This window comes from Myodes glareolus, chromosome 4, assembly GCF_982192425.1.
Source record: "Myodes glareolus chromosome 4, mMyoGla1.1, whole genome shotgun sequence".
Lineage (NCBI taxonomy): Eukaryota > Metazoa > Chordata > Mammalia > Rodentia > Cricetidae > Myodes > Myodes glareolus.
The window spans coordinates 99737531-99809619 of NC_142029.1; positions in this window are offsets into that span (position 1 = coordinate 99737531).

The window sequence follows — 72089 nt, forward strand, 5'->3', positions numbered from 1 at the left end:
GCTGACCCACCTACTGTACCTTCTAGTGAGCTTTATAAACCATAGCTTCTTAGATAGTGAGTCATAAAATTGAATGTGTGGAGGTCACAAAAATCTTGGCAGCAGTAAAAGTTTCAGAATGTGATAATTGCAAAACAAAGCAAACAAATAAAACCCCTCAAAATCAAATGTAATGAGTTTGAGGTGTTTCTGCATGTGCTTGTCTGTGCTGTGTCGCGTGTCTTCGCTACAGCCTTGGTTGTGAACATACAATAGGTATACCTGGCCCTGTGCATGCATGCTATCATGCTAGGCAATGCCAACAGATGTTGCATGAAATGTCTCAGTTCAGATGGAAGACTATTGAATGTTATGAACTGGAGTGCTTTTATTGTATATACAAGGTTTCTGCTCTTAAAAATATATATGTAACTGGCCCTTTTGTCTGCGGGGTCCTTAGACTACCAGGCGTCCCTGTTTCTGTGCTGAGGAGTTCTATCCAGATGGAACCTTCATCTGGGGATGGATGGAGATTGAGACAGAGACCCACATTGGAGCACTGGACTGAGCTCCCAAGGTCCAAATGAAGAGCAGATGGAGGGAGAACATGAGCAAGGAAGTCAGGACCCCGAGGGATATTGGAAGCCATCAAGAATGACTTTGATCCGGGTCTTCTGGCTAGGAGTCTGGTGACGGCACTTTCACTCTGTGTTTCTGGGTTTCAGGCACTCAGGGCATTGGAGCTGCAGTCACACACTGTACAAGGATGTTTCATGAAAGACACATCCCATTCAGGTTGCGGATATCACATATAGTGAGATGGGTGTCAGGTTATTCTGTATGTGTTTATGGAAGGACATTCTATGATGAATCCCAAGTCACTAAGCTACTAGCGCTGGTCTCAATACAAAAGCCCAAGGCACTATCCCTTTGCTTCCCTTTGGGGACACAAGCTTAGTGATTTGAAGCTTCAGCTCCCATGTGGTTCCTCCTCACTTTACTCCCACACCACACTCGATAGCCCCAACTCATTCTAGCTTGTAGGAAAGTCAGCAATATTCAGATAACTCTCTTTTTATCCCATGTCCTGCCTTCCTCACTCTTCCTACATTATACAGAAATTATACCAAAATAAAAATGAGATAAAAGGAATATATATATATATATATATATATATATATAACTTTAAAACATGACTTAATTATGGGAACCAAAGACTTAATATATCCTACTCTCTTTTCCAAGCATGTGTCAAATTAATACTTCCTTTGGATTGTATTGTGTTAGATTGTTTCATGTTAAATTTTTCTTACTGAGTTGTTGTTTTGGGATTCATTAAAATATGTTAGGTGAATTTGGGCTTAAGATTAGAATAAAATTTATAACAATTTCTGAACTGATTCTAAACATAATTCTGCCATTTCATACTACTGATTTATGCAAAACAGAATTCTCAGTTGTGGTGATTATAAAATCAAAAATATCAGTCAATTATAAAAAACATCAAAGATGCCACATATTCTACATTATCTAATATTTGCCAAGATATAATACTTCCCATAAAGAAAAACAAGCTCATCTATCTAATTCACACCCAAATTTGCCTTAATCCTTAATTGTTAGTAAAATTATCCATATATGAAATATACTGCAATTGTTATGTATAATATTTATATACTAGGACAGTGTAAACATTTCTGGGCAAAGCAGGGTCAGGAATGGAAAGTTTTCAGAAACCAGCGAATGCATGTGCCGACTACCTCCAGCTTTGCTTACTCATCTCAATTTAGAGGTAAGAATGTGATCTCTTTCAAAGCTCGAAGCTTTGATCACTACCAGACAGACTCACCGCTTTTGTATTTCCTATTTGGGATGTATTTTACTTTCTTTAAAAATAAGCCCAAGATCTCACTCTCTGGGGTCCTTGTGATCTTTGTCCAAAGGATTCAGGTGATTCACACAAAGGATAATGTAGAAGATAGAGGTTATCATCAAGTGAGCACATTTTTAAGGGATAAGAATGGACAATAGCCAAAGAGAACATTGAACATCTGCATTTTAGGCCAGCTTTATACTATTTCTAATGTCTCTAGGACAGTTTAACTTTACCAAGGAGAATTATTTTCTATCCAGGTAATTGATAGGACATTTGGATTGCTTTATCAGGGGAGGGCGATGGTGTCTCCTTGTTCAGTATCAGCAAGCCTCCCGTAGGATCCAGGTTACAGTAATTACCAATTAACGACCTTCTGAGACAATTAGGATGTCATGTCTTCCTAGGGCCAAAGATAACTCAGGTTCTTTCCTCTGGCCAGTCATTAAAGTACTGCAGCTTCAGGCCCTGCTTTTATAATCTGCTGATTATGTGGGAAGGGCCCAGCCCTAATGTCTTCAATTTCTAATACTTGACTAGCTATGATTCTAGTTTCATAATCAGAGAATTATAGGATAGTTTATGGGTCATTAAGAGCAGAACAAAACATTGATTGCACATTGGAACCCTCTCAGAGTCTAACAGAACAAAAATTAAAACGTTGGCGCCTGGTTGGAAACAGCAGGCGAATCATAGACTCAGGAAGTCTGCTTCAGTAGCCTGGTATAGCTCCAGACCCTAGAAGATTCTGCTTTTAGCCAAACTTGAGAACCTTTGAGACAACTAAAGTCTCTACCACTCCGAGAAAACATCTCATGGAACTGTGCAGTGATGCCGAATGCTGTGGTTGAATCTGGCGCTATTTCCGCACAAAGATCCATTGGTTTGGGGAAATCTTTAAAAGAAAATTCAGTGATCTTACACAATGTGTCACAAAGTTTCAAAATAAGTTGGCTATTGTGTGAAAGATGCAAAGACCCTGAACTTTTTTTACTTGAAGGGAGAGGGCATGGAACCAGCAGCTACAAGAAGGAGAGAGGGACTGGCCAGATCCACTGCCAGCAGGCAGGAGTCATGTAGCTCTGTGTGATGTAGAGTCAAGTGGGTTGAGGCACTCCAGGTTTTCTGTTTTGAAACTAAACCAAGTTCTGTGGACTAATTGGTGTTTATCATTTGCTATGCAGGGATCCAAAACGCACAAGTTAGAAAAGCAATTAGGTCTATTTAGAACATGTTTCAGCAGTGCCTGTCTCTGATAAAAACAGCAATCACAAAGACTGACAAACCACCAAAAAAAGCAAGGATCTTATGTGGCAGAGTTGCAACGTGCTAATGATTTCAAAATTAGGTCCCCTTCATTCTATGGCACAGAAGGCTGTCCTCGAAGGACATAAAGAGTGAGCTGGCTAAGGAATCACATGAGGTGATGTGTATGGTCTACCTGCACAGAGACAGGGTGGGGAGAGCAGAAGAGAGCTGGAGGATCGGGAAGTGAAACCTTTTACCTGGCTCTGCCCAGTTCCATAAGGTTACAGGAAGAATTCAGTTGTGTCAACAGACCAATGTGCAGCCAGTCAGCCCACCATACATACCAAGCCTAAACTGTAGCCATAAATAACGATGACTTTATTTTCCTCCATTCCTAATTAGAAACAACAATATACAAGGAAACAGAAGTGACTTAATGTGTAATTATTCAGTCAGCAATTTTAAAATCATAAATATGGATTTCTCAGAGCTAGCTCACGTACTCAAGTCATCTGAAATAGAGTACCATATGCAAATGTGATTAACACATCCATACACAAAACTGCTCTGAGATTTCTCTTAACATAAGATGGTTGTTGCAGGCAGGTGTAGGTCATTAGTGGTGAGAAGCGAAGGCCTGATTCTAACCCTGCTTCTGGATTCTGAGATCTTAGACAGAGTTAGTCAGCAGCATCTATCTGAGAACTCCCAAGAGCATGGCCCTGAATAAATGGCACTCCACTTGGGGACAGAGATGTCAAACCAGATTGCCAAAGAGAAGGTGATACAGAAGAACATCCCGTTACAGTGTGGAGGCCATTCTGGGCCAGCCAGACCCAGGTCATTCTGGCAAACTCTTATCTCTTCCAGCCTGGATGCTCTGTGTCTTGCTCTCCCCAGAAAGCTCCCTGGCACACTGACATCCCAAAGTTGAAGTGTACAAACAGAAACCATGATTATGTGGTCTCTTTCTCTCGTGAGCCTGTTCCCACATCAGCATTTATTATCTCGGGAAATAACACCAAGGCAGACACATATACAAACTTAAGCCAAAATCTGCGCTGTAGAAACACGAGAGTCATTTTGACACTTTCTTTTCCTTCCTCCTTTCTTAAATGATTCCTGCCATTTCTATCTACAAGCTTCATCCGAATCTCCTGGGTCCCCTCTTGTTAGAGCTCCTGTCAGCATCTACACATTCTAATTGTCCCTTTGCCTCTCTCTGGTTCTCTCCTGTATCCTTCTAACTCATTCTCTCTATAAAATCCGAAGTGACCTTTAAATATATGTATGATTTGAGTATCCCACTATATACATTATGTAATATGTGGTGCCATTTCATTTTCTGCTTAAGACTTGTGAGTAGCTCCCTATGGCATCTTGGAGAAAACATCAAATCCTACATCACACCCTGTAAATGGGATTCGGTGTGGCATAGTTTTTCTTGTCCCTGCCACTTTCTCACCTCTGCTGGCTGCTTCCAGTTTCAGTGGCCTCTCTGAGCTGAAAAAAAAATGCTGATTTGTTTTGTTCCTGAGTGAACTTGAAACTTACTGTCCTCCTCACCAGAAATGTGCCTTCCCCATCCCCTCCCCTCACACTTCCTTCGTACCCAGAGCTTTCATTGCAAGCCACTCTGCAAGCTGCTCCTGTAGACAGCTAAATCAGAGCTCGTTCCGGTCCTTCATGTCACCTTCCACAGATGACAGCTATTTGTCTTCATTTGTCCCTGGTCTTTGGGTCTCATCATGATGACTCTTGACGAGAGAAATAAAACAGCCACGTCTGTGAGTCTAAATTTCATTAACACTAAGAAAGGGCTTAGCTCTGGGAGCGTCCCATGCCAGCACTGGTTATGCCTAAGCCCACAGAACTGCAACAGTGGCCATTACCAGACAAGGGACTTTGCAGGTCAAGGTTTTCATGACAAGTCATATACAAACCCAAACTTCTCCTCATAGCTGCTTGTTAGTCCTGGTGAAGGGATAAATACAGCAATAGCCCTAGAGCTAATGTTTGTGGAAACTCAGTATGAATTCCTTTTTATTTTTCACAAGAATATGTGAAGGAAGCAGGCAAAAGCACCTTGACTTGAGTACTGCCATTTTGACTTCAGACGCCATTATACCTGTAGGGTGAAAGTTCAGATTCCCAAGCCCTAGAAGAGCTGGGAAACTTTCAATAGCTGACCCACCTCCTCCCTAAACCATAGAATGAGTCGTTTTGTATCTTTACTTCTCTAGAAACATTATGGCTGTTTGTAATAACAGAAAGAACACACGAATCTGATTGGTTGGACAGAAAAGTTTGCTTTGCATTCAATTGACAATGATGAAACATTCAAGAAAGCCCCTAATCTCTAAATTCCAACTGGTGAAAAGTTGTAACTGTAACTTGGCAACAAATGTTTGTAATTTTTGTGCTTTAAATACTTGCTTCAGCTGATGTTCAGGGTCACAGTTCAGCTCCCGAGTCCGTTCTATGGCCCTGATAGATTAGTCCTCCCCCTTCCCTCCTTCTTTTGTGCTTCCCTATGTTAAATCTTGCTTTCACCTCCTGTGTCTGCTTGAGTTGATTTGGAGTTTTGGACCATGACATGTGTGTGTTACTCATGGAGCCCCCATGGAGTTGGAGTCTTCTTCCAGACCCCTCTCCCAGCTCAGGTGCAGGCACGAGGAGGACAGCCGACCCTCTGTCTAGGGCTATCTTCTGGACCTGAAAACCAGATGAAGCAACAATATGATAAATGAAGGCATTAAGCACGTTTGTGTCCTGAAGGAGTGACAGAGGATCAGTGTCAACCTGGGAGCTGCTAGGCCCATCAGCAGCATTACCTAGCCTGGTGTGGCCTGTGACATCATTTGTTGATGAGAATGCCGATATGACACTCATTGTTGCTTTTGTGTCATTTATTTTTAATTTTGCTTTTATTTATTCTTGGGTGGCTTTATATATAAATAAAACGTCTACCTTTAACTCTCCTCAATGCCTTTTAGGAACCACTAACCTTGTTCCCACCTACTTCATGACTCTTCCTCCTCCTCTTCCCGTTCCTCCTTTCTTCTGACACATTGGGTACAGTTAGTGTTGCCCTCTGTGCATGACTATAGAGCACCATCCAATGGCGCTTAAGCCATCTTTCTAAAGTCACACCACTGAGGGAAACTGATTCTCCTTCCACCAGGGACCGTCAGCTACCATAGCTTCTCAGCTAGGAGTGGGGTTCTCGTGTAAGCTCCTCATCTCTCCATCGTATTATCGGGTCCTCTCATCTCCCAGCAATTTTCTGACATTATGAAAGACATTCAGTGGGGAGCATGCTTCCAGGTCAGTACAGCCTGGTTTCTCCGAGTTTTGTGATCAACTTGTGTTGTATTTTAGGCAGTAGGGTCTGACTGCCATGTTCAGGTGGGTAACTAAGAAAACCAGAAATAGCCTATGTTGTTCTGAGGGTCTCTGGGATTCCCCAACCAACAACTTGGCATAGGGTATCCCCCATCAGGTGCCAGGTTTTTATGTTTGGTAGACTATGGCTTCTCAGAGGACTATTTCTTGTGCACTTGCTAACCTGGAGATTTTTAGAAGGTCTTTATAGAAGTCACACTTGACTGGGTTTTCTTTCTAATCTTTGCACAGATTTGAAGCTTTTTAAAGTGTCCTAGTTCTTCTCAAACGTTATGGATGCAAAACTTTAAAAGAGAGACATACAAGAGAGCCATGGCTGACTCTACTAATGACCAGACAGAAGGTTCAAGTAGGGGAATGCAGGCACTCAGTAAGCAAAGAGATAGAAATAGAGGGATAAAGAGAAGGTGGGATCCATAAAGAGAGGCAAGAAAGGAGGATGAGGGAAAAAAAGAGGTGGAAATGAAGATTGGGTTGAGGAGGAGTGAGGAAGCAGGGAGAGAGAGAAACTTCCCTCCAGGGTACTTGATGTGTCTTCCTTTAAGAGCTGAAGTACATAGACTCAGTTACAGTATATCTATCTGGTCTTGAGAAATTCACACTCTGCCTACACATATAAGGGCGACTTTAGGAATTCATTAGCACTCTAGAAACACACAGAGAAGACTAGATGTTGGAACAGCTCTCTGTTCTCTCTGCGCCCACGTCTATACCCCACGGTTCTTAGTTTCTTTTATACCCCAAACGACATGGTTTCTGGTGAAAAGGTGTTTGTTTGTTTGGTTGATTGATTTCCCCCTCGATCCTAGTGTTTATTTGTAGCTTTAGTTTCAGCAAAGATTGCAATGTTCCTGTTCCTTTCTTTCCTGAGTTATGAAACACCCAGGAGCAGGACCTCTCAATTACAGAGCACCAGCGCATCTCACAGCTCCTGGACTCCAGCAGCCTGTGGAACTGCTGAGCAGGGTCCCTCCCTATAGTTCCCGATGCATTGGTTGCACCATTGATCATTCTTCTGCAGGTCCAGACCATGAAAACGATAGTCCCCTAGTGTCTGGGACATAGTGTTTGTTCTCACTAAAACCTGCTGTGAGACTGTTAGTTCCTAGAGTTCATTACACGTTCTTTCTTTACAAGCTGTCCCATGTGATGTATGATGACTTGAAAGAGGAATTTCCCACAGAATCTTGGGCATTTGAATGCCTGGTCCCCAGCTGGTGGAAGCTTAGGAAGTGTGGCCTTTCTAAAGGAAATGGAGGCAGCTTTGAGAATTTAAGGACTCAGCCGTTTCTAGTTTGCTCTCTCTGCATCATGTAATGCTTGTGGTTTGAGATGTGGTTCATCAGGCTCCTGCTTCAGCAACCGTGCCTGCTGCAGCTTCAGCAACCGTGCCTGCCTGCTTGCTGCCCTGCTTTTTCACTTAGGCGAATAGAGAATCTCCTGCGAGATTGTGTCTCCCAGAAAAGTTAGACGCTCCCCACATGAAGTCTCCCAATAGGGCTCCCTAAACATGAGCCAAACAGGGGCAACGTCAATGGCCATGCTAAAGTAGGAGGAGGTAAGCTCATGAGGCCTCGACCCTGGACAAAAAGTATAGGCAACTAAGCAATGCTGAGAGCAAGAAAATAGTCTTCTGCAGGGGAAAACATAAGCCTATGGAAACAGCAGGCCAAATAAAGTTCCTATGTAGTTATCTTTATCATGCTGTTTTAGCACAGCAATAGAAAAGTAACCAACTCAAGCCTGAATTACATTACTGAGGAATGGAAGCCTCCTAGGGTGAGGGAGACTAACTCTTTGCATCAAAAAGCTTCATTTAGGATCATGGAATAACATACTTCATGGAAAATTATTTTTGATATTTTTCAAATGACTTTAGAGTCACGGGAAGTGACAAAATCAATAAATACCCATTCGATACACTTTTCAAAGTTTATATATTATGGAACTATATAATATATCAGAACCAGGATCTTGAAACTATACTAATCTGAGCATATAGTTCCTTGTGAGTCTTTCCCTCTGGGATGAGTCATGTATTTGTATGACCACCCCAGCCCATGTTCTGTCATCACAAAGGATTTGTTTAATTCTATTAAAATTATCTTTCAGGCCCTAATCTGGAATTTTTCATCAATGTTTGTGATGGTTAGTTTTAATCGTCAGTCTGACACAATCGACAGTAATCTGGGAGGTGACTCTTTGAAGGAAGGGTGTCTGGATTTGTTTGGTCTGTGTGCATTTTTGTTGGGGGTTGTCTTGATTACATTACTTGAGGTAGGAAAACCCGCCCACTCTGGGTGGCACCATTCCCTAGGCAGGCGATTCTGAACCCTATCAGTGGAGAAGGTGAGCTTAGCGTAAATGTCCATGTGTTAACTTACTGCCCTGTGCTCTTGAATATGGATAGAATGTGATTGGTTGCTTCAAGTTTCTGCTATCTTTACTTCTTTCACTGACGATCAAGAATCTGAAACTGTGAGACAAATAAGCCTCTTCTCCCCTGTGTGGCTTTTGTCAGGGTATAATATCAGAATCACATGTTTGATTTTGTAATTACAGGGCTGTTACAGAAATGGAATCATAATGTGTGTCCTTGAGGGGCCAACTTCTAGTCCCCGAGCAGTGTCTTTGAGTGGTATCGGTGTGACAATGTATTGTATTCTGTTCCTTTAACTCCTCAGCAGGATTTCATAATATAAGTGTAGCATAAACATAATTTAACCACTTACGTATTTCACAGACTTTGGTTGTCTTCTGTAATGTACGTGATCATGATCGAGCTTTGTATATATGTAATTTCCTTTTTATAACTTACAAACTATTTCCGCCAACACTATGCTATATTTCCACTAGAAACATAAGAAATTCAGCTTGATCACATCCACACCAACACTTGTTTAGCTTATCTAACAGGTTTGTAGTCTTAATTGTTAACACTCTTCTGATGTCTAGTTTCAATTAACACTATGCTTTCAGTTCTTAGCTCTTCAGTGACCTCCCTCTTCATATCTATTCTTCAATTAGAAAATTGAGTGGATTCTACTTTTTCCTTTGATAGTTTTTGTTTTATTTATTTTACCAGTTTTTACACAGTACTGTGAATGGAACCCAGGGCCTCATGCATATTGTCTAAAAGTTCTACACCTGAACTAAAAACCCAGATCCAGTATTGTGTTTTTGAGAGTTCTTTTGCTATTTTCAAAAATTACTGCTCTTACTGCTACTACTATCATTACTATTACTATGTGTGCATGTGTCTGTGAATGTCTACATGCATGGTGTGTGTGAGCTTGTATGCTACTATGTACCTGTGGTGCTCAGCTTTTATAAATTTGGAAAGTCTGCTCTTCCACCTCCATCCAGGCTTAGGAGGTTGAACTCATATCACTAGACTTAGAAATGCTTCTGCTCTTTTTCAGTTTTAGAATTTAGTGCTTTCTTGTGTGTTGGGATGTGGAGGCCAGAGGTTGATGTTGAGTGTCTTCTATCACTGCATTTCATTTCTGAGGTATGGTCTTTCAGTGAAGCTGTAGCTTTGCTGATGGCTGGACTGGCAGGCTAATCAGTCCCAGAGACATCTGTGTCCTCTCCCAGCCCCCAACAATGCTGTGGTTACAGTTTCAGTGCCCAGTTTTTGTGTGACTTCTGAGGATCCAGTCTTAGCCGCCAAGTTGGGTGCTTTCTCATTGGATTTAAGGCCTACTCCACATGGTCTATTTCACATTTTTGATGCAATCCTGATCAAACATCTGTTGCTGGGAAGGTCATAGGCCCTGGGGTAGAATCTGCTATTGCTTTTTTGATAAATGACCACATTATCAAATTGCCTTCCCAACGTCTGTCCTTATACTCATAGACCTTGGCTGCTTTCAGCCGCGGTGAAAGAAGCTTCCTTTGCCATGGGCAGTAGTTAATGGAGAAATGCATAACTGATCTAAGTGTTGAGAATAAGAGTCTGAGAGCTCAGCCCTGAATGGGACAGGACAAAGAGGAGAGAGCAAGAGTGTAGGAGCATGGGGAGAGGTGCTGGGAGAGCGGGTCTGTGTGGACACAACATCGCCACTGTGAACTCACAGTTGGTATTGTCACAACAATAGCGTTAGATTAAGTTAAACAAAATCCTAATAGAGCTGGGGTAGATGATCTCCAGGCCCCAAACTTACGGAAAGATTATTGGCCGTTGATAGTTGCTAGGGGAGGAAGGGTCATTCTTTTCTTAGGATGGGGCTCTTGGTCGGTTTCCCAGATTCCAGTGATGTTTCCATACCCATGCCTATACAGATAGCACTACCTGAAACACCTAAAAGTTATTCAAAGATGTAATGGATCAAAATTTTCTTTAAAAATTAAAAGGATCTGACATTAGCTGGGGGTATTTAGGGAGGTGTGAGGGCGTTATAGGGAAAAATTAGTGATAGATAACATGTTTGATTGTATTCAATGTATAAAACTCTAAAAAAAATAAATAAAACAGTCATAACAGGTGCAGGCCACACCAGGCAGAAGAAAAGACACCCCCAGCTGTGACAAAGATCAAACTAGCTGCCAGAAGGCCAGATCCTAACTTGGATAGAGACTCTCTACTAGACCAGAGGTCATGCCCGCTGACAGAACGCCAGGACACAAACACCAGAAGACCAAAGAGGAAACAGAAACCAAGGAATAAAACACTCATCCAACAAAGACAAGCTTAGAAATTAGGACCTAGACCTATAATCATTCCAAACCCATATGCCTAAACATCAGTGTAAGAATATTAACACCAACAGCCAGGGCACTAGGGTACCACCACAGCCCAACTATTGTGTAGCACTGAAACCTGAATATTCTAACATAGCTGAAGCACACAAAACTGAGCTTAAAATCAACTTTATGAAGATTATAAAGGTCCTTAAAGAAGAAATGAAAACTCCCTTAAAGAAATTGAGGAAACACTTGGGAGGCAGAGGCAGGCAGATCTCAGTGAGTTTGAGGCCAACCTGGTTTACAAAGTGAGTTCCAGGACAGCCAGAACTGTAACACAGAGAAACCCTGATTCAACCCCCAACCCCATCAAACAAAGTAATTGAGAAAAAGACAAATCAAAAATTAGAGAAAAATCAATAAATCCCTTGAGATTGCCAAGAAAGTCAAGAAAAAGCAAACAAACAGGTGAAGGAAAGTGTGCAAGACCTGAAAATCAAAATAGAAGCAATAAAAAAAAATCAAACTGAGGGAATTATGGAAATGGAATATCTGAGTAAGTGAACAGGAACTGCAGACACAAGCGTCACTAACAGAATAGAAGAAATGGGAGACAGAATTTCAGGAGCTGGAGATAGGATAGAAGAAATAAATTCATCAGTCAAAGAAAATGTGAAATTTGCAGAATTCCTAACACAAAACATCTAGGAAATCTGAGACACTATGAAAAGACTAAACTTGAGAATAATAGGAATATAAGAAGGAAAAAATTCCCAGATCAAAGGCCCAGAAAATACACTTAACAAAATCATCAAAGAAAATTTTACTAACCTAAAGAAGAACATACCTGTAAAGATACAAGAAGCTTACAGAACACAGAATAGATTAGACTGGAAAAGAAAGTTTTCGTTCCAGATAATAATCAAAACACTAAACATACAAAACAAAGAAAGAATATTAAAAGCTTGAAGAGAAAAAGGCCAAGTAACAAAAGGCAGACCTATTAACAATTGTACCCAAATACTCAACTGAGACTCTAAAAGCAAGAATGGCCTGGACAAATATCTTGCAGACTCTAAGAGACAGTGGTTTCAAGCCCAGATTATTGTAACCAGAAAAACTTTCAATCACCATAGACAGAGAAAACAAGATATTTCATACAAAGTCAAATTTAAACAATATCTACTCACAGATCCAACCTCATAGAAGGTAAGAGAAGGAAAACTCCAACCTAGAAAGTTAACTACACCCATAAAAACACAGGTAATAGATAATCTCACATGAAAAATAAAAACTAACAACCCCAAAGAATAAACACACACACACACAACCACCAACACCAACAATAAAATAACAAATGTTAATGATCCTTGGTTATTAATATCTCTCAATATCAATGGACTCAGTGCATCAATAATATGACAAAGTCTAACAGAATGGATATGAAAACAGGATCCATCTCTCTGTTGCATACAAAAACCAGACCTCAATATTAAAGCATCAAAGGTAAATATTACCTCAGAGACAAAGGTTGAAGAAAAGATTTTTCTACGCAAATGAACCTAAGAAGCATACTGGTGTAGCTATTATAATATCTACCAAAATAGACTTCAAACAAAAATTAGTCAAAAGTGATGGAGAAAGGCATTTCATACTCATCAAAGGAAAATTTCATCAAGATGACATTTCAGTTCTTAACATATTTGCTCCAAACACAGGGGAAAGAAACATTACTAAAGCTTAAATCACACATTGAACTTCACACATTAATTTTGGGAAACTTCAATATACCACTCTCACCAATGGACAAGTCACCCACACAAACACTAAACTGAGAAATAATGGTGCTAACAGACATTATGAATCAAATGAATCTAACAGATGTCTACAGAACATGTCACCCTAACATAAAAGAATATACCCTTTTCTCAGCACCGCAGAGAACTTTCTCCAAAACTGAACACCTACTCAGTCAAAAGCAAGTTTAAACAAATACAGGAAAATTGGAAAAAAAATCCAACAACAACCCTTTATCTTATCAGACCATCACAGATTAAAGCTATATTTCAACAACATCAGAAACAACAGAAAGCCTATGAATTCATGGAAACTGAGCAACTCTTTACTGAATTATCACTGGACTAAGGCAGAAATAAGAAAGGAATTAAATGCTTTCTAGCATTCAATAAAAAATTAAAGCTCTTACCTGAGCTAATGGGAGCTCACTCACTCTGGACAGTGGAGGAGCTAGTATAGGACCAAACTAGGCCCTCTGAATGTGGGTGATAGTTGTATGGCTGGGAAAGTTTGAGGGGTCACTGACAGTGAAACCAAGATGTATCCCTATGACTTGAACTGGTTTTTTAGAGCCTATTCTCTTTGGAAGGATACCTTGCTAAGCCTAGATATTGGGTGTGGGGGGTGGGATTTGGTCCTACCTCAAAGTAATGTGCTAGATTTTGTTGAGTCGCCATGGGAAATTTTACCCATTCTAAGGAGTGCATGAGTGATAGAGTTAGGGGAAGGTGGACAGAGCAAAAAGAGGGCAAGGAGTGGTAACTTGGATTTGTATACAAACTTTCAATTAAATGATAACAATAAAAAATGAATTCACAACATATCCAACTTTTTAGGACACAATGAAAGCAGTGTTAAGAGGAAATGTTATAGTACTTAGTTCCTTCATAAAGAAATAAGAGATTTCTAGCAACTTAACATCACACCTTAAAGTTCTAGATCAAAAAAAGGCAAAGGCAGGAAATAGTCAAACTAAGGACTAAAATCAGTAAAATAGAAACAAAGTGAACAATACAAAGAATCAATGAAACAAAGAATTGGTTTTTTTTTGAGAAAATCAATAATATAGACAAACCTTTATCCAAACTAACTATGTGACACAGAGAATATCCAATTAAACCAGAAACTAATTAATAAAAAGAAACTAAAAGAGTTACATAGCAATAGATGCTTAGGAATCTGAAAAATCTTTAAAACATACTTCAAAAATCTGTACTCCATAAAATTTGAAAATAGTAAAAATGGTCATCTTACCAAAAGCAAACTACAGATTCATAGCAATTCCCATCAAAATTACAGCACAATTCTTTACAGACTTTGAAAGAACAATACACAACTTCATATGGAAAAACAACAACAACAAAAAAAAAAACAAGATAGCTAAAACAATCTTATACAGGAAAACAACTTCTAGAAGCATCACCACTCTTGATTTTAAGCTCCACTATAGACCTGCAGTAATAAAAACCATGGTATTGGAATAATAACAGACATGCTGATCAATGAATTGAATTTTGATTCAATTCAAGTTCTAGGCATAAATCCACATACCTATGGACACTTAATTTTTTTAAAAAATAATACAATGAAATCATGAAAGCATTTTTAGCAAATGATGCTGTTATAACTGGATGTCAGTATGCAGATAGATGCATATCTATTATCCCTCACAAAATTGTAGTCCACATGTCTCAAAGACCTCAACACAAAACCGGATACACTGACCCTGATAGAAAAGAAGTGAGGAATAGTCTTGAAAGCATTGTCACAGGAGAAAAATTCCTTAACAGAACACCAGTCATGTAGGCATTATGATCAATAATTAATAAAAGAAACATCATGAAACTGAAAAGCTTTTATAAGGCAAAGGACACCATCCATATAACAGAAAGGAAGCCTATAGAATGGAAAAAGATTTTCACCAACTTCTCATCTGACAGATGGATAATATCCAAAATATTTAAAGAACTCAAAAAACTAGATAACAAAACCCAAATAATCCAATTTTAAAATGGAGTACAAACAGAGAATTCTCAACAGAAGAATCTCAAATGATCAAAATACACTTAAATGAGTATTCAACATCCTTATCCACCAGGGAAATGCAAATCAAAATGACTCCGAGATTCCATCTTACACTTTTCAGAATGGCTAAAATCAAAAACACAACTGGTAGCTCATGCTGGAGAGGAGGTGGAACAAGGAGAACACTCCTCCTCTGATTGTGGAAGTGCAAATTTGTAAAACCACTTTAGAAATCAATATGGCAGTTTTTCAGAAAACTGGGAATCAATCTACCCCAAGACCCAGCTATACCACTCCTTGGCATATGCCCAAGGCACTCTTCATCCTACCACAAGGACACTTGCTCATTTCTGCTTATAGTAGCTTTATTCATAATAGCGAGAAACTGGAAACAATCTAGATATCCCTCAACTGAAGAATGGAAAAAGAAAATGTGGTACATTTACACAGTGAAATATTACACCATTGTCAAAAGCAATGATATCATGAATTTTGCAGGGTGGGAACTTGATATGATAATCCTGAGTGAGGTAACCCAGACACAGAAAAACAAGTGCTGTCAGACAATGCTTTTATGCACTGCAAAGGTTTTTCACTCCTATTGTTTTAATAAAACACTGATTGGCCAGTAGCTAGGCAGTAGGTATAGGCAGGGCAGCCAGACTAAGAGAATACTGGGAAGAGGAAAGGCAGAGTCAGCCACCAGTCAGATGCAGAGGAAGCAATATGAGAATGCTACACTGATAAAAGGTTCTGAGCCATGTGGCTATGGGTTAATTTAAGTTGCAAGAGTTAGCTAACAATATGCCTGAGCTAATAGGTCAAACAGTGTATAATTATATAATCTTCTGGGTTTCTTTGGGACTGAATGGCTGTGAAACCAGGCAGGGCAGAAACTTCTGCCTACAGATAAACATTGTATGTGCTCACTTATAAGTGGATATTAGCTGTAAAGTAAAAGATAATCATGCTATTGTCCTCAGATTCTGCTAGGCTCTGGTACCAGAACACTCTGAATGTAGGACAAACTGTAGGGAGAAAGTTCTATGTTTGTCTTGGTGTCCCAATCCCTCCACTTAAGGCCTTGTCTGGTTACAGAAGAAGGTCAGTTGAGGACCCTGTCCCCTGAACTAGGAGACTTTGCTAAAAGTACTCTTATAGATTCCAAGGAGTTTCCTCTGCACTAGGTTTCCACCTTGCCCCAAATGCCCCCCCCCCAATTAGAGACATTCCTCACAGTATTTACAGTCCCAGATGATCCTTTTTGTTCATAACCCCACCAGTCCCAAGTGCACCCATGAGATCTATTCTATTTCCCCTCTCCAGGGAGATCCTTGTGTCCCCCATTAAGTCCTCCAGCCATTCAGTCTCAGGTCCTGGTGCCTCGTGCCTGTTACATACACTAAGACTGTAAGGGACAACAGGGTAAGTATGAAACTGAGGGGTGGGGCGCCAGTGTTTCTCTTCAGAAACGTGTCCCTCCTGCCGGAGTTTCAGGGGGTTAAGAGAGAAGGGTAGGACCCTGGCTTATATAGAATACCTCTTGGTCCAGTCGGGCTTTAGAATAGGAACAGCTTCACAGAACCCATTTCATTTCCCACTAGGGCTACAGATTAACATCATGACTGCTAGCATGTGAATTGCTGACTCACTCATATTGCTGGTAGAGAGGGACACCTTTCATGATAGAAATCCAAGAACATGAGAAGCCTAGGGCCCACAATTCCTTTCCAAGCCATATCTTACTAGTACCATCCTGGGGACCAAATATTTTATGCAAGTTACTCTGGATATTCAGTATCATAAGTATGTCATGTGGCTTCCACTAGCTTTTATTTGAATTTTCTTGACAAGGACATTTACAGTGCAAATATTTTAAACGTGGAAAGTTTACCTTTCCTCCACTGAATTGTTTTTTCAGCTTTGTTAAAAAAAAAATGGGGGGAGGCATATTTGTGTGATCTCATTTCCATGTCATTTACTGTTCCACTGACCTGTGCATTTATCCTCTGCCAATACAGTGCTGTCTTGATTATTGTAGATGCATAGATATTAATATTAGGTGAGATTAGTCTTTTCAATTCATTCTTCTACCTCAAACACAGTTCGACTCTTTTAATATCTCTGTATTTCCATTTAAATTTCAGAATAATGTTGTTTCTATCCATAAACAATCTTGCTGAGATTTTTATACAAAAGCCATTAAGCCTGTACTACAACTTGGATAAAATTGACATTTCTACTCTGCTGATTTGTCTAATCAGAGAATAAGGCATGTTTGTATTTGTTTAAGTTTTTTTAACCTCTCCATGATTATTCTGCGATTCTGAGCACACAATTTGTGTACATGTGTTTAAATATTAACACCTAAGCATTCTATACTTTAAAGAATATATTATATCATAGTACACTGAAATATAATTAATTTTGATATGTTGGTCTTTGACCTTGAAAACCTGTTTGACTTAGTTCTGATGGATGATTTTGGTTTGGGTTTTAGATTCTTTGGGATTTCCCCTTGAGGTAACCATGTTATTTGCATATAAACCACTGTGTTTTTTTCCTTTCTCATCTGTATGCTTTTTCTTTTAGCTTCATTTATTTAAATAACATTTTAAATCTAGTTTACATCCTGACTGGCTTTCCCTCCCTCTTCTTCTCCTGAGTGCCCTCTAACCCCCATTCCTTTTTCCTACCTACCTCCTCCCCACCCACTCCTTTCCTCTCCATTCAGAAAGGCAGGCCTCCCAGGGACTTGAACAAAGCCAGGCACATCAAGTTGAGACAGGACTGAATTCCTCCCCTTGTGTCAAGGCTGGGAGAGGTTTTTTTCATGCTTTTCTTTACTTTTCTTGTCTTATTGTACTAATACCTACAGTATATATCTGGGAATTTGTTAAATGGTAATTCTTGTTTCTAGTAAGGTGGAAGGGATATGCTCATAGCTGACGGAGTGAGAGCTGTGCTTTGTATCAACACATTTAGGTAGGTTTCATGCTGTCACTGAAAGAACATGAGTATTTCCATACTCATTTCAAAATGATATTGTTCTAATTCATAAACAATCTTGTTGAGGTTTTTAATCTGAACTTGAATGTGTACTGGACTTACTGATTTCCATGTTTAATTAATATCATATGTATTTGTAAACCGAAATTTCCAGGGATTTAGAAGAAATACTAATCTTGAATTCTACCAGGTCGAATGACTGACTAGAACTTCATTATCATGAAGAGCTATAATGTCACAGAATCAGAGGCAAATTAATTTTAGTTCCCTAAATAGCCATTAATTGCATACTTGTATGTGTGACAGAAAATCCTTTCTCCTGTCAAGTAAAACTTTTAGAATTTGTTAACAGACCATACTATGATCTTCCACCAGCCCAAAAGCTAAGTATGTCAGATAGGAACCAAGAGTAAATGTAATTCCTATCTGTTTTACTAAGTCAGCTATGATCCTGACCAATGCACTTGGTGAATTCCTTGATTTATCATGTTCTTTGTTCTATAACTAACAAAATCTCCAGGAACCACTTCTGTGACTGAACTCATTGTTTAAGAATTCATGTCTTAAATCATTGCTATTTATATTTAGACAAGAATAAACTTAACTCTTACATTCTTTGAACTGAGAACTGTGCTTTTAAACAACATATTAAGGCTCTGAAAGAACATGAAGTAAAAATGCAAAGGGCCAGTTCACACAATGCCTAAATGAAGGAGTTATGCAGTGTCCTCTGAAGATGATAGAATTAGCTAGTTTTGCAGCTATGACAACACACCTTGTACAGGTTTACTTAGATCCCAGTTTCAGAGTTGCAGAAGCATGATTCTGGGGAGTGGGCATAGTACTAAGTTACATCACATTGATATAAACAGTTTGAGGAATGGCCCAGTAACTCTTCACTGTTCTACAAGCACAACCTTCTACAAACTGACAAGTACTTAGCCCCACCCTGGCAATTTCTTTTTTGTGGTTTGTTTTTAGATAAACATTAAACATATCCTGAAACTACAGACGGCAGGCTGCTCCCCAGTGTGAACCAGTTTTAGATGAGTGAACTGCAAGGCAACCTGTTCCAGAATGCTCTTTTAGGGGCAATCCTGACTACTCCCTGACAGTGTGTCTACATTATACTTTTGAGATTAAGTAATATTCTTTTCTACTTTGATATTTGTTTGTATTTTTTCAATATTTTGAACAAGACACTAAGAACTAGTCCACAAAATGTCCAAACAGTGACCTTTGATGACTTGCTAGACAAATTTATCTCAGAGGCCAGACTCCAGCTGAATATCTTTCTTTGACTATTTTTGCTTACCTATTTTATAAACTATCTTTATCTACTTTTTAAACTTTCTTGTCTTCTTTTAAAACTTCCATGGTCTGCCATCAATCGGCAGGCACAGGATGAACAGTTAAAATCAATTAAGGTGTCCACCTCTTACCCTTGCAAGGATAGCTGCATTATGGAACTAAGCAAATTAAACCCATTCCAAAGCAAGACAAATCTTTTCATTAGGTCAATATTTATATGGCCACCATGAGTAGTCTGTGTTCTCATTTTCCTGGGTTGATTTCTTTAAACATTTCACTACTACATTCTAGGGACCTTATCTCTGAAGAAAAATACTGTAGGGTAGAATGGCCAGTCAAAGAAATCCACCCTGACCCTCAAACCAGAGCCAGTGAAGGAAACCACTCCAGCACTAAAACCAGAGCCAGTGAAAGAAACACACTCTGGCCCTGAAACTAGAACCTAAAGGCTAAAAGTCATCAATAAAAGGAACACACCCTGGCCCTGAAACCACAACCAAATCTGCTTTGACATACTGAGCATGAAACCAACCAATTCCTGAGCAGAAAAACCCACCAAACTGAGCATGAAATCCAACCAAACTGAGCTTGACCAAGCTCAAGGGGATTGAAAACTGACCAATTCCCACCCTGAAAATCTTGTCCCTGGAAAAATCCTGCCTCTAAGAAGCCCCACATAAGCCCTGTGCCTGCTCAGTTGGCAACTGCCCTTTTCCACCTTGGCAGAGATAGCCATTCTTCTGGAATCCTCCTTACCCAAATAAATCTCTTGAAAGAGTATTGAGTGAAGACTTTTGTTTGGTGAATCAGAGTAGAATCTCTGCTGGGAAGGGAAACTCTCTTTGCAGAATGGAACAGAAAAGCAACAGATACCTCTGTTGGGAAACTCCCTCAGGGGAGCAGAGCAGAAGTAACAACTTTTCGCAGGAGCCTGAGCAAATTGCTGCATTTCTACAGGGGTTTCTTCCTTAACAGAGTGAAGCAGAAGAAGTAATAACTTGGGCGAGAGCTGAGAAGAAATGGATCTTTTTGCTGGGAAACTCCCTTAGGAGAATGGAGCAGACTTTTGCTGTAGCAGCTCTCTCTTGGAGAGAAGCAGGGTTGCCACATCCTGTAGGGAGAGCATACCCAACCGGAACCCAGCTTCAGGTATAGCTAGACTTCCTGACAAGTCAGAACACCTTTCTCTTCACAGTCGTGGGTGTCCAGAATGCTAACCCTTCACAGTTATAGGTACAGCCTGACTTCCTGACAAGTCAGAATACCTTTCCCTCCAGAGCTGTAACACTTGCAGGTATAGCCTGACTTCCAACAGTCAGGATACCTTTCCCTCCAAAGGTGATGCTTAGATTCAAGGACACAAGGACACGATCTGTTTTGTAGTTTAATCTAACATAATTAGGGGAATAATTCTTCTCTATTTAGAGGAAAACCTTTAATAAAATTGGTAAAGCTTATAAAACATCTTATGAATTATCCTTTTCTCATTTCCTACCCAGACCCTGAGGAGGAAGGCACCATGAAGTCATAGAATTTTCTCAATTTACTTAATTGGGTCTATGACCAGCCAGAGCTATCTTTTTGGGATTTTATTAATTAAATTTATCTACTTTACATACTGTACACAGTTTCCACTCCCATTCCCTCTCCTCTCCATCTTGATCTCCCTCCATCTACTCTATTTCTGTTTTTGTTTAGAAAAGTGCCGGTCTCCCACGTATATCAACAAAACATGGCATATCAAGTTCCAATAAGACTAAGCAAATCCTCTTGTATTAAGGCTGGACAATATAACCCAATATGAGCAATAGGGTACCAAAAGCCTGCAAAAGAGTCAAAGACCACCTCAGCTCCTACTGTTAGGAGTCATATAAGAAAACCTCACATTTCTGCAGAGGGCTTAGGTTAGTCCCATTCAGGCTCCCCGATTGTAAGTTCAGTCTCTGTGGGCTACTTTAAGTTCAGGTTAGTTGATTCTGTGGGTATTTTTGTGTGTGTGTGTGTGTGTGTGTGTGATGCCCATAACTGGTGTGGGAAGTCCTTCTGTATATGTGTGTTTCTTTTATTGGCTAATAAATAAAGCTGTTTTAGCCAGTGGCTTGGCAGAATAGAGCCTGGCAGGAAAACTAAACTGAATGCTAGGAGAAAGAAGGCAGAGTCCGGGAGATGCCATGTACCCTCCATAGGAGACAGATGTGAGCTACTAGCAGGAACCTTGCCAGTAGGCCACGAACCTTGTGGTAAAGTATAAAACTATAGAAATAGGTTAATTTAAGATGTAAGAGCTAGCCAGAAATATGTTTAAGCTATTGGCCAAACAGTATTGCAAATAATGTAGTTGCTGCGTTTATTTCGGGTCTGGGCAGACTGGAATGAATGAGTAGCCTCTGCCAACACTTGACCCCTCTGGCTCCTACAATCCTTCCTCTTTCTCTTCAATAAGATTCATAAGGTTGACCTAATGTCTTATTGTGGGTCTGCATCTGTTTCCCTCAGTTGATTAATGAAGTCTCTCCAATGAAAATTGGACTAGGCACCAATCTGATTATAGAAGAATATTGTTAGGCATCATTAGATTGACAAGTTTTTTTCTCCAGTACAATTTAGTTCTATCCCTGTCTCCGGGCCATCCAGATAGTGTCAAGGGTAGTCTCACTCTCATGATATGGGTCTGAGATTGATATGTGAGGTTGACCACACCCACAATCTCTGCATCACCCTCACCCTGCACTTTCAAGCACATCCCTTAGGCAGGAAAGATTGTAGGACAAAGGTTGTGTGTCTGGGTTGGTATCACAATACCCCCACTTGACTTCTTGCCTGGACACAGGAGAAGGCCGCTTCAGACTAAGTATCCACTATTGCTAGGAGTATTAGCTGGTGTCATTCTTGTAGGTTCCTGTGAGTTTTCCATGCACTTGGTTTCTATCTGACCCTGAAATGCCCCTCATTTCTAATCCTCTCTTTTAGTGCTCTTTGCTTCCACTCACCCCAAACCTGATCCCTTATGTCCCCATCTCCATTCACCCTCAGTCAACCAGTAAGATCTCTCCTATTTCCCCTTCCCCAGGAGATCCAAATATCTCTTCTTGGCCCTCCCTGCTTGTTGCCTTACCTCACTCATCTGTGGATTATAGCATGGTTATCTTACTACTAATATCCACTTATGAGTGAGTATGTAATATATTTGTCTTTCTGGGTCTGGGTTATCTTACTCACAATATTGGATTTTGTTGAATGCTTTTTCAGCATCTAGTGAGATGATCAGGGGTTTTTTTACTTTCAATTTGTTTACTTGGTAGATTACAGCAACAGATTGTCATATGTTGAACCATTCCTTAATCTCTGGAATGAAGTCTACTTGATCATGGTGGATGATATTTTTGATGTGTTATTAGATTTGGTTTATGAATATTTAACTGAATATTTTTGCAAATATTCATGAGGGAAATTGGTTTGTAATTCTCTTTCTTTGTTGAATCATTGTGTGGTTTGGCTATCATGATGACGATGGCTTCAGAAAATAAACTTGGCAACATTCCTTCTGTTTCTGTTGTGTGGAATGATTTGAGGAGTATTGGTATTAAGTCCTCTTTTAAAGTCTGATAGAATTCTTCACAAAAATTGACTGACCCTGGACTTTTTTTTTGGGGGGGGGGCTGGGACACTTTTATTAACATTATATATCCTTAGGAGTTTTAGGTTAGTTTATACAGTTTATCTTATCTTGATTTAATTTTGGCAATTGGTATTTATCAAGAAATTTGTCATTTCGCTTATATTTTCCAAATTTGTGGACTACAGGTTTTGAAATTATGACATAATGATTCTCTGGATATCCTTAGAATCCGCTGTTATATTCCCCTTTTCGTTTCTGATTTTGTTGATTTGGGTATTTTCTCTGTGTCTTTTAGTTAGTTTGGATAAGGGTTTGTCTATCTTATTTATTTTCTCAAAGAACTAACTCTTTGTTTCTATTTTTTTAAATTTGGTCCTCAGTTTGATTATTTCCAGAGTTGCACTCCTCTTTGATGTGTTTGTTTCTTTTTGTTCTACAGCTTTCAGGTGTGCTGTTAAGTAGCTAGCACGAGGTTTCTCCAAATTCTTTATGCAGACAATTAGTGCCATGAACTCTCCACCTGACACTGCTTTGATAGTGTCCCATAAGTTTGGGTATATATCAGGCATTCATTTTCCTTAAATTCTAGGAAGTCTAATTTTTTCCTTTCTTCCTTGGCCCATTGGTAATTCTGAAAGTTGTTTAGTTCCAATGTGTTTGTAAACTTTCTGTAGTTTTTGTTGTTGTTGTTGAGTTCCACTTTTAATCTATAGTGATCTGATAAGGTACAGGGAGTCATTCTAGTTATTTATTTTTTGTCTGTTGAGGTTTGCTTTGTGACCAAATATGTGGTCAATTTTAGAGAGGTTTCCATGCGATGCTGAGAAGAAGGTACATTCTTTTGTATTTTGGTGAAATGTTCTGCAGATAATTGTTGGGACTATTTGGGTCACAATATAATGATGAGAAACATTCTTTAATCTGTTTAGTTTCTGTATGGATGACCTGTTCATTGAAAAGAGTGGGCTGTTGAAATCGCCTGCTATTAATGTGTGTGATTCAATGTGCGATTTAAGCCTTAGTAACATTTCTTTTATAAATGTGTGTGCCCTTGTATTTGGGGAATAGATGTTTAGAATTGAGCCATCGGATAATGAGTTTTTACTTTGATGAATATGAAATGTCCTTCTCCATCTTTTTTGATTAATTTTAGCTTGAAGTCTATTTTGTTAGATATTAGAATAGCTACACCAGCTTGCTTCTTAGTCCATTAGGTTGACTCTGACATGTCTGCCTTTGATGTTGAGGTGTACTTTTTGTATGCAGCAGAAGGATGGATCCTGTTTTCATATCTATTCTGTTAGCATACACCTTTTTATTGAGGAGTTGGGTCCATTGATATTGAGAGATATGAATGACCACAGACTGTTCCCTGTTAGTTTTTGCTGTTGTTGGTAGTGGTGGAAGTGTGTGCGTGCGTGCGTGTGTGTGTGTGTGTGTGTGTGTGTTTCCTTTATTTGGGTTTTACTGCATTATTTTCTAGATGTAGCTAACTTCCCTGAGTTGGAGCTTTTCTTCTAGTACCTCCTTTAAATTTGGATTTGTGGATAGATAATCTTTAAATTTGACTTTGTCTGGAAATATCTTGTTTTCTCTGTCTATGGTGATTGAAAGTTTTGCTGAACATACTCGTATGGACTGGCAGCTGTGGTCTCTTAGAGTCTGTAAGACATCTGTCCAGGCCTTTCTGGCCCTTACAGTCTCTATTGAGAAGTTGGTTGTAATTCTGATAGGTCTACTTTTGTATATTATTTGGTCTTCTTCCTTTGCAGTCATTATTATTCCTTCTTTATTCTGTATATTTAGTGTTTTGATTATTATGTGACATGAAGACTATTTTCTAATCTAGTGTATGTGGTGTTCTGTAAGCGTCTTGCACCTTTATAAGGATATTCTTCTTTATGTTGAAACTTTTTTATAATTATGTGATTATGTTGAATATATTTTCTGGGCCTTATAAGCTGGGATTCTTTTCCTTTTTCTTTCCTGTTATTCTTAGGTTTGGACTTTTCATAGTTTCTCAGATTTCCTGGATGTTTTGTGTTAGGAATTTTTAAGATTTAACATTTTTTTTCACTGAAGAATCTATTTCCTATATCATATCTTCAATACCTGAGATTTTCCCCTTCCATTCTGTTGATGATGCTTACATCTGTAGTTTCCATTTACTTACCCTGCTTGAGTTCCTGCCCCGACTTCCTTCAGTGGTGTGTTAGCATATGGAAGTGTAAGCCAAATAAACCCATTCCTCCTCAGGTTGTTTTGGTTAAAGGTTTTCATCACAGAATAGTAACCCTAACTAATACAGTGCAAATGAAAATGGGGTAACTTTTCTGAGTAAGCAGATGAATTTTAAAGAAGAATTCAGACTTTGCTTAGCCTTCGGCCTTTCCTAGAGGGACACTCAGTTGATTCTTGCTAGCTCTTGCATTTCTATAAAGAATAAAACAGAATAACAGCTGGGATTGAGGCAGCTGAGGCATTTGAAGCGCAAACAACATCCATGTAGAATATTAAGCAATCCCCCTTTCACTGTTCAATGGGGATTAGAATACTAAAGGGGGAAATGAACAAATCTATTGAGAGAATGAAAAGACAAATGAAAAATTGTGCCAGTCAATTATAAAATCAGAGAGCTCACCCAAGGAAAAGGAGAAAACTCTTCTATGTTTTATAGTGGGTTTGGTGGATCTCTGTAAATACATCAATACTGGTCTTATATCTCCTGAGGGAAGACATCCTTGGGGAGACAGCATTTCATTACCCAGTTGGTCCTTAATACAAGGAAAATTCTCCAAAAGCTTTAAATAAAACCCCAAACCATAGTCAATAAATGGGTAGTCATGGCCTTTGCTGCCTTTAATGATAAAGATTCAGAAAGAAGAAAACATAGGGAAGAGGTAAGCCAAAATTATGATTGCTTTGACTAGGAGTGTCCCTAGTAAAACCCAGAAAATCTGGAGAATGCCAAAGGAGGGAATTTTCTTTAGATGGAAGAAATTAGAGCACTGCACAAAGAACTAAGTTCCTAGTGGTCCCTTCATTGTCTTTGCAAATGAACTGACCCTGTTCCCTGGAACTAGAAGATGGACTACTCTTGCTCTCGTAGAAGAGGTTAGATAAACAAAGCCCTGGTGACACAAAGAGAAACAGATTGTGACTGAAGAGGGCCAGCGAGACTCTTATTGCCACCATTCAGAGGCACACTCATCTCTGATGAACCTGCATAGCTCTGATGCAATGGGCTATCAAAGTCAGTCCTCTAATAGAGATGATTTATTCCGTTCCAGCCATGCTTGTGAGACAACTCTTCTCTCAATTTGAGATTATTAGCAGAATGAATGGAACCTTATACTATTATCTGACCACTCCTACAGGTATAAGAAGAATACTAAGATACAGAGCTGGAGAAATGGCTTGAAGTTTAAGAGTATTGGCTCTTCTTGAATGGCACCCAGGTTCTATTCTTAGTACCCATATAGACTATAACTTTCTGTAACTCCAGATTCATGGAATCTATACCCTCTTCTGACCTTTATGAGTATCAGGCATAAATTAGGTATACATACATACAGATAGACAAAACATTCATACACCTAAAGACAATAAAAAATGAATCAATTAAAAATACAGAGGTAGTTAATTGATATCACCTCTGTAATGTCAAGTCAGTCCCTCACAGAACTCACATTCCAAAAAACTTCAGGCAAATATCTCAGGAAAAATATTCCTGTGAATCAGTGGAAGACCTGAAGTGTCTTTATAATCAAAAGGTTAAACAGATATTTGAAGGTGGAAACTGTTTGTTCATTTCTCAGCCTCCCAGATGCAAAATAATCACACAGAAATTCTATTAATTGTAATACTGTTTGGTCAACAGCTTAAGTGTATTTCTAGCAAGCTCTTACATCTTAAATTAACTCATTTCTATTATTTTTTATTTTACCACAAGGATTGTGGTTTACCGGTAAGATTTCTAGACATCTGTCTCCTATGACAGCTACATGGTGTCTCTCTGGCTCTGCCTATTCTCTCTCTCTCTCTCTCTCTCTCTCTCTCTCTCTCTCTATATATATATATATATATATATATATATATATATATATATATATATATATCTTCCAGCCTGGCTATATTCTGCCCTGCTATAGGCCAAAACAGTTTCTTTTATTGACCAATGGTAGTAAAACATGTTCACATCATACAGAGGGGAATCCCACATCAGATGTCCGTGCTATTCCTGGTATTATATCTCCATCTTTCTTTACTCCTTCCATTCACTTTTGTCTTATAGATAGTGAAAGAAATAGTCTGTCTTTCTATTAAAGTTTATTGAACGACCCTTTGGCTTATGTGCTCTGACATGGTATTCAGTGTGATTAGCATTGGGCTAAGATATGACCTGAGGAGGTACCTACTTAAAAGGAAGTACATGGGCCAATATATCTGTGCTTCCATTCCTTAAGGTTACCAGATCTTAAAAAGATGCAAGAAATCCACTTAGATCAATGTCCCACTCTTGAACTAACCCCAACAGAAATATTTTCTCTCCCAGTGGGCCATTATTCACACCATTAACTTGGAACTCACCCACAGAATTCCCTTTCTACTTAAAAAATAAAAGGGGTTCAGATTCCTGGATGGGAAATATTACTAGTATTTCTTATAAGCCTATCTCTTCTCCTTGATTTAAAATATCTTAGCAACACAAAGGTCAACTCTATCCTGCCAGCTTTGGAGATACCATCCTGTTGCTTTTGTCTTGGGTCCCAAAATTATCGCTTTATCTTTATCAAAACAGTTGGACTTATACTGACTCTCAGGCAACTGCACTTTATGTTTCCCTCTTGCAAGCCAGGCTATTTGATTTACTACAAGACCTGTACTGAATTTCTGAACAAAAGACATTTAATACTGCTTCCTTTTGAGGAAGTACCTGCTATCTAGCACCAAGTATTTCCAATGCTTTGGAAAATACTTCTCTAACTTTTCCAACACACACACACACACACAAAAGATCCACCATCATTAAATGAGCATTTTCCTTCATTACACTGAGAAGAACTTTAACTGGGCTGCTTGGGGCAGTTGGCTTGGCAGTAGGAGGGTAGTATTGAATGTACAACAGAAACTATCAGTAGAGACAGACAAAACTCTCAGGGAATCTTGCTCAGACTTAATTGTCCCCTTATGGGAATGACCACAATGCTTCTTCTGCTTCAGGTGATAACTCTGGTAACAACAACAGAATTATGAGTGATGGGGAATCTGCTGAGAAACCCCTCATTTTTAATGCCAGTTAGTATTGCGTAATACCTATGGTCCCAAACCTGCTCCTAGGTGTTGGGATGCTGATAGAGATTTTAATCTCCACCCGACAGTTATGTGGGAAGAATGTATCACTCAAGAGTTTGATTTGTTATACTGCTGGACACAATATGACTATTTGATCCTCTGCTTGCGTTCCTCCCCCATTTTTCTTTGTATTGTGGAGTGGCACTTGGTGGGGGGGGGCAATATTCTTAATTGTTCTTCCAGGATCTGCAAGCTGAGTAATTGTTGGGACGGTTCTGATGGAGCTTTGATCGTTTGAGTGCCTGCTGTGATTCCTCTGCAGGTGCTGGTGTCTCAAGAACATCAGGAGATCATCCTTTATCGACAGCGGGTGAACAGCTGCAATTGTTTCTGCTATTGCTGTCACTGCCACTGTGGTTACGGTTGCTGGAGTTGCCATTTTGCAGACAACTGTGACTATAGAGACTGTGAATCAGCTGTCTGGAAGGGTTAGCAAGTTCCTACAGACACAGAGTGCTCTGGACTCTCATATTGGACTTGGACTTTTAAATTTAAATCAAAAAACAGTGTTTTTGCAAGAACAGGTAGATTCCCTTTGACTTCTGCAACAAGTGTCTTGTACGTTACACCTGCTAATGTTATAAATGCTTCTCATGTGGTTGAACAGTTGAATGCATGTTTGGATGGCCCTTGGAATTTCTATTTGAATTTCACCCTGTAGACAGCTTATCATATTGTTAGTATTAACAGCACATGGGTTCCTGCTGTGTCTGGATCCAGTAAGTAGAATGCCATGGCCCAGCTTGGGAGCTGGGTCCAGTGACTGTCTGGAATGCTCACTTGTACTCATATTGCTATTGGGGTTATTTGTTTTTGGATTCTCTCTCATTTTATGTAGCAATCCCACATACAGCACACTGTCACTCGACAAATGTTGCTTGGACTGTCTTGCGGTAATCGGGAAGTGCCCCAAGTCTGCCTACAGATTTTGCAGAAGTCATGAGGGATCCCTACGAAGGGCAACTCTCCTGGTATAGTGAGCTCGCCTAAGACAAGGATTAAGGCCTCCCATAGATGGGTAAGAGTCTCTATCTGGGGGAGTCCTAAGACAGGGGCTCTCATGCTTTTAAAATAAAAAGGGGGTAATTGTTGGGTCCCTAGAGGACAGGCCTTCGCACCCCCACTTGATCTGTTTTGCACTCTTGCACTTGGTTGAAAACAGGAACAAAAACAGGAACAACCTGCTGTTTTCAGCAATGTTTCTAAGGATGTTTACCCCTAAGCCATTGAGTTACAGTGATGAGCTTCCTGCTTTTGCTGGCTTGGCCTCCCCTGCTGAGGGCTATATATACTGTGTGAGAAAGTGGAATAAAGGCTTGTCTGCAGAACCTGAAGTTGTGTTGCGTGTTAATCCCAACGTCCCTCGCTCAGAAGAACGACAGTTGCCGTGCTGGCATTGCAATTTTATACCTACCTTCTTCACAACTTGGTGGTGTATGCCTATAATGCTATAACACGGAAGACTCAGTTGAAAGAATTGAGGCTATCCTGGGATATAATAGGTAGTTCCAGACCAGCCTGAGCTACAGTGTGAGCCTTTGTCTCAAAGACAAAAATAAAAATAAAACAAAATAAAAGAGAACTTAACTGGTAAAGGCACTATTCCCAACCCTGTAGATTTTTGAAGTCCACATGGTAGAAGGAGATAAATTGATTCTTGAAAGTAGACCTTCACATTAACTCCAGAGCTACAGAAGTTATATTTATATACTTACATTGTCCCTCCCTCCTTTCTCCTCTCTCTCTCTCTCGTTCTCTCTCTCTCTCTCTCTCTCTCTCTCTCTCTCTCTCTCTCCTGCACACACACACACACACACACACACGCACACACACACACACAGTGAGAGACACACGAGAGAGAGAGAGAGAGAGAGAGAGAGAGAGAAAGAGAGAGAGAGAGAGAGAGAGAGAGAGAGAAAGAGAGAGAGAGAGAGAGAGAGATAAGCACATGTACTAATAATACAATGGAAAAACCCACAACAGACGTTTTGCAGGAACTAGTACGGAGTCTGACAATAGCTATTAGGTACTACCTATTTTGGATTTATTGATTTAATTCTTTGCTTGATTAAAAGGGGTCTCATCATGAAGCTCAGTCTGGCCTTCAACTTGCAGTGAAGTAATCCTGCTTCATCCTTCAGAGTTCAGGGATTACTGGCATGTGATAATTTACCAGGCTTTAGAGCACATTACTTAAGGCTTTTCCCAATACTGTCACTCTACACCAAAAGTATCAGTGAACCCCAGGACTTCTCAAATCAAATCTCATCAAAGCAGTGACTCGTAGTAATGTTGTCTACGTAGGTAAATCTAGTGATCAGTAACCCTTGCTCCCTGCCAACCTGACCACATAACTGGTGTGGGAGAATGGCTTGTATTCTGTCAATTATATTTTAAATAAATGCTGATTGGCCAGTAGCCAGGCAGGAGGTATAGGTGGGACAACCAGACAGGAAGTTGAGACGGGTCAGGGAGAACAGGAGAATTCTGGAAAGGAGGAAGCCCATTCCTCTGCAGTCCAGGCCCAGACACAGAAGAAGCAAGATGTGACTACCTCGCTGAAAAAGGTACCTATCTATGTGGCTAACATATACTAGAATAATGGGCTAATGTAGGTTATAAGAGTTAATAAGAAGCCTGAGCTAATGGGTCAATCAGTTTATAGTTAATGTAGACCTCTGTGTGTTTCTTAACAAATAATGACTTAACAATTGTGGGAACTGGGCTGGACAGAAAACCTCAAACAACACATAAATGTACTGTGCGAATTATATACTTCAGCTCAGAATGCCTGGTGTTGTGAGTGAAGTCATACCTCCTTCATTCCTCCCAAGTGAAAGAGGATCTCAGTGGATACCATGGTATGAGAATCTTCTCCTAGTTCTAGGAATCAAATAATTCTGAATGCTGTGAGCATCAAGACATACACTGGGGAGTATGGTTTGCATAGGAGCTTCTCAGTCTAGCTAACACCATTTTCCTACTAAAAACAACCCAGCCTGAGCACAGGGATGGTGAAGGGAGCAGACAGACAGACAGACAGACACACACACACACACACACACACACACACACACACACACAGAGAGAGAGAGAGAGAGAGAGAGAGAGAGAGAGAGAGAGAGAGAGTTCTCATTACCCTTCTGACTATTCAAGGTCTGGGGAAATACAGAGTCTATCCAACAGCGTGTAAGCTTCATATTACACACATTAAAAAGTATGAAAATAGAGGGAGACAGGAGACAGGGAGGGGAAGATGGGGAGAGGGGAGATTAAGGAGAAAAGGAGGGGGAAGGAAAGATATACCAGAGGTAGGAAGGGAGTGGTGGTGATAAACAGGATTTTTGTTTTATTTCATTAGTTCTGTAGTTTAGATTAACCAGTCTATAAAAGATGAGGTAGCCAGACAACTAGAATCTAACCATTGTTACAGTTTTGTTTCTGGTGCCATGATAAACTCCGTGACCAAATGCAACTTGAGATGTAAACAATTTATTTGGCTTACAGATTAAGGTCAGTCATCAATGGAAGCCAAGGCAGGTCCTCAAGGCAAGAGCTTGAGGCAGAAATCACAGAAGATCCCTGCCTATTGGCTTGCTTCCAGGCTACCATTCTTACCCAGTTCAGTCCCACAAGCCTATAGATGAAACCATGCAGAAAGGGATGGGACCTCTTACATCAATTAAGAATCAATAAAAATGCCCCACAGGTATGTCCAAAGGCAAAACTGAAGAAGGGAAGTCCTCAGTTGAAGTTTTCCCAGGTGTGTCAAGTTGACAACCAAGAGCAGTCAATACCCCTCTGGCTAAAGGTCAAGGATATCATAAGAAAACCTACAGAAACAGCTAACCTGGCTCATAGAATCTAAACCAATAATAAGGAGTCCACATGGAAAGGACCTAAGTTTTCTCTCTCTCTCTCTCTCTCTCTCTCTCTCTCCATATATATATATATATATATATATATATATATATATATATATATATATATATATATATATATATATGTGTGTGTGTGTGTGTGTGTGTGTGTGTGTGTGTGTGTGTGTGTGTATGACAGTTGTGTAGTTTGGTCTATTTGTGAGACTCCCAACAATTGGAGCAGGGGATTTCCCTAATGTTTTGGCTGGCTCTTGAAAACCTATTCCTCATACTGGGTTGTCTTGCCCAGTTTAAATACAAAGGGAGGTGTTTAGTCTTACCACAACTTGATATGTCATGTTTTGTTGATATCGGTGGGAGACCTACCCTTTCCTGAAAAAAACCAATTGTGGATTGGATTTGGAGATGCAAAGGGGAAGTGGGAGGAGAGAACAGCAGGAGGGAGGGAAAACTGCAGTCAGAATGTAAAATAAATAATTTTTAAAAAAGAACTTACATATTACATATTTTAATAAAAAAGAGTAACCATCACAGCTGTCTCACCCACTGTCAGGAAAGATTAACCCCTTATGATATGCATGAGCATTAGGATTGGGTATCCCTAAACTGAAGGCACAGGTCTTTTTTGACTTACTGGGTTTCACCAGTTCATCTGTAAGTTTCTCAAGTCAGTCCATGAATGAGAGGCACAGGAGTACAATTCAACAATTTTTTTTCTAATCAATGTTTTTCAAGGTCTAATTTATATCAAATAAAATTTATCATTGATGCAGATCAATTTCTTTTGACAAAATACATATAACTGCTTCAACATCAAATTAAATTTTCCTAGAAAATTCCCTAAATATCTTTCTTAGGACATAATGATCCACCCCAAGAAATCAGAGCTCTGATTCCCTGACTACAGGTAAGAGTTTCAAAAAATAGAACAACAGCATAGATTCCTGGATTTCTTTTCTTCTACTTGTACTCAACAACCACAAGGTGTATCTGTGATTTTCACTTATTAGATATTAATTGCCTTTTTTCCTGAGTATCTGACTATTTGACATTATTATTCTAGAGTAATCAAGAAGCAAAAGATTGGATGATTCAACATCTCTGAACATGTGTATCAGATGCTTCAGTTTAGAGAGGGATGAGCCAAGGATGTCCTATGAATTGATCATTATATATAATTGATATATTTGGTATGTTTCTACCCAAGCAACCAAAATGATTGGCGACTGTTCTTGTTTGCTTTGATATTGGTGAGATATGAGGTAAGCACCATGACCAAAAGCAACTTAAGAGGAGGAGGGATTATTTAATCTTACAAATTGTAGTCCATCGGCCACAGAAGTCAAAGCAGGAGCTTGGAGCAGTAACCATGGAGGAACATGGCTTACTGGCTTGCTCATAGTCTCATGTACAACTGCTTTTCTTACATAGCCTAGGACCACCTGCTTAGGGATGGTGCCATGCGCAGAGAGTTGGGCCATCCTCCATCAATCAGCAATCACAAAAATGTCTCACAGACATGCCTATAGGTCAGCCATATGGAGACAATCCTTCAATTTCTGTTCTTTCTCAAGGTGACTTTGGGCGTGTGTCAATTTGACGACTGAAGTTCATTATGAAAGCAGCATTGCATCTAAATAAAAATGGCATAAAATCACCAATCACAATGCCATTGGCAATTAAAATTGATAATAGACACAGAGGAACAAGTATTGAGGAATAAGTTCAACTTGGCTCTGTAAGGATTCCCCACCTGTGGGAAGCTCATAACCAAGTGGCATCGAGAAGTTTGGGCAATTTAACATGGAACACATTTGATTAGTCTTCATGACTAATCAAGTAATGGACATAAAGAACTTGGTTAGAATAGACCCAACAAAAGCAAATTCAAATGAATACCACCAAGGAGCTCCAACTGTATTAAGGAATAGAGTTTCTGGGGGAGATTTTTAGGTATGAACTGTGACATTAGATTCAAATTAACAATCAAGAACTCACCGGGTTGCAAAGAAAGAAAGGGGAGAGCACTGTTATTGCTGGCTCCTGGAATGCAGGCACGGTGAAAATCCTGCTGTGAAAGTAAGCTTCTTTGGGTTCACCTTCTTATTTAGCTTCTCTAGGATAACGAATTATAGGCTCAATGTCCTTTAATTATGGCTAAAATCCACTTATGAGTGAGTACATACCATATTCCTCTTTTTGGGTCTGGGTTACCTCACTCAGTAAAGCCTTTTCTATTTCCATCCATTTGCATGCAAAATTCAAGATGTCATTGTTTTTTACCGCTGAGTAAAACGCCAATGCGTATATGGAAAACTTGGGTGCACGGGGGTGTGGGGAGGTGGATGTAAGAGGAGATGGGTAGAGAGAAGGGAGAAGGGGAGGATTCGAGAGAGCTTGGGAAAATGGGATGGGTGGGATGGAGGAAGGGTGGATTTGGGAGCAGGGAAGTAAATATCTTAATTAAGGAAGCCATTTTAGGGTTTGCAAGAGACTTGACTCTAGAGGGGTTCCCAGGTCCAAGGAGATGTCCCCAGATTGTTCCTTGGGCAGCAGTAAAGAGGGTGGCTGAACTGGCCTTGTCCCAGAGCCACACTAGTGAATATCTTGCATATCACCATAGAACCTTCATCTGGCGATGGATGGAGATAGAGACAGAGACCCACATTGGAGCACTGGACTTAGCTCCCAAGGTCCAAATGAGGAGCAGAAGGAGGGAGAACATGAGCAAGGAAGTCAGGACCACGAGGGGTGCGTCCACCCACTGAGATGGTGGGACTGATCTAATGGGAGCTCACCAAGGCCAGCTGGACTGGGAATGATGGAGCATGTGATCAAACTGGACACGCTGAATATGGCTGGCAATGAAGGCTGACCGAGAAGCCAAGGACAATGGCGCTGGGTTTTGATTCTACTGCATGGTCTGACTTTGTGGGAGCCTGGTTTGTTTGGATGCTCACCTTCCTAGACTTGGATGAGGCGGGGAGGACCTTGGACCTCCCACGGGGCAGGGAACCCTGACTGCTCTTAGGACTAGAGAGGGAGGGGGAGGTGAGGAGGGGAGGGAAAAGGGAGGCCGGGAGGAGGTGGAAATTTTTAATAAATAAATAAATTAATTTTTAAAAAAAGAAAGTAAGCTTCTTCATTTTCTAGAAAACTGCCGTGTTGGTACAGCGATTTCACTGCTCTGAGTATCCGCCAGGCTGTACCTGTTCATCCGGCCTCCTGTTTCCCCAGGTTCTTGCAGCTGTGCCCCTTTTGTTCTGCTTGTTTGTTTCTTTAGAGTTTATAGTACATAGTTTTAACCCAGTACAGGCAATCGGCAGTCACCATTATTAGTTTAGTAACAAATCAGGAAACTCATGAGAACACGCTGCTACATACATCTCTCAGCTTTTAACGAGTATTGAGTTATAATATCCTCCAGTCTTGAGTCCCTTGTGTTGACCCAGCGGGCCATGTGCTAGTATCTTCTTTCTATGAGAAAAACTTAAATTATTCCTTTTATTTCTTTGTTATTTCTTTTACTTTTTGAGGTTCTAATTACATTCCCCTTCCTTTTCCTCCCTGAAACCCTTCTATATACCTCTCCTTTCACTTTAGATTTCGCGTATTGAAGTTCTATGAGTAATTCTTTGACAATGTAAAATGTCTGAAACAGCTTTGTTTTTATTTTGTGATATTTAGCTCTCTGATGACAAACACTTTTTGCTTTTAATATTTTAAAATTGTTTTTCCAGTGTCTTCCCACTTCTGACAGCAAATTTGATATGATTCAATTGTTGGTGTTTGCATAACTTTTACCTTTTTTGCTGACTTTTCAAGTTTCTTTATCTTAACACTGATTTCTGTGTTTGCTGAGGGGTTTGTTCATGTTTGTCTGCTCCTTTGTGTATGTGTGTTTGCATGTGTACTGCATGTGTGTGTGTCTGTGTGGTTCATTGAAACTTTTAGATCCATTTTTAGTTTTCAAACATTGAAGAATACTGAACATTTAAGAAACTCTTTTCCATAAATATTTTTTTCTGTGCCACCCTTAACCTGATCCAAGGTCTCCCCTATTGGACTCCAGTCATTTCTGAATCAGGTTGTTTGATGCTTTTCTCAAATTCATGTGAATTTCATTTTGTTTAGTTTTAATTGCTTCGTCTTAAACTCACTATTTTTCTGAAGTATATAGTCCATTGTTTCCCACATCTAGGAGACTTCCTGCTTTATACTATATTTTCCATTTGTACTCTCTAGAAGCTCGGATTGAGGTGTATGGAACCTTTCCAATAATTTAAGTGTAAAAATACAACTATGTAAGTTGTGTTTTAAGATCATCATCAACAGGGTCATGAAGAGACCAGGAACTACATTTTTTTCACCATCATCCATAGAAAACTTCAGTGCTTTCTAGGTTCAGAAATCTAATTCTACTATGTCTTTAGACTTTTTTTCATTTACCTACTATATAAAAATATACTTAAACTTTAAAATTTTGATTTGTGTGTGTGTGTGTGTGTGTGTGTATTGGCCATGTATAGGGTAACTTTATAGACTGAACTATCTCATGGCTCCTAAAAAGTGTCTTAAGGGGAAAAAAAATCAAACAAGCAATATGTTTAGCTAACACAGTTTTTATTTGTTTCTTCCTAAAGTTCACAGATGTAGCTAGATCCATGGGTATTTTATAACTGTAAAATGAAAGGAAATTGGGAAGTTGAGATTAATGGCTTTTTCTTAGGAATATAAAAAAACCCAAAGGCTAGTTTCTAGCATAAAATCTGTGACATCTCTGATTTTTTGTGACCTATTCAATAACATTATTAGCTTTGGAAATGCTGGGTTTCTTTTAGAGCTGCTGACTCCTATCATTAGGTGTCTTTTATTAAGCAAGGTTTTTCTGTTCTCAACAGAGCGAGAAGAGTGAGCTGACCTTTAAGGAGAGAGGAGATTCTTTTCATATCTTGATGCCCTCATGTTTATCTTCCTTCAGAGAGACAGCTCTTCACAGAAGGGCTTTCAGTTGAACACAGGCCAGACCTAGTAGCAGACAGCATGGTGGCAGGACATTTTTCTTGGTGTTTGAAGCAGGTTTTGTTGTGGAGATCTGTATTTTATGTCATAGGAGGTCCTTGTGTATGAGAGGGACATATTATACATACGGTATTCATAAAGCTATAAGCATGTCAGCTTTGATTGCAAGTTAACCTCCACCCACTCATACACCATTACTATGTGCCAGAAACTGTTGTGATTTTTATGTTAATTCAGTTGTGCCTCCTGATAAGCCTACAGTAAAATAATTTAATGAGTCTTGTCTTAAATAGACAAAAAATTTAAATACTGTTTCCAAGGTAACAAATTGGCAGAGTCAAAATCTGAACACTTATAATTATATTGTAGGCTTTGAATTCATGTGCACTATTCTGGCTTTTGTTTTATTAATTAATACTTTTGTTCAAAGTAACTACTCAGTCACAAAGTGTTATGGATCTGCAGCCAGGAGAACTGAGCATGTAAATACATATGAATATCTGCAGGTCTAAGTTGAGCATATAAATATGTGTATATGTATAGATCTAAGTGTATGCCTCTTTACATGTGATGTATGAGCATGTAAGAGATATGTATGTATGTATGTTTATGTACACGCATATATTTATTGAGCTATGTTTGTTTTGAATAATATGCTTTATACATACATACATAACTATATCATGTGTTAAAGAAGAACCTCATACAAGGCATGTTACCATAAGCAAAATGCATAATTTTGTTTGAGAAACATTATATGGTTAATTCAGAGAAACATTCCCAATCTCAAATAACCAAAGTGTTGCTGTTTGAGTGATGACTTTTTGTCTGTCTTCCTTGGATGAAAAGGTCTTGACAAGAGGACAAAGCTGATGTGACAATATCAGTGACAGAAAGGACCACTTCTCTCCTGCACCCTGTGTGGGAGCAATGGAGGAACAGGATGAGACCTAGGATGGATCAGGACTCAGAGGAAGATGTGTCTACCTGAAGACTAGGACAAGCATGCAACCTTGGCGACAAGCTTGTGATTGGATTACACAGATAACTTACTTCCGATTACCAAAGGCAACTGAGTTGCTGTGATAAGAGGTCCAAGTAGCACACAACTGCATCTCAGAACTGAATACCACTCACTCCTCTCAAAGATGCCTGGGAAGTTGTGCATGTTAATGCCGATAATAATTTCATCAACATATTCAACAGTTATGCGAGGCATGTCACATATTTTGAAAAGTATGGTTAACATCTTGTTGAATTCTATGTTCAAAGTCCTTTCCCTTAGGGCCCAAGGTGTATGTTCAGAGATTATGTCTAGGAAGGATTTTTTTTTAAGCCTAATGTTAAGTTTGCTTGCACATGAAGCTTCTTTCTGCAGCAGTTGAGACCATACAGAAAGTCACAGCTGGTCAAAATTTAGCCAGCAATGGACTGGACTGTATTGTTTCTAGCCTCAGCCAATGAACAACCCTCATACTAAAGACTCAGGAAACTCTATGGAAGATGGGGGAAGAAAGATTGTAAGGGCCAAAGGGCTAGGACACCTGCTGACAGAGTGTTTCTTTTATATTGGCCAACGAAGCTGCACCCATGAAATCTCAAGAATATGGTAACCTAAATAAGTTTTAAACAATGACAGAACCAGTTTACTTTCCAACAGTTTCACAAGTACTCACCCCTAGACAAAATATTATAGAGTGGGAGAGAGGGATAGTTATCTCCCCCAGGGTTGAGCCCTCCAATTGGTTATCCAATACCAAGTAGTCAGCCATATCTATATCTATATCTATATCTATATCTATATCTATATTTATATCTATATATATAACACTAAATGGACTCATTGGGTTTATAAATGTATTTATACATTTATGTATTCATATAACAATAATAATCAAGGGTAAAAAGAAAAAATCTATAGATATAATACATTATAAATACATGGGAGAAACAGGGGAACAATGATGATGAGGATGGTATGATAAGGGTTTGAAGATGATCAAAGTACGTTATATTCATGTATGAAATATCACAATAAAATTTATTCTGTACAATTCATAAAAGCTAGTAAAAAAGGAAATTTGATCATCTCTGAAAGGATGAAAAAAAGAAAAGCCCTACACGCTATTGCCAGCAAGACAAAACCTTTCTTCCTGTCAAGATGAGTTTATCGTCTTTTGTCTTTGGCTTTTGTGAATGGTGGGAGGGATGCAGAGATAAGAGGAGAAGGTTATCTACTCTGTCTTACAGCTCTAGGGTGACTGAAGGCAGACTACTCCCTTACTTCAACAGTAGAAGCTGTCTGATATCTTCTGCTTTTACCTGGGGTAGAGTCTCATCAATAGGGCTTAGAATTCTGGAGGCCTCTTCCTTCATCATTAGCTACATCTTTTAGGGTCCCTGTATCTCTCAGGCAGTTAGAAGAAGTTAGTCTCCTGGAGATATCTTAGTTTAGCAACTGGACTTGTGTGTATGCAGCATATAGTTGCCAGTGAACATTGGGTCTAGGACTATTTGGGGAAAATTAACACGTTAATTGTGTTACAAGGAGGTTGCAGATAATGTGTACAATTTTCAGGGCCTAAGAATGTTTAACATATTCTGGGGGGAGGATGTTAGTGGGGAGAGCTGAGATGTTTAAGATAGAGGTGAAAATAAAGTGCCTTGTTTAGAAGTCTCTCCGTGCTCACTGGAAGTGACTCCTCCCCTTATGTGGAAGAGGAAGAACTTTCCCCAGGCCCCAGCCATACCATAAAAAACTATCTTGTGACACTCAGGACCAGGCTGGGGAGTGGGGAATGAGTCCCTTGTTACAAAGAAGTAACTGGGATTTGATTTGATTAGTCACCTGGAGAGACATCCAAGTAGACCTATTTTGGGAAAAGAAATGTCTGATTGGATGAAGCAGAGGAGGGGCACCAAAATGGCAGTCTAGGTCTGTCATTGTCCATTCTTATGCTAGGATACTCATCCTCAATTTTTTAGGATCCTGGATTCTTTCTTCCCTGCTTTGCTAAAGAATAACCCCTAGAGAACATGAGAATCTGCCTGAAAGTCAAGTGCATAGGTTAGTAAGAGATGAAGGGCAGACTAGCAGTGAGGAAAATAACTCCTCTGCCTCTCCATTGATCTGCCTTCCTGGGGACGGGACTGGGTAGCAGACGGACCATGAGCAGATGTGGATCGGTTAGGGACATGTCAGCAAGAAGTAAGAGCAATAATAGCAGTGGGCTTGCCTGTCTTACTGTAAGTTCGAAAACAGATCACACTGTGTCGAGGATTCGGGAACAGAGAGCTTATACCTCTTCCTTCCTGACAGCCATCCTATAGGGCACTGAGGTCACAATTAAAGGAGGAAAGAAAAGGAGGATTGCTTTAAGTTCAGTTCTTCACTGTTCAGCAAAAGTTATTGCTTCAGATGTTTAAATTATTTCCTTGGCCTTTCTGTATAGAAAAATACATCAAAAGCTAAGTTCAAAAGTGCTGATCAAGGCAATGTCTGACTTAGCATTTCCAGTTGAACTGGTAATAGAGACTCAACTGAGACTACCTGCTTTGAAAATCAGCTGCATAATTAGCCATTCTCATCCGGTGCATGTTGGGAGACTGCTTCTGTATCTCAAGAGAATGCTCTAGGAGGGGATTTTTGGAAGGACGGATATCAATCCTTAGGTTAAGCTTAAATGAACTACACACTTCATGTAACAGTATTTTGCAAACTGAATTAACAAAAAAAATATGTCTGAGTAATACTGATTAAAAGAGATGAGTTTTATGAACAAAGAAAAGGGGAAAGATTACCAAGTCAACCACTAATTGTAAAAGTTATCGAAAGTTTGTATTAATATCTGGGATAGTAGTTTTTTACTGTGAGCCTAAACTTTAATGGGTGAGCCATCTCTCTATCCCTAGGGATAGTAGCTTTCTAAGTGGGTCATCCTTCAGAAATAGAGTTTGTACCCAAAATTGTAGTTGTAGATGCTAATGCTTCATTCTGTATAATAATAGAGCCATTGTTATAATACACACACACTTATATTAGTTCTGAACAGCATTATCAAGACATATGTCACAATCAAGATGTACAAAGCAGAGCGTGTGATAACCACACAATGCAAGGATTGTTAAGGGCTCATGGTTGAGATGCTGTGGTAACACAGAATGTATGTAGACCAATAAAATAAGTCAAGAACATTGAAAGAATTTACATTATAAAGGCTATTCATAGGTTATGTAAATAAAGGTAGAAATCAGAAAGAAGAACATATGTGGGGTAATCCCCAAACATTCAAAAATTAAGTCAGACAATCAGAGTATTAAAAAGAAGAAATAGTTAAAACAAATATACTTTTTAACAGGACTATGATTGGAGTTCATGTATCCTAATTTATGAATATAGCTAAAGTAATCAATAAAATAGGAAATCAAAATTTGCATATAACCCTCACTTGGGAGGCAGCACAACAAGTTCACTTAGATAGACTCTGCCTCAGAATAAAAGGTTGATATAATCCAATATATAAATCAATACTCTCAATTTTTTCCTATTTGGGTTTTTTTAAAAAGTACATGAAATAATAAGTAAATGAAAGAAAGACATAAGGCAAGAACCGAAGTCGCAAACAGAAAAAAAAATCAGCATATTATGTGTGTGTGTGTGTGTGTGTGTGTGTGTGTGAAAGAGAGAGAAAGAGAGAGAGAGAGACAGACAGACAGACGCAGAGACAGAGACAGAGAGCTAACACACGCATCTGAGATTAGCTGGTGTGGAAGGTGGGCATGTCTGGAGGCTCTGATGAAAGGGGAGGAGAAATGGGAGGTTTCTTGTCTGATTTAGGCAAAAGGCTTTGTGATGATTTCTTTGAAACCGCCCTTCACTGACAGGGCAATTTCTCAGCCTGAGCGTGGAAGAGCTCACAGCACATGTAAATGAGGCAGAGGTTGCACTGACATGGAAAGAATAGCAATATTACCCTAATGGCTGTGAAGTACAATATAATCATAGGAGGAAATTTACCCTGAAATTGTGCTCATCTGCTTCTGGAGGAATCTCCTTGGCATAGGGCTCCCAGGCTGTGTTCTTCCCTGAGAAGCAGGACAAAGCTCCCTTCCATGGCCCCTTGGGCTCCAGGCCGCACTCTCTATCCCGGAGTTACAGAATCTTCTCTGGGGGTTGTCATCTGTCAGGAAAGCTGCCCTGTGTTTGGCAAATTTACCAGTCAGAAAAGCAATTTTGAGGTGTCTGCTCTCTCTCTCTCTCTCTCTCTCTCTCTCTCTCTCTCTCTCTCTCTCTCTCTCTGACCCAGGGACACAGTCTGTGTGGAATTTGTTACAGAGATGAAACCCCAAGGATTTTAAAAACCTGAGGTACCATTCAAACCAATGTGAACCCTAACTTTCCAGACCCTCACATTCTGAAAACTCAAAAGGAAAAGTTAAAAATAAGAATTTAGTTTTCCTCAAATTTAGGAACTATTTCAAGGACTCCAGCTGTGATAGAAGATGTTTTTCCCTGAACAAAGTAGTGACTTCCATGGCCTTTTGTCTGTGTCCTCTGTCATTCTTCTCTCAACCCAAGATTTCAGACCACACATATGATGCTGTCTCTGCTAGGCTTCCAATTTTAGCAGATTGTGGCTCTCCCCTTGTGACATGGGTGAGAATTTGATTATCTCCTCTGCTTGAACCAACCATATTTTAAACAGGAATCAGCTACTTCTTTTCTCCTGCTTCCAGACACTCACATAAATGACTGGCAAAGTGTGCTTTAAGGCTGTATCTACCCTCGTGACCTCACCTGTTTTTGTGGCCTCCATCATGATTGCTAACTTTCCATAACCTACCTATACTGAGCTATAGGTGAGCTAAAGGTATCACAGTGCAGGATCCAGGGCATGGCAACAATGGTCTCATTTTCAGAGATGAGAATCACATGCAACCACAGAAGTGCATGTACATACACATTTGTGATATATATATATATATATATATATATATATATATATATATATATGCTAAGCACGTACCCACATGCACACACAGACACACACACACTTATAGAGAGTCCTTTTCTCTTTCTTCTCAGTCTTTTTAAAATGATGCTCATCTTTTCAGCCCTTTTCAGCTAAAAAGGAGTCTCATGTTTGCTTCTTTGTCATTGTATCTACTTGAAACATGAGTTTGCGCCCCAAATGGAGGTTTCTGAAGACAAGTGGTATAGAAGTACATTGAAGAGTGAAAGAGTCATAGACTCTTGAGAGGATAAAAGTGAAAGGGGTATTAAAGCAGCATTTCATAACTAAATCCACGTTTCCATCTTCCCTCCTCGATAGTGTAACAGGCACTCTTCAGCAAGAGGAAGTCTACAGAGGTGAAGGGTGCTCCTTCCAGCAGCAACATGACTTCAGGGTAATGCGCCCTCGGCCTCCATTTCTAGCATGCTACACTTCTCTTCTGTGATGTTTCAGGGCTCCCAGGTGTTGCTTAGTGAGCGGCATTCCTCTTTCCATCAATGAGTCATTTTGCAGGAGACAGTGAGTGCCTGACCTTGAGGTTGAGAGAAGTGAAGATAGAGATCACACAAGAGTCAAAGCAGGAGCTGAGAGAGTAGAGTAAGGCTGAAGGCTCTGACTTGGAGGACTTAATGATCAGAGTGGAGCTGCTGTCCTGACCCCAGTTCTCCCCATATTATCCTGTGAACCACGTGCTACTGTGACTGTGAAGAGAGAGACAGCGTAGAGATGTGCTGGGATTCAGGCCAAGGTTCTGCACCTTGCCCGTATGGGCTTGTTTGATCTCAGTGTGGGCTCTGTACATGTAGTGAATAACAAATCATAGCCCAAGATACATGACATAATTCCAGGCTCCGGCTTGGGAAAACACTAAGTTACTCCAGGATGAAAGGGTGGCTGTTTCTTTGTTTCAGAAAAGTGACATCTTGGTGTCACCTCCTGTCTATATACCACCCCTGTGGGATGGTGTAAGAGATTATGAGGGAATAGTGAGGTCAGGAAACATTGCCCGATACAACATTCTTGGAGGAGAGGGAAGGAGCATCCCACTCACCTGCACTCACCTAATTTACTCCTCAGAGCAGTCCTCCAAAGCAGGGAGCACATGGTCCTCACTTCTGGAGCAGGATGAGTTTCAGTGGAGTAACTGTAAAATGAATTAGGGATGTGAATTTGAGTTAAGATCTAGGATTTCAGCTGAGGTTTCTTTGACTCCAAAGCTTGCTATCTTCTCCTACAATATACATGGTTCCAACATAACATTGATTAAACTCAATGTCTTCATTTGTAACAAAGGAAAATGAATGCAGACATCATGTGATCACTGTGAGGGTTAATTAAGACAATGCCAGAAGGGAACCAAATACAATTTCTTGACAATAGTTAATGAGTACATTTCTTCGCTTGTCTTCCCATTGTAGACAAACCCAAAAGGTAGTGTTGTAAGAGTATTACAAACCAGGTTAAAAATCTATGATGAGTTTTATAATTTGAGCACATGATTTATGGACTTTTACCCTGTCTTTTTATATTTAGCCTGCATAAAGTTCAACTAGTTAAATTAAAATGTAAAATATGTGGGTTAAGAAAGATGTACAAATGAAAATGACAGTAACAACAAGGGGGTGAGACCAAGAGAGTTCAGTTTTACCCAGAATACAAACTCATCCTATACAGTTACTAATTTGGGACTCCTGTGTGTTTACTGTATGTGAACTCGTATTTGGTTCTAAGATTTCTAGAAATTAAAATAAAGAAGAAAACCTGAATATGTTTTGTTGTGTCTCTGATATCTCTTTTCCCACCAAAGCAATGGGTCTCTGAAAAGGATGAAGATAATTTTCCAAGGGGAAAGTGCATCCCCCTCCATCTTTACCATACTACTATTGACACTTGCAGTCCAGTTTGGTACCAGATGGTCATTATTTATAGTGCACCAGTCCTTGTTTGTTTTCCATTGCTGCAATGTATTGGGTTATGAATGGAGGAAAAGTTTCATTCTAGTTTTGCATTTAGAAAGTATAGTGTTTATTTCCATTTTGTTTTCATGAGGACTCCCTTGCTCATACTTGTAATACTCTGAATGACAATATCAGTGTAGGATGCAGAGATCACATGAACATACCAGAAACTAGAGGATAAGGAAGAGATGGCCTTACTCTTTTAACTTGTTCCTATTTGTGATAAGTAGAGTGCCCCAAGTACTACCCTACCATCTTCTGTAGAACTCCTCCAGTCATTGACACATCCCCAAGGAGGCTCCACTTCACAAGGGTTCTGCAGCATTGGAGAACTGCAGCACCAAGAGTCACACCTCCAGTGTCTGTACCCTTGGGGGACAAACTCTTTAAGGTGTAGAAGTCCCTTCACTGTGAGTCTTATGCTGCCCATGGTCCTCACACTTCATGTGGTTTTCATCTCTGCATCAAAAGCTACCTTAGTCTCACCCAGATACCTACTCCTCTCATTTTATCCTTTTACTCTGAACTTGGACTGGAGCATAGGTGCCTCTTGGAGAAAAAGGTGAACTCAGCTTAGCGATCACAGACTCAATTCTCCTAGAAGCTTCAAAAATGCATATAAAACCAATCTTAGATGTGAATTTACAATCATAGTTTACACCAAAGGTGCCTGTCATTGCACAATACTGTCCCATAGCCTGTTTGTAGGCCTTTAGCAAATATCATTTTTTCAAGAAGATATGCATTTGCAGGGGCTGCAAGAAAGAGTCTATGTGATGGTGAGACTGAACCCATCTGTGTAATCAGAGACCAAGTGTACAGGCTCCTAACACCGCCCTTTAGGCTCTCTGCTTCTGATATTAAACAATCAGTAAAAAGACCTCTACAGACAACTTGAGGTATGAAAGTAACCAGTAGCTGGTGTAGGAGGATCTTCTGTCTATGTGTTGCTTTCATTGGTTGAGTAAATAAAGTGCCTTGGCCTTTTGATAGGGCAACCCTTAGGTGGGCAGAGTAGACAGAACAGAATGTTGGGAAGAAGGGAAGTGTGGTAGACACCATGGTTCTCCTGTCTGAGACAGACACTGGCTAGACTCATGCCAGTAAGCCACAGTCAAGTGGCAATACACATTGAAAGAATGGGTTAGATAAAGATATAAGAGTTAGCCAAGAAGAGGCTAGATATAATGGGTCAAGCAGTAATTTAATTAATGCAATTTCTGAGTGGTTACTTCGGGGATTAAGCTAGCTGGGCAGTGGAATGCTGCCTACTCTTTTTACTACAAGTAGCTACATTTTCTCCTCAAAGATTTGAGGTGGTAAATTGGGCACAGGCTTATGGTTACTGTGTCCCTTAGTTCTATAACCTTTTCTCTATTTTGGAAATATCTGTTTTCTAAAGAAGTTTGAGTGTGTCATTGGTCTCTTTTGATACCTGACTGACACATACATTAATTTCCATAATAAATATGTGCACAGAAACCATGTGAGATGGTGATTAAAATCTGTAGGACTCTCAGATTTTATTGAATTGACCAGTTCTCTGAGGTATATCACATGTGACAATTCAAAATGTCATATATAATCTGGAGAAAATATGAATAACAAATGACCCCAGTGAATAAGCTAAGGTTAAATGCAGTTAGAAATACATATTTCTTGCATTTTTCTTAATGTTTTGAGTGATTTTTAAAAATTTATGTGTGTATAAAGTATCATTATGCCCATTACCCAGAAAAAGGTAATTCATGTGGTATATATTTTCTCACAACTATATAAAAAGGTAAATGGATCAAAATGTATTAGCATGATAAAAAAAGATAATAATTAAATGAACTCATCAAAATTAGTAGCATGTGGTAAGACAGTGTTTATAAAGCTGTCTACAGGATTAAGTGTGTGTGCATGTGTGTGTGTGTGTGTGTGTGTGTTAGAAAGTAAGAACAATCTACAATCAAGTTTCTTAAATTTTACTAGGCAACAAAGAGAAAATAAATACAATGAGAAGAAAAGAAATTTCAGAAAGTTTCAGAAAAGGAATGGGAAAATAGGGAAATAGCACAGAATGAACGAATAAAATGACTTAATTGATAAAGCTGATAAGGTATCAGACAAACAAACTAAAAAACGATGCAGACTAACGTCAGAAATATATAAAGGTACACAGCCACAGGAACCAGGGCACTGCTGTCATAACACGGCCATAGGAACAAGGACACTACAGTGATAGCATGACCACAGGAACCAAGACACTACAGTGATAACATGACCACAGGAACCAGGACACTGCAGTGATAACATGGCCACAGGAACAAGGACACTGCAGTGATAACACGGCCACAGGAACAAGGACACTGCAGTGATAATTGATAAATTTTATGAATAACTCTTCCCCCCCAATTTAAAACTCTGTATATATTTTTGCCCACAAATTTAAAAATCTATATAACTGAACAAACTCATTCCAAGATGTATCTATGAAACCTCACTGAAGGAAAAGTAGACATGTTTATTAAATGAGAGGGAAAATCTTCCACAGCAGTGTGCACCAGGTTCATTAGGTCACTGGCAAATTCTACCAAACATTTAAGGAAGAATCATGCCAATTCTTTACAATATTTTTGATGATAAAAACAGAGATACATTCTAACACATTTCTTTAAGGCAAATATTACCTAAATACTCAAATCAAAATTGTCTCAAGGAGGACTAGAGAGATGGCTCAGCAGTTTAGAGACAGTGCTGATCTTGCAGAGGACCTGGGCTCCATTCTCAGCGCCCATATGACAGCTCACAATTGCCCATAACTCCAGCTCCAGGATTATCTGACATACTCACACGTATGTGTTCTCTCTCTCTCTCTCTCTCTCTCTCTCTCTCTCTCTCTCTCTCTCTCTCACACACACACACACACACACACACACTTAAAAGTAAAAATAATTCTTAAAAAATAATTTTAAAAGACACTAGAAAAACTGCAGGGGTTAGAGAGCTGGCTCAGTGATTCCCAGCATTGCCTGCTCTTCCAGAGAACCTGGATTTTATTCCCACCATCCATACGACAGCTCACAACCATCTGTAACTCCAGTTACAGAGAATCTTACACCATCTGCACTCTGAGCACATTGCACACTTGTGGTGCACACACATGCACATGCAAGAAAAATATCCATACACACAAAATTTTTAAAAAATTAAAAAACTAGAAAATAACCCTACAGATTAACATTCCTCACGAGCTTCTGTGTATAATTCCTCAATAATATGATGTATTAGTAACTGTTCAATCCATCTTTATCTAAAGTGTTTTATACACTGTGACTAAGTGTATTCTAGGCAGAAGAAACTGATTTAACACTCAGAATCAACAGTAAATTCATCACATCAATAAATTATAGAGTAAAAGTTCATATATCAATAAACACACACAAAACACCTGACAAAATTCAACATCTCTATTTACCTAAACTCTCAGGACTGGAGAAGACCTTCCTCAAATTGAAAAAGATTAAAAAAAAACCTACAAAAATTCCTTAAGTGACAGCAGAGATCGGCAAGAATGTTCACTGTCACTACCACGTTACAGTCTTCCACTGGAAACCCTAGTGTATTGAGTATGTTTTCAGCATTGTGTAAGAGTTCCAGATAAAAGCAACCCAAAGGAGGAGAAGGTAATGTTGCCACACAGTTTTGAGGATACGATTTATCACAAAAGGAAAGACATGGTGGCTGTTGTGGATTGGCCCTTGGTAGTAGGAACTTTTAGCGGTGACTTCTTATCTGGCACTCAGCAGGAAGCAAAGACAACTCAGTCTAGAAGTGAGGCTAGGCTAAAACCCCCAAGCCCATCCCCATGTGATTCAGTTATTCAAGTTAAAGTTAAGCTTCTAAGGGGTCCACCACCTCTCCAAATGGTACCACCAGTGATGTATAAAGAGTTCAACCACATTAGCATATAGGATATACATCACACTGAAGCCATAATATTCCACTCCAAACCCCAATAACATCATAGCCATCTTGTAATATAAACTGCAGCCAGTGTAATTTCACAAGTTCCAAAAGTCTTAATAGTGCTAACACTGTTCTTGTTCAAAAGTTCAAAGTCCAAAATCTTCTCTGAGACTCAAGGCAAACTGTTAGTTGTGAACCCCAAAGAAATAACAGCAATAACAATAATAAAGTTACTTAAAATAGCACAGAACAAGCACTTCTATTTCAGAAAAGAGCAGTTCGTGACTGAAAGCCCGGAGAAGATACTTCAAGTAATGTAGAAGCTTTACCTGTCACGAAAGGTCAGTGATGGTGATGGCTAGGCTCCACAGGCTGTGTAGCCTCAGACCTGTTTCGTGAAGACCACTCTGACTAGTTTCACCCCCAACCTGCAGCTTTTCCTCAGCCGATGTCTCCCATTCACGGCATCTCAGTTGTTCTGGAATCTCTGCTGCAGTATAAGCTTCCTTCTCACAGCTGGACAGACATCTGCTCAGGCTTCCTGTTGGGCCTCTCTTAACTTCATATTGTCTGTCTCTTAGGCTTTTGTCTTAAACCCAACCCAGGCTAATACAACTTCTCCAGCCTTGCTTTCTCCATGCCTTTTGTAGTGTGAAACTCAGACCAGGTAGATGAAGCTCATCCTGCTGTCGACTGTGGATGTAGTGGATGCTGAGGGCATGTAGACAGACTCAGCCCTTGAGCTTTCCGAGGGCATCAGAGACTCTAATCAGAATTGCACTAATAGTCATTTCTATTACATCCTGGCAAAGAAGCGGGTCTCATATTGCCTGCACTGTGAAAGTATAAGTGAGGCTGAATTCTATAGTAATAGATTAATTAATTTATACAGGAAATTCTAAGACTGCATAAAATTCAGACCTTGGCTTGGCTATTGACATCTCTGTCTACTCAGGCTTACAGTGAAAATTCACAGCAAAAAGCAGTGCAGAAAGATATGATTATGCCCTCACAATTTAGCCAATGAAAAGTGTGAGCGTATTTAAAGTGGCACACCAAACCAGTACAAACAAATGGCTACAGTTACTAAAGAGGTTAGGGTTATGAAGAGAAACCTGTTTCATGCCCTGGAATGATAGTAGTAGGAAGTTGTCTTGAGACAAGAGCCTACCTATTGAAGATTCCATGGAGTGAAAACCCACTAATAAAGAGTTCCTGAGAGGACAGAGGCCCCACGGGCTTGTTGTTGAAAACAACCAGCTAGAGAAGTGTTTTTCACATTGTTGGAAATATTATTTTAAGGTGTGTTATTTTTGTTAATGTTGCATTTGCTTAACTCTGTGAAGCTGTGATACTTTGCCTGTCTAGAACATGGTCTAATAAAAATCTGAATGGCCAATACTGAGGCAGGAGAAATGATAGACAGGGCTGGCAGACAGAGAGACTATATAGAAGCAGAAATCTGGGAGAACGGGAGGAGAAGTAGCCAGAGAAGGAGGAGAACATCAGAGGCCAGCCATTCAAATACACAGCAATCCATGAAGTAAGAGTAAGATTTACAGAAGGAAGAGAACAGCAAGCCCAGAGACAAAGGACAGAAGGGATAATTCAAGAAAAATGGGAAAGAAACAAGCCAAGCTAAGGCTGCATGGTTTTATCTAAAAATAAGACTCATGTGTTATTTATTTGGGAGCTGGGTAGTAGGTCCCCCAAAAGAGTCCAAAGAGCTTAATAACATCATATTTCACTGTGTGTGTGTGTGTGTGTGTGTGTGTGTGTGTGTGTGTGTGTGTGTGTATACAACTTATCTACTAACAATTAAATTCCAGGCAACTCTCTTCTCTCCATATAGCAACAACTACCTCAATCCTATCACAATGCTTTTCTGGAAGTTTTCCACTTGTACTACCTTATAATCACTTATGGATAGACTTGGAGTTCATTGTAAGATAGAGAACCAGTGGTACAGTGGTCTTTCAATCTAAGAAAGCGGATGGCTTGGTTTTGTGATGACTGTTTAAAAGACAAAGCAAAGATACAATACATGAAACAAGTAATTTAAAAATAAGATTTTGTTGAAATTAAAAATTTCAGTAAGGAACAAAATGAAAATTTAGTCATAAGTCATGATGCCTACACTCCCATGTACTCAGGAAGCAAAGGCAGGAAAATCATGTGTTGAAGTCCAGCCTGGCTCCCATAGCAAGACTGTCTGAAAAGAAAAGCAAAAACAAAACAAAACAAAAATCTACTGTTTTAGTTAGGGTTTCTATTGCTGCCAAAAATAAAATAAAATAAAGAAAAACACTTGACCTTGAACAAAGTTGGGGGAGAAGAGGGTTTATTAGGCCTATTTTTCAGCATTGCTGTTCATCACTGAAGGAAGTCAGGACAGGAACTCAAACAGGGCAGGATCTGGATAGCAGGAGCTGCTTACTGGCTTGTTTCCCATGGCTTGTTTATTCCATTTACTTACAGAACCCAAGACCAGCAGCCAAGATATCACTATCTACCATGGGCTGGGTGTTCCGCAATTGATTACTAATTGAGAGAATGCCTTACAACTGGATCTCATGGAAGCATTTCCTCAACTGAGGCTCTGTCCTCTGTGATTAGAGAAACTTGGGTCATGTTGACATGCAAAACAGTACTATTTACCCAGGCCTAGAGATGATGAGCAGCTCGCTGGTGAATGCTTGCCACTCCAGGTCTAGGTTGCTGCTAGGAGCCATGACTTGGTCCATAGTCCTGCCCCTTGCTGTCTGCTGCACTGGGTGAACTAGGCAGAGCAAAGCTCGAGAGCTCACCCAGCCAGTGACAATGCAGGAAAGCTGGCAGGTAACCAACCCAGCTACCACCCAGGCCCCAAATCAAGATTATGAGGTAGCCCACCCCAACATCCACCTCCTCTATAAACTGTGTTCATCTATGAATACTGGAGGGTGTGAAGGGGCCAGACCTGTGGATCCAAAACTAAAGGGTCTCAAGATAGCCATAAGATAACCAGGAGGAGTCCCAGTGAGGGTTCTGTATTGTGTAGAAAAAGTCAGAGGCCTTAAACCAGGCCAATGACTCATTGCGATGAACATGTGCAAGTAAAGATGCATGGACTAAAGGGTAAACTGTGTGACTCTCTGGGCCACATTACAATTTCCACGCTCACATATTTTTGTTATTGTTGTTGCATTTTTTGTTGTTGTTTCTGCTTTGCTGTCATTGTTTTGGTCTTACTTTTAAATTTTGTTTTCCAGGCGAGGTTGTAAAGGCAGAGGGTGGAAGGCAGAGGGTGGAAGCCAGGGCACAAAATGAGTGAGATCATGATGACATGATGTAAAATCCACAAAGAATCAATAAAAAGTTTAAAAAATTACCCACAAAAAAGGCAGGAAAAAGGAGTGGAAAAAATACATGTCTGACTAGTGACTTGAACTGCTATCCAAAAGATGCAAAGACCTCTTAGAACCTAAAAAACAGCAAAGAATCAAGCCAATTAAAATTAGACTAGAGACATTAACAAATGCCTTACCAGAGGGGATGTATGGCTGATGTCCTGCACTGTGAACTACCAAGGAAGTGCAAATTTAAAATCATTATTAGGTGAGGCTGTGCACTTTTTAGATGGCTGCAGTCCAGAACACTGACAGTAGCAAATGCCACCCAGAATGCAAATAAAGAACACTCTTCATTGCTGATGGGAATGTAAAATCTCACAACTACTTTAGAAGGGAATTTGTTGATTTCTTACAAAACGAGCATGATCTTACCTCCCAGTTCAATAATCAAGATTCTTAGTATTCTACCAAAGGAGATGAACATTTATGTCCACATCAAAAACCTTCACAAAGATGTTTATAACGGCTTTACTTACAAATGCCCAAACTCCATAGCAACAAAAATATCCTTCACTGATGAACAGAGAAGTAAAGTGTGGTATATACAGGAAATGGACTATCATTCATTCCAAGATTGCAATGAGTTAGCAAGCCATGCGGTGGCAGGAGGAACCAGTGTGCATATTACTAAATGAAAGCCTACACACTGTACTATTCTACTATATGACATCCTAGGGAAAGCAAAACTTTGGGGACAGAAAAATCTGAGTAGTTGTCATGGGTAACGGGGCAGGAATAGCCAGGGAGAGCACAGGGGTGTTCATGTCATCGGACCTTTGTTCAAATCTATAGATGTACAGCACCGAGAGTGAATCCCATTGTAAGCCATGGACTCTTGATGATAATGATAAGTTAATGTAGGTTAATCAGTTGTGACAAATGCTCTACTCTGGTGGAACCTGTGATAATAGGGTAGGCCCTGCCTGTGCCAAGGCAAAGATAAAGCAAAATTCTCTACTTTCTGCTCAATTTGGCTCTGAATTTAAAACTGTTCTAAAAAATAATGTCTGTTAATAAGGACCATGATAAATATAGAGCCACTAAGGTTATGAGATGCAGATAGATATAAAATTATATTTAAATGTAATTCTAAAAAGAAATTCAAAAGTGAAGGTGATTTCTTTTATATCAGCAAAAGAATAAAATAATGTAAATGAAGTACAAGTGAATTCAATGTGAACAGAAAAATAATACTCTGAAAATTACAAATCATTGTTGAGAGAAGTTAAAAGAACTAAACCAGAATATATATATATTCTGTTTATATACAATTAAAGTTAAAAGGTACGAAAAATATATATAGAAATATATATCGATATATATATGTGTGTGTGTGTGCATACATACATATACATATACATACATATATATATATATATATATATATATAGAGAGAGAGAGAGAGAGAGAAAGAGAGAGAGAGATCAGCAATTAAAGTAAAAAGGTTGTGAGTTTGAGTGAGCAGAAGGAGGGAGATATATGGGAAGGGTTAGAGGGCGAGAAGGCAAGGGGAAAATGATATACTTATGCTTTAATTATAGCTTTTCAATAAGTCTAAATAATAAGGAAAGGTCATAGGATTGCCACTGTTCATTCAGTCAGAGGTGGGACAGGAGTGCAGCCTGGGCTCAGTAGCCATTATGTCAGGTAAAAGAAAGGTTACTTCACCAAAGAAAGGGAGGAGACCTCACCAGTGAGAAGAAAAACAGAGCTTCCATAAATCACCAGAAACAGCCACAGAGTTTTCCTAAGCATGTTTTTGTTTGTTTGTTTGTTTTTATGTAGAAACTTGTTTCCTCTGCCTGGAAGAACCAACCACTGTGACAGATGAAAGTCAACTTTGAGAACTTGCTTTCCTTTAAGGACCTTACTGCTAAAAATGATTTAGTTAATATATAACTCACAAACTAAGAACCTAGACTCTTAATATGGTTGATCTTTGCTGCGGTAGTGCCTTCAGCTTCTTCAGCCAATAGCCGTGGAAATACCAGTCCATTGTGGCGTGGTCTATTTCTCTTTTAAAAAAGAGCGGCAGTTCTCTGCTTGCTCTCTTGGTTCCACCTCTTGGTTCTGGCTCTTGCTCCAGCGATTAGACTCTTTTCATGGCTGTGGGTGTTCTCTAAGTTTTACCCCTAAAATAAATACCCCTTTAAATCCAAACTGGTGTGGGATTGTTTCGCCCATTAGATCTTGCTAAGGTTTGAATTCACCATGCAAAAACAGACTCCTTCAGATGTGTCTTTGAGAGTGTTTCCAAAAAGGCTTAGCTATGCATGGAAGGCCCTGGATGTGAGCAAACCCATTCCACGTGATGGACTCCAAGACTGAACAACAGAGAAAGGCAAGAAAGGGAGCAGAGCAGATGACCCGTGTGTCTGTGTAGACGTAACATGACCAGTTGCCGAGTGGTCCTGCCACCACTTTCCCTGCCAAATGCTCTGTACCCCTTACCTTGTGAGCAAACCAATTCTTACATCCTAAGCTGTTTATTGTTGGGCATTTGGTCACACCAACATGCAGAGTACAGAGCAATTATCTAACTCCATCTGCATCATCCATCACTCCCACTGGTACCATCTTTCCTAGATTCCAAACTCAGAGACATCAGTCACCTCTTGGCATCTTTGTGTCTTATCTCTTTTGATTTAGTGCACAGAAGAGTCCATCCACTCCTCAGATGACCTTGCGTATCTCTAAGGCTGTCACAGAACTTACCCAGGGTCATCGTTCTCATTGTGTCCTCAGTATGAATGGAGCCTCCTAATAAAGTAGCCTAAGAGGTTTTATTTGTCTAGTCAGACTGATATTACACAGTTTGAAGGGAATGAGGAGGTCTTTGTAGGTAGCAGATACAGGGATTGAGATAGGGATTTGGAGGACATACAGCAACAATGTTCTAAAGTAGTTCATTGGACAAGAAGGGGGTCTGAGACTTTACATGGGACACAAATACAGTGTTTTGTTCATTTATATATTGGATGATACATTTGTATTTGTATTGTCTGTTGACTAATGCTGCACTGAACACAGGAAAGAGCTATATCTTCAATGCACTCATTTCAAGTCTTTAGGATACTTCACCACATGTGGGATTTTTGGATCATGTTATAATTCTATGCTTAAACCTTGTGGAACTACTATATTGTTTTCTCCAATGGATATGCTAGTTTATATGCCCACCACCTGCATAGGGTTACTCTTTTCTCTACATCTCTGCCAACTCTTATTATCTCTTAATTTAACATAACAACAGATGTAGTGTGATATCTGATTAATGTAATGTATACATTGGGATATTTTATCATGAAAAGGAGTCCATGACATGTGCAAAGCAAAGACCACCCTGGAAGATGTGATACCAAAGAAATTAATCCAGACACAGAAAGACAAATGTGGTATAATTTGTAGAAGCAAAGATCAACAAGCTGTATGTTAGGACAAACAGGACAATGGCAGCCAGGGGATGCTAGTTTTAAGTTAGTGATGAGGAAGTTCTAGAAAACTGAACTGAGTAAGATTGGTGAAATGTTGTTCTTTAATTCAGTTGTAATATTCATTACATACTGTGTACATATGATAAATTCATATTCCACATCTTACTCCTTGAATATATTCTATGATAATTTGACATTAAATATTTTAAAATTCTTCAAAAGTTGGAACATAAACAAGTCTTCCAGATGGTGCTCTCTCTGGAGGCTATGTATTGTTTTCTGTAAAATCATCTCTACCTTGAAATGCATGCTTTCCAATCAAGCTTAAACTGAAATGATTTGGATCATTTGTTCGAAAGAGCTTGCATTAATGTTGTATGTTTAGTGGGTGAAAGAAGACACTCTTTCAACTCCAAAGCCTGTTAAAAGGAGTCACTTGTTACTCGAGTTCACACTCAGGTAACAGGTGGAGGAGAAGAGCAAAAAGGCTGCAATCTTTCACTAGCCAGAAAACACAAAACAGGGAGTCAGTTTCATCAGAAACAAGCAGGTGGTGGAGAGAGGATAGCTGAAAGCAATCTCAAAAGAAAAGCATCCTCTCTGACAAACTGAGAGCAAGATAACAAAGACCATTTCTTGAGAAAAGCACATCAAGAGGGCCCTTCTACCTCAGGCTGAGGTAGCCTCAGAAAACTCAATGAGAGGTTCTGCATACCTTCCATCCTTCTGCTGATACCTCTGTAACACGTCTGGAGAATCTGAACTTACCCCACTATGGGAGCCACACTCTGGTTAGGAACAACCTAATACCACCATTTGGCTTTAAAATAAAAGTGAAGAGATTACAACAGCAACATGAAAGTGTTATGTGTGATGACTTTTGACTGTCTCTCCAGCTCCCCCTTCAGATTCCACAGTCTAAACAGAGCAGGAACATAGAAGCCCGGTTATTACCATAGAAACCTTCACTGTGTGCTGCTCTGTCCCAGGCTTCACTCCAAGCTCCTGAAGATAGACAATATTCTCAGTACTGCTTGGCATGTGGAGGAAGAGATGGTGGCTCCAGAGAAGAAATGATCTTGAACTCTGAATTTTTATTTTTTTCAAGGAGGTGCAGCAAAAACCTAGACAAGGAATAAAGGGCAAAAATTTCTAGAGGTGGCCAATAATTTTCCCCTGTCTTCCTATGCCCCACCCCTCTATTCTCCTCCTAACATGTCTAGAGCATCTGCTCACCCTGCCCCCCATCTTCTCTTTTTGCACAACAGCCTACTGGGAGAGTGTGGGAGAAAATCAGAGGACCCCAGTCAGAGAGGTATGGAATGGAAGCAACAGCAGGCTGAAGAATCCTCCACTGAATATGCCAGCAAATACAAGCGAATTCAAGTCACAAGAAGGGAGCAAATCACTCAAGGGGCGCCTGCAAATCCCTCCAAGGGTGGTGCTCTCGTTTCCTTTCCCACTGTGATAAACACTGACCAAAGCAATGGAGGGAATTGGGTTTATTTCAGCTTACAAGTTATGTCCCACCCTGGAGAAGTGAGGGCAGGGTCTGAAGCAGAAAGTTGAAAGAGAAATAAAAAAAAAAATGGTGCTTTCTGGCTAGCCAGAAGGCTAACACTTAGCTAGCTTTCTTTTTAAATTTTTAATTAAAATATAATTACAGTGCTTTACCCCTTCCCCTTTTCTCTCTCTAACTCCTCTCATGTCACATCTTTCAAACCTCTTCCATGTCTCCTCCATCACTCCCTCTCACACTGATTGCCTGATTTTCTGTGGTTATAATCACTAAACACACATTCATGTATATATATATGTATAAATATATACATACAACCTGATGATTGCCTGTTTTCTGTGATTATAATTGTTAAACACACATACATGCACATATACATATATAAATATATACATAAACCTGCTGAATCAGTTTAGGATAGTGCCTGTGTATATGATTTCAGGACTAACCACTTTGTGTTTGATAACCAATTAGGGCACTCAGAAGGTTTGGTATTTGATTTAAATGTCTTTAATCCAGTTTATTTTGCTGCATTCAAACTCCTGGGACTAATAAATGGAGATTTTAATAGAATTAGAACTATTGCCAGTTGAACGTGAGCCAACATTTGGCATAGCCTCTACCATTCATCCTACAGAATCATCCAGTTATAGCTCATTGCATTATGGCTGGTTCTACAGAACCAGAGGGCTCTTAGAGGTAAGCACCTATGAGCTCAGTGCCATGAGGGATCAAGGTCCTGTGTACATAACATGAGACAGTAGGACCCCAAAGCATATACCCCATACTAGGAAGAAAGATCCCATGCTCCTGCAAAAGCCAATCAGTGCTTTGTCAGCCAAACAGTGAGATAATCAAAGGGCATCACTTCAAGACTACTACCTGAATGCTATCTATGTTATCTCCTTCAATTATTTTCCTTTTAGCAATGTTTTTGACACAGGGTCTTCTTATGTAGTTTTGGCTTGCTCTTTCCTTACTGTGTAGACCAGACTGGTCTCAAACTCATGGCAATCCTCCTGATCACCAGGATTCTAGGTGTCAACTACTATGCCTAGATTTCTACCTAGCATTATTTTTTGAAACAACATCTCACTATGTATCCCAGCCTGGCCTAGAATTTGCTGTGTTGACTGGACCAGCCTTGAGCTCATAGAGGTCCACCACCTCCCCTACCTCAGTGGTACTAAGATTAAAGTTGTATGATACCACATCTGATTTGCTTAGCAAATTTATATAGCCTCAATGTAGTTACTGGATTTTCAGTTATTTCTGGCCCTCTTGTGGAAACAACATACACTTTTCAGTAATAAATGGAGCCCCAAACTTTGATCAGATACCTCAGAAATGTTTACATTACTGCTCTCATCCAGGGCTTTTATTTCTCTCTGACACTCTTTCTTTGTGTGTAACACTTTCTCTTTAAATTTTCTCTTCCTTCTCATCTGTGTGTGTTCATGTGTGCTTGCATGTGTGTGTGTGTGTGTGTGTGTGTGTGTGTGTGTGTGTGTATGTGTGCATACCAGATAGGGATTGAACCTAGGGCCTTGCATCAATGTACTGTATCATTGCTACAGCTGACTCCTATAGCTTTCATCCATTACACTTTCGGGCTGTTTAGCCTGTGAACACTACACCTTCAGGAAGGTCTGGAATAAGTCTTTCTGATGCTGCATCTCTCAGAGCTCTGGGGCAGTGAGAGCTTAGGTATAGGACACACAGTATTTTCCTGTTTCCGAGAGGAAGTCGTAGTCACCCAGGAAACCATTGATAGGGATCTTTCTTTACCTAGACAAGCTTCTGGGGATGGTGAAAAGAATGAGGGCCTTCTTAATTGCTAAGCCATTGGAGAATCTGCCAAGGAACCCACTGTTCCCATAGAAACCATCACATTAGAAAAGCTTGGAATTAGTTGCCCCCCTGCTGCTGAGGAAGAACATTCAGCAAGAGTGGGGGAATTAACAATGGGGCGAGACTCTCCTGCTCCTACTGTGCTGGGATCAAGGAGGAGGTCCCCAGTGAAGGAGACAGCCCTACCCCATCCAAACAGGAAGTACCCATCCTTAGCAGGTCCTACTTAGATTTCCCATTACAAGTTAGTTCATCTTAGAAACTGGATTCAATAAATAAGTCACTTCTGGTATTCTTGCAAAGGCATCTAAACTTCTCATAAACAGAATGTAAAGAACTAGGTGAGGAGCCAAATCTCTCTGCTCTACTATGTTTTCTTCCATTGCGTCTAGAATGATTAGTCCATGCATGAACAACTTGTGATAATTATACTTTCTCTACCTCCACAAAGCAGCTCCTGTCTGTAAAAACAAATGTTCTCTCAGAATGTGATAGCTCCTGTCTGTTTCCATGAATGCTCTCTCGGCTGTCTGATGTGGGATTCCCCTCTGTATGCTGTCAATACCATTGGTGAATAAAAAGACTGGCTTGGCCTGATAGGGTAGAACAGAGGTAGGCAGGGAAAACTAAACTGAATGCTGGGAGAAGGAAGGCTGAGTCTAGAGGTAGCTGCCGCTGGGAACAGATTAGCTGGAATCTTGCTGGTAAGCCACAGCCATGTGACAGTATACAGATTAATGGAAATGGGTTAAATTAATATGCAAGAGCTAGCCAAAAAGAAGCTAGAGTTAATGAGCCAAGCAGTGATTTAATATGGTTTCTATTCTACAGAATGGGAAAAGATCTTCACTAACCCCACATCAGACAGAGGTCTGATCTCCAAAATATACAAAGAACTCAAGAAAATGATCATCAAAAGAACACATAATCCAATAAAAAAAATGGAGTACAGACAGAGAACTCTCAACAGAGGAATCTCGAATGGCTGAAAAACACTTAAGGAAATATTCAGCATCCTTAGTCATCAGAGAAATGCAAATCAAAACAACTCTGAGATTCCATCTTACACCTGTAGGAATGGCCAAGATCAAGAACACTGATGACAACTTATGCTGGAGAGGTTGTTGGGGAAAGAGGAACACTTCTGCATTGCTGGTGGGGATGCAAGCTGGTACAGCCCCTTTGGATGTCAGTGTGGTGATTTCTCACAACCTTCCTCAAGACCCAGTAATACCACTTTTGGTATATTCAAAGGATGCTCAATCATGCCACAAGGGCATGTGCTCAACTATGTTCATAGCAGCATTATTTGTCATAGCCAGAACTTGGAAGCAACCTAAATGCCCCTTGACTGAAAAATGGATAAGGAAAATGTGGTACAGTTACACAACGGAGTACTACATAGCAGAAAAAAGTAACATCTTGAACTTTGCAGGAAAATGGATGGAACTAGAAAACATTATTTTGAATGAGGTAACCCAGACTCAGAAAGACAATTATCACATGTACTCACTCATAGGTGGTTTTTAAATATAAAGCAAAGAAAGCCAGCCTACAAACCATAATTCCAGAGAACTTAGACAACAATGCAGACACTAAGAGAGACTTACATAAATCTAATCTACGGGGGAAGTAGAAAGTATAAAAAGACAAGATCTCCTGAGTAAATTGGGAGCATGGGGACCTTTGGGGAGAATTGAAGGGGTAGGGAGTAGGCAGGGAGGGGAGCAGAGAAAAATGTAGAGCTCACTAAAAATCAATAAAAAAATAATATGTTTTTGTGTGATTATTTCAGGTCTGAGCTGCCGGGAGGCTAGGAAAGCAATCTCTTTCTAAAAGCTGTCTAGGTACTCTTTTCTATGGCCTCGCTCTTTTATTATGTAAGGTGACTTTTTTCCCCATTTAACCTACATTTTTGTTGTTACAGTTTATACCTTGTTCCATAGTTATGTACATAGTAAGATTAAAACACCAGCAATAAAAAAACAAACCCGTGTGAACTTAAACATGCTGTCCTCCACTGGAACCTTATAAGCATCTTCTCCAGGCTCTTAGGGGACACTTCTCACACCCAGTACCATGAGACTCATCATTGTCACTTCTATCATTCTCTCATAAGTTCATGGAGGTTTGAGAAGAAAATTCTTACAAAAAGTAATCTTGAACTGGAAGTAGGAACTGGTGATACAGAATACCCTAAAGTGGAGTAATTCTTCACATTGTCTTCATCATTTAAATTTACGTTTTCAGTTAGCCTCACCCCAAATGACTGCTGAAAGTAGGGTTACCATTTATTCTCACTGTTTAAAAGTTTTGTGGTTATAGAAGTCAGTTTGTTCACAGCCAGTGATCAACAGAGATGGGAGCAGGGGTGGAGCGGACTTTGATTCCAAACGCTTGGGTTTGAGTCAGTTATTCCAAGACCATCCTCTGAGAATCCATGGCTTTAAAGTTGTGTCCAGACGCTACCATTCAGTCTTGCAGTCCTCAGCTTCATGGATTCTGTTCATCGGGGACATGAAGATGGAGCTTTCCTTCCCTTCATGTAGACCCCCAGGATGTCTACAGAGGGTAGAAAGGTTTGCAGTGAAGATGGAGATGAGCCCTTTGTTTGACTCCCCTACCAAACTTCACTGAAGCTCAGTCTCAGTAGCATGGCGTGGAAAGTCCTTGTCCCTCTGTAAAATGGACTGGTCGAATCTGCTGCTGCTCAGGCCACACCACCTGCCATTGTCCTTCTCCTCCCGCACACACTGATAGGCACCTATTGAGACACCACAGAACTCGAAGTAATAGATGTCCAAATGTCAAGGTTTCTCACCTGGGAAGGTGAGTACATTAAAGAGGTATTGGTAGACACACACCCCACTCCCCATCCACCTCCTGGACTAAGGCCTGGAAATCACAGATTCTGACTGCGGGCTTGTGCTGTGAAACTATCCCAGTCTTAGAAAGATATAAGGAAAGATCTCTCAACCATTTCTGACACAGAGGCCCTAATTTTTCTCTCCAGGATCATTCTTTTGCTCTCTGCCTCTGGTGCTGAGGCCTAATTTGTTGCATGGGCCCAGATTTCCTCTCTTCCAAGGCCATGACACACTGCTGTTTGTCTGTTTATGGCATTCCTTGTTTGTAAAGCACATACACCCAGCAATCCATCTCAGTGGCTCTCTTAAACCTGGATTGCAGCCTTTCATTTCACCATCGGGGGTTTGAGTACCAGTCTCTGTACACTTCAGAACCCAGATTCTTCTTTTACCCATTTACTATTATAATCAACCAAATACCTGGAGGGTTCCAATGGATCACCTGCCTGATGTGCATAGTTCCTGTTCTCGTCCTTGTACACAGCAAGCTCCCTAGCTCGACTAGAACCTCATGTAACCTTGCAACAGTAGTTTTCTACCGGCTGCCTATTCCCTTAAAATCAGAAGTCCTAAGTGCTAACTGACCAATTCAGTGTATCGCTCAGTATGTTCTGCCTATTCCTTTGGGAAAGGGTTTATTTAGAGACTAAGACTAGTAAACTCGAAACCCCATGATTTCTGGCACAGGAAGCAAAGACTCCCTTAATGAGTAACTAGAACTATAAAGACATCTCTGCTCCTCAACCCATCCTGTCTTAAAACTCTGCCTATTGAGATGTCAGTGCCAGATAAATGATGTGTGCATGGCACATTGGGAGGAGCCACCTTTTTTTTTTTTTTGGAAATATTGACTCAGCAATTCATTCAATAGGTGATAATAGCATTTTGCCTGGGAACTTTTGGGTGGTGAATTCCACGGCCACGGTTTTGCTCTATCGTCTTATTGGCAGATGTTATTCAATGTGCACTTGCCACTGAATTAAACGTGACATTGCAGCTGAGACAATGTTGCTCTGTATTGCTGTAAGCAGAAAATGGATACTTGTCTTTGAGATATGTATTTGTTCTACCTATAGGATTTGTTGATTTGCCTAGAATGCTAGAGTTCAGGACTAGCCAATCATAGTCAGTGTTGGTTTAGGTTGCTAAGTAGCCTCCATCCCTGTCACCATAATGAGTCTTCTTCATATAGCCAGTCTAAGAGCAGATCTCAGTGGACCTCATTCAATGTCAACCTGATGGTTGCTGCCCTCTCTGAGCTGGAAACCATGTATAGACATTAACATGTGATAATGAGGTTTCCCATTTGTTGTTGGCACCCCATGCCCACTCTTATGCCTTTTACCAAGACCCACTAGCCCACTGCCATCTACCTCAGTTCCTTCGTGGTCCCCTGACCAACTGGACAATCATTTTCATTGTCCATAAACTCCTATATGTTCTATACCAAGGTCCATTCTCTTCCTACATAGGATAGATTGGAAGTTGCACTGCCCGAAGCTCACTGGGAGAGGAGACCCAGTTGTCAGTCGGAAGCTTCCTATCAGCTAAACCTGAGCCCTCTGCTCCTTACATGGAAATTAAAAGTTTTAGAGCATGGATCTATGTCAGCACCTTTCTCCAAACATGTGTCAAATTTGATGTGAGTGAAATTTACAGCAGCAGTAAATGCTGCTGTCTCAGAAAGGTCAATCCTAAGCACTGCGTCTACCCTACAGCTCCTCTCTCTCCCTTTCCTCTCTCTCCCTTCCCCCATCATATACTCACAATACACAAACACATACATACACATGCACTAACACACACACACACACATACACTCTAGAAGATCTGCCTTCAGAGTGTATAAACTTACTGTACATATTCTTTTATATAAGTCTATCAGTTTTTATTATTATAACATGTGATTTTACACATTTCTTATGTTTACCTAACCCTGGACAGCGGACTCTTTGGGTGCAGGAAGTGTGCATCCCACACCCCAATGCAGTGACTGATAGTAGATGTTTAATAGATAGAGATGAAAGAATGAGACAAGACAGACAGAGAAGAAAAATACATAGAATATATGTACTTTATTATGCTTTGGATACTAGCACATTTTATTTTGGTAGGTTAGGACCTAGTATCATGAACACACACACACGCACACACTCACACACACACACACACACACACAAACACCTTGCAAGCTGACTGTTCAAGAGTTTGCTTAACTCTCAAGGCCCCAAACTGGTGATATGACCCAAGGAAAGACAAGAAAGGAATCCCACCGCCTAGCAACTGTGAAAATACGACCCCAGTGTTTCCTGATTCCAGAATGTGCTGCACCAAGTACTTCCCTCCTGCCTCCATTTCCAGCTCCCAAGTCAAGCACTCCCTCTTTTTTCCCAGCCAGGTATTACTGAAAAGTCTCGTCCCTCAAATGCTGATTTTAGATGCATTGCAACAAATGTATGTTTGCAAGGTACAGGAACAACAAAGATCTCATATTAAGTTTCTCAGAACTCTTTTGTTGTGGTATGTAAGAGAACAACTTTGATGTCAGGTTTCAAATACAGAAAAGGAAATAACATTACAGATTTCTGCATCCACAACCTGAGCATGCATATGCACCTATGTTCTTCTTCCACCCATGAACACATGGGCACATATACATGCATGCATTTCTTTGCATGAATAGAAGAATGCAGCCATAACAGAGGACAGTAGTTGTCCATGTCAACTGAACCCCATGGTATACCTCTAAAGCACAGCACTACCCTGTAGGGATCTCTTGGGTTGAGGAGCTATAAGTCACCATCATACCATAGTGGACAATGTATGTTTTGAGGTTTCAGCATACTGATTTAAATAAGGGCAGCATCCCCACATTTTCTCATCTGCTTTGAGCACTAATGGTACTTCAAAGGTCCTACTTTAATGGAAAAGATGAGCCAGCAGCCTTTTCAGTGGCTTTCAGAGCATGGCAGTGTTTGTTCTGCCCATTTAACACATCTGCAAATGCTCTGCATACAGGCTGCAATAGGAGGAGTGTTCCTCCTGAGCCCCAGAGGAACCCAGGTCTGGACCACAGTGCTCAGGCATCCTCAGTCCCTCTGACAAACACATTTCCTCAGAAGCTTTTGGAAGAAATTTCCCCTGCTCATAAGCAGGGCTGCTCTGTTAGAACCAAATTCACAATGGTAACGGCAGTGCACTGCTGCTGATGGAATGCCTTAGCAAGCTTTACCCTTTAGCTTGGAACTCATACCAAAAAATCCCAGCCAGTTCAGCCCAGGGCATCTGTGAATGGATGCATATCCTGCCAAACACGGACTGTTTCCATCTCTGCTGAGCAGCACTTTGTCTCTCCCAGAGAAGGCTTTGTCGTCTGACCAAACACTTAACAGGTGTCTTCCTTGACGTTTGCAGTGTGACATTTATCATAGTCAGGATGCCCTCCCTGGACCAGTTCTCTCCCCGAGTTTTCATTCCCTTCACTTCCCTGTTTCTATCCTCCTTCTGCTTCTCCCTGAATTTAGCAGAATGTTTCCGTGAAATGAACTGTTTTGCTCCCCAGTGCTTTTGGGTGCCCCAACAGAAGGGTGTCCAGCCAGGGTAGCCCATGCTCCTCTCCTAGTAGGACGGTTTCAACACAGAGGGGCCAACAGTAGTGCCATTCTGCTCTCCAAGAGTGGCATCTGGAGGCCAGACCGATGAACAGAGTCTTCATAATTTGGGTCCTATTGGGTGCTTTAACCTCCAGAAAGGGAGGGCAGGGCCTGCTGTGTGATCTCAGGTCCCAGCTTCATCAGCACCTCTGATTGGACTGGAAGCACCTCTGGAATACTGAAGCTGAGGTGGACAAATGCATTTGGACTTCATTGTCGAACAGTGTCCTGCTCTGGTGAGAAGAAGGAGAGGGGGGCCAATAGGCTTCCCACAACACCTTTCCAAACCTTGGCCAACTCATCATCTCTGGTCCTTTACAAAAATCTGTCTTTATGGGTGGCCTCTCAATAAACCTCCTTCTGTCAGCCTCACTTCCATCCCTCAGGCCTGCCTCCCCACTTGTCAGCAGCCAAAACCAGGAAGTTGAGACCACATGTGAGAATAAGTTTCTTAAAGAATAATCTTGACTCCAAGACCTTATTCTATCTTTCTTGCCTGTGATTCTGTCCTCCCCTTATGCTGAGAAACCAAACAGCCTGCCATGGAGCCTTTTGCTGAGACAAGGGAAGTCGAATCTCTGCAACAGGACCTGGAATTGTCAGGCATCCATGAAGACTGTGCTGGGGAACAAGTGTACTTGGCAGCTGAGAAGGATCCAGACTGGACTCAGAGAAGGCCACCAGGCACTGGATTAACCCCATGGAGTGTGGTTTTGTGTTCATGCACAGGCCTCACAACCCAATCCCACCACCCTGAGGCTTGCCATAGCTGGGGGTGATTTGACTGTGGAGGACTGGAGGCAGTGTTAGCTTTCTACAGAACAAGGAATGTCTGCTTAGCTTCATGCATAATCTTTAACTAGAAAACAATATTCCTAGCTGCACGACAAAATAAAACTGATGTTTTAACAACAGGTAATTGCTTTCAAGAAATGAAATGCAAGATTTTTCATCATTTTATCCTAAGCACTCTTAGCCTACTGAATGATCAACGTGTTATTTCTATATATACTTTCAAGAATTTCTGAGATGATTTGTCTTCTGAGGTGCCTAGGACAATACTTGTGTACTGTAAAATAAGTGTACAGTTGGAATAGAGAGGCCCTTATCCCTCCAGAGTATAAGTTGAGTGAACTGGGCAGCAACCTTTTGAGGCCTGAGACCCAAACACAGTGTAAGGACAAGGCCTGCTACCTAGGTAACCCCTAGATGATGGCCAACCAGCCACCAAGTCAATGACAGGTATCTGCTGTTCCCCTGAAGCAGTTTCTAAACATGTCTGAAAAGTCTTAGGGGGACTCATGAAGTCCCCAGGGGAGGCTGGCATGGAAGCCATAGTGTTGTGGGCTCCCTCTCTTCCTCCCTCCCTTTCTCTCTTCCTTCTTTGCTTTGGACAGATCAATTTGCACTTCCTTTGTTTTCTATACACTTTAATTTGAAGGATTTGATCTGTTTTAGTAATGAATTAAGAAAGGGTAGCAGCACAAGCAAGAAGTTGCATTACTGGGTATCTTAATCACAGCAGCTGTCTTTGCATTTGAGAGTAAATACAAGTAATTATAAGCTGCGAATATCTCCCTGGAGACAGCATCGTTGATCAGTTTGCATAGCTATCCTTCTGTTTATTAGACAAAGTGATGCTCATCTTGTGTCTGGCTTTTTATAATCTATGTGCCCTCACATACTGGCCACTGAACCTTAGAGAATGTTAGTTCTCATGGCCATTTAATTAATAATGTTGTATGTTACTTTCCTAGCTGGGCTATTTTTCTAAGACTACCAGGAAATATCTAATTTTATTTCACTTATTTTTAAATTAAATATTTAAGTGAACATCTGAGATCATTTGTGAAAAGAGAACACGACTTTCTTTCTCTGATTCAGTGGGGCGGTTTATTTCACAACACTTGAGAAGGTTTCAGAGGAGGCATTTGGTCTGTACTTACTTTACTTGCTTAGATTGCCTTGCAGTTCTCCTTGGCTCTATATCATCTATAGCAAATCATCCAAATTATGAAACTAGCATTTAATACGAAACAAATCTATTATCTTCATGGCTCTGTTCTAGAGAGCTGAAAATGAAGATACTTCTAAACAAGACCTCCCTGGAGATCCTATAGGGCAATTTGTTTCCTGTACTTTCTGTCTCCTGCAAGCTGCCCTCTTTCCCTGGCTGGTGGCCCCTCCACTTTGTCTAAAGCTAAAATTTCCAGGGTAAATATCCTTCATTCTGTTTCAGTCTGATGCTTCTCTGCCCAGGTCTTCAACTCCAGTCACTTCTAATCTCATTGGTGTCACCCTAGGTGTCTGAATTCATTTCTTATTCTTATATTAAAATTCATAAGTTAGGACTGGGGATGGGGCTCAGTGGCAAAGTGCTTGTCAGTAAGTCTGCAACTGGACCTTATACACACAGAGCTGGAGCAACAGCCCAAACTTAAAATGAAGGAACAAACGAAGGAAGGAAGGAAAGTAGGAAGAAAGGGAGGATAAGGATGAAAGAAAGAGGGAGAGTGAGAAGAGGAGGGATAGAGGAAAGAAAGAGGATTTAGCTCACAGTTCATGAAGTTCAAGGAAGGCTTCTTGGAGATGACATCAAAATGGCAGGTGTGTAAGAGAAGCATCTAGCATAGCCGGACTCTGCTATTGCCAGTCTCCTTTGCTGAATAAACCAACTTCTACATTAATCTCTTTTGAAGATGGAATCCTCGAGAGCTAACCATGGCCTTCCAGACCCACCTCTAAGAATTCTTATCAGTTATTAATTTTTCAAGCAATGGATTCTATCATTACATTTTCATATATGTTTATAATTTGCTTTGACCACATTGGACCCTTATCTGTGCTCTACAAATTTCCTTCTTCCTCTTTCCTGATAGTCCCCCTTATAATGTCAGTGGGGGGTGGCTGTGCAGGGTCTCACGATGTAGCCCTACCTAGCTTCAAATTCACTTTGTAAACCAAGCAGGCCTCAAACTCACAGATTGTGCCTACCTGGCACTGAAATTAAAGGCCTGTGTTGACACATCCAGTTCCAATTGTTATTTTTCTAAACTTAGCTTCTGCATGTATGACAGAGCATGCAGTGTTTGTGGTTTTGAGTCTGGCTTATTTTGTCTACTCTAATTCTACCTACTTTCTGTCAGAGGACATGACTTCCTTCTTCTCTAGGATTGAATAATGCTCATTGTGTAAAAATAACACTTTGTTAAAACTATCCATCCTGTGACAGGTAATCTATGTGTTTACTGTCCAGTAGTCTCCATACTATGACACTTAAGAGTAAACCTCCAGAACGTGAACTATTGAGAGACATATTTGGACTACATCCAAACCAGAGCACATAGAATTCAGGATAAGACCTGTGTTAAAACCAACTTACTAAGTAATTATAATTCAGTCACAATCTTAACTTTTCTCTCCTATATTATATAACATGTTTCCATGCCCTGGGGCAAGATATTATCATCCTTGGTCTTGCACAGAAATATTTGTTATATTTATTGATCATATCTTTTAGTTGTTTTAGATATTTTGCAAATATGGTTTGTTTGATCATGTTTCTTCTGTCTCCTGAATTACTTAGTTATAATTTAGAACAAAAGAAATCTACCCTAAATCTAAACCTACATCTTACAGATGAAGATTCAGTAAGCTATATATTCACAGTGCACAACATCTCCAAGATAGGCTTCTTGGAGGTACATTTCTGAAAATCGGCATACTAATTAGGAAATTATGGTTGAATACTTGATATTTTGTTTCCTACTAGTTTTAGAACGTATTAAATATCTATAATTTTGACCTTTCACATTTCAAAGCTTTTCATAATGAACACTGCTATGAAAATTCATCTATTGTGTCTATCTATCTATCTATCTATCTATCTATCTATCTATCCATCTATCTATCTATCTATTGTCTATGTATCTGTAGGATTTATCAACAAAGTAAAAAGTATATAGAAAATCTGCAAAGAAAGCATAATCTCTTTCAGGATCTCTGACTTTGAAATAGATCTAAGATTAGTAACTTATTTTTCACAGGCCACATCTTACTTTCCATCTGAGTTTGTAAATAATCTCTTATTAGAATCAGCTTGGCATTTTAAAAATTTAATTTGTTGTTAGACAAGTTCATACACATATGTAATACATTCTGTTTACACTCAGCTTCCCAGCACTATTTAGTGGAGATATTCTTTTTGCTCTAATGTGTAGACTTATTGAAAATCAAGTATCTGTTATTGGGAAATTCGGATATTAACAGAAAAAGAATGACATGAGATTGTTTCTCCCCTTGCACAAAAAATAGACTGGAAATGAGTCAAAAACTTCAGCACAAAACCTGATACTCTGAGACTACTGGAGAAAATGGCAGGTCTTTCACCTCGACAGCAAGGTCCAGGTAGGGAGTCCCTCAACAGGACTTCGGTTATATAGGAAATAAGAACATAAATAAAGAAGCAAGACATCATGGAACTAAAAAGATTCTTGCAGCAAATGAAACTGCCAGTCAAGTGAAAAGCAGCAGAGAGTGGGAAAAATTTTTCTAGCTACATGCCTGTGAGAAGAATCGAGAACTCCAAAGTACACTCTCAGCTATCAAACAGACAAGTTACAGAAAGAGCTATGGAATGAAACAGATTTCTCAAAACAAAGAAATATGAATGAATAGTAGACACTTTTCAAAAGTGTTACTAACCTTAGCTATTGTAGAAATACAGATTAAAACCATTGTTAAATTCTATCTCACTCCATCAGAATGGCTATTATCAAGTTTTCAAATGACAATAAATATTGGCATGAGTGCAGGGAGATGAGCCCCCTTATCCACTGCTGACATGAGCGTAAATTAGTGTAAACTCTTTGGAAATAAGTTTGGAGGTTTCTTGAAATCTATAAATAAAACTATCATACGACTCTGTTACACCATTTCTAGGCATGTACCCAAAGGACTCTATGTTGATACCTGGTCACTCATGTTCCCAATAGATGCTCTATTCACAATAGAAAAGAGTGCTGTAGAAGCCAGGTAACTTTTGAAGGGGCCATTGCGGTGGTTGCTGAAAGTAGGGGAGGGATAGTATAACACAGACAAAAGGAGAGAAGAAGAAAAGGTTTAGATAGGGAAAGAGAAGAAGAGATTGAGAAGATTCAGAAATGAGGAGAGGATTAGGAAACCAATTTTCTTGTAATCCAAATAAAAAGTGCAGGAGATAGCTGGGCAGTGATGGTATATGTCTTTAATCCCAACACTTGGGAGGCAGAGGCAGGAGGATCTCTGTGAGTTCAAGGCCAGCCAGGTCTACAAAGTGAGTTCCAGAACAGCCAGAGCTGTTACACAGAGAAACCCCCGCCTTGAAAAACAAACAAAACAACAAAAGGACAAAAGACACCGAAGGGAAGTTCTTACTTAGCTAAATGAGCCAGTGATTTCCTAAACCAAATTCCCAGTCCCAGAAAACAGAATACTTCTAAGATTGGTCAGGGAAGCCCCAAAGTCACCCCAAGCAATTTATGGTTACTAGAAAATGAGGTGGATTTTGCTGAAGACACCACACACAGCTACAAGATAGAGAGAAATCAGGCTGGGATGGAGATGGAAGCTTCCTCCCTCTGTCTGGATTTCACAGCACGGGAAGTTACTGTACAAGTTCTGTAAAGAGGAAAGCTTCTTTCACCCAGTTGTGAACCCTACAAATCACAGAATTAATCTGCCAGGAGTGTTGTGTTGTGCCCACCTATATGGCTGTCGTTGGGATAATCAACCACCTTGTACTGGATGTTTCCTCCAATGGAGGGAACTCATGCCTAGTGAGGCCATAAGTTCAAGCACAGTGTTCGGGAGGAGTGATTTATGACTGTTGTTTGACTACATTCATATAGCATCAAAATGCTTCTAAATCTGTGTTTGTATCAATAGAAAAACAAAAGTTACTCTCTGCTTTATGCAATGAAACCGCATTTTGCAAGGAATGGTGGTTAATATAGACTCCCGGCTACCAAAGATACTGAGAATAAGGGACAGCTGAACTCTTAGCCCTAAAAAGACATTTATCCCACTCTTTTAGGGCTACAGGAACATTAAGGACGAGGGAGAGGGTGATATTATTGTGTATGAAAACTGACCGTAACGAAACCCACTTGAAGAGTTTTTGTTAATAGAGTGGGGAAGGGAAAGGAGGGTGTACATAGGTCTTTCTGGAAGAACATGGGGTAGGGAGTGCGGTGGTTG